This window comes from Chrysochloris asiatica, unplaced genomic scaffold (genome assembly GCF_000296735.1).
Source record: "Chrysochloris asiatica unplaced genomic scaffold, ChrAsi1.0 scaffold00003, whole genome shotgun sequence".
Lineage (NCBI taxonomy): Eukaryota > Metazoa > Chordata > Mammalia > Afrosoricida > Chrysochloridae > Chrysochloris > Chrysochloris asiatica.
In genome coordinates this window covers 39,450,391-39,505,787 of record NW_006408521.1, presented here as the reverse complement: position 1 = coordinate 39,505,787, position 55,397 = coordinate 39,450,391, and the positions used below count along the sequence as shown (strand labels likewise).

Genomic DNA, 55,397 nt, shown 5'->3' with positions numbered 1-55,397 from the left:
CCCCGCCCGGCCTTCCATATATTCTGGCTCCAACCGCCCCGCCCCACCCCTCGGGCGCGGGCTCGTCACTTGCTGGGAAAGGAAAATAGGCGGAGCCAGAACGAGCGACTCTGCCCAATTGGCGCCAGCTTCCCTCACTCCGCCTTTTTCCTTTTCCCAGTTCTTCTACGCCTTGTCTCCCGCCCACTGGGCGCCGCTGGCTAGCTAAGCCACAGAGTGAGCCTCCGGCAGGGTAGAGTAACAATTCTTCACCGGAAGTTACAATTGAAGTTGAGGCAGCCATAACCGATCATGGCAGCGCGCGTTTCATAACTTCCTGCCTCGGATGTGACGTAATTTTCTCTTCGCCCAATCTCACCGTTGCCCCAGGCAACAGCTGAGTCGTGTGGGAAGGGATGCATCTGTAAGTAGGCCTAAAGGACCATAGGTGATCTGACGTCCCATTTAGACAGATTGGGTAATTAGGACTAGACCTGCTCGAGAAGGTGGTTCAAGAGAGAGCAGGTTTCCTGGTGCTTATTTTGGCAGAGTAATCTGACCATTTATATAGGTGTACAACCGTTTAAGGTTTCGAAAAGCCCCCTCCTGCCCGGAAGTCGCCTTTGACACTTCCAAATGGGGTCTTGGCAGAAGGGTGAGAATAGTCTTCGCCTCCCACTCCCTAGGGAGTTCCCATTCTTGACTGGAGTTGCGAAGTAAAGTGAGTGTCTCCTGGCCTCGATCCGTGGAGCAGGCCCAAGCCGGACAGTCGCTGGGTGATTGAGAACAGAGAAGGTGAGCAAGGTTCGGTGCTGGCATTTCTTTTCGGGCTGTCCAGGCGGCAGCCCTTCTCCTTACCCCTTCTGAGACTCCCTGTGGGGCGAGGCCGCCTCGACCGGGTCGGGGCGGGTCCTGGTGCTGCAGGGACTAGGCCCGCGGGGCGGAGTCCTAAACCGGGCAAGATGGAGCTGCGACCACACCCTACATGTTCTTATTATGCACTTTTACTTTCTGACCTTTGGAGGATGGAGAATTAGGAAACTCGAGGAAATCATTTTCCACCCCTTGTCGTCCACATTCTGCTGTATATAGCGTCTCTTTGTGTCTGAACGACTCCAGACCACTGACACCCAACAATCAACTACAGCCCTAAAGGGAAAAGATACCAAACCGTAATGGCAAGACCGCTAGGTCCTATTTCCCCACAGTCTGTGTTTACGTTTTGAATTTGTTCCCCTTGTCCTCTCTCTAGAAGCTTGTAAGCATAAACTACAGTTCTGGAAAACTGTTGTTGTTCAGTGCTGTAGAATTGGTTTCGATTCATAGCGACCCTGTATAGAGTTTACGAGCAGCAGCTGGTAGATTTGAACCACCGACCTTGTGGTTCACAGTCCAGGGCTGATGCCACTGAGTCCTGTATATGGAGTGGATAACTGTATATGGCCCTAATCCTGCATTTCTGCAGCGTGTTCAACAGCCGCCCCTTCAAGCTTTTGAATAATAATTAGAATATCTATATCGTATTTCTTTTATGTGACTCTTTGCAATAGTTGTCACACATTATCTGAATATTGTGTGCAATAGTTGTCACACATTAGCTCCTTCTGTAGATTTGTGTCAAGACTGTCAGTCATCTTGGTAATACCGGGTTGGATGCCTAAAACTGCAAGGGGGTTTGGGATGGGGGGGCGTGTAAAAAAAGACCCGAAGAACTTGAAGTTTAATTGAAATTTTCAACAACGACGATGCAAACCTACCTTCTCTGCTCAATTTCTTTATGTCCGTTGTGCTTGTGTTCCAGCTAAAATGAACTGCTCTTTTTCCGAGGTTACTCATTGGGGTCTGCTGTAATACCAGCCTGTGATCCTTGGAGATATTTCCAGATTCCCTCAAACAGGAAGTAATTTCCTTGGAGCTTACTTACCATTTTTTTTTTTACTACCTATTTTATCACAATCACTATTGTATTATATGGTGGTGGTCGTTATGTGCTGTGGAGTCGGTTCTGATTCATAGTAACCCTGCATAGGGTTTCTGAGGCTGTAAATCTTTACGGAAGCAGACAGCCTCATCTTTCTCCCGCGGAACAGCTAGTAACTTCGCTTGGGTTTAGCAGCCCAACTTGTAACCATTACACCATCAGAGCTCCGTATTTTATTATGTAACAGCTGCGTATGTTCGTAGCATCTGTTATATAATAAAATACGGCGCTCTGGCGGAGTCCTGGTGTGACGCTGTTGGTTACTGCGCCAGACTGCAAAGCCGCTTGAACTGCAAGGCCGGTGGTTCAAGTTCAACAGCTGTTCCTTGGAAATCCTATACAGGGTTGCTATGGGTTGGACTCGACGGCACTTAACAACAACAACAAATATTCTTAGTTTTACTATGTTATTATTAGGTGACATTGAGCCAGGTTCCAACTCATAGTAGCCCTGTGCAAAATAGAATGAAACATTGCTATTCCTGCCCTGTCCTAACAATCTTATGTTTGAGCCCATTGTTAAAGCCACTGGGTCAATCTGTCTTGTTGGAGGTCTTCCTCTTTTCCAAGACCCTCTCGTTTACTAAGCATGATGTCCTTTTCCAGGGACTGGACCCTCCTGATAATATGTGCGAAGTATGTAAAGCGAAGTCACCCTCCTCACTTCTAAGGAACTGTCAGATTCCAAGACAGACTTGTTTTGTCCTGCCAGTGCCTGGTATGGTCAATATTTTTTGCCAACATCATAATTCAAAGGCATCAATTCTTCTCTAATTTTTATTATTTATTGTCTTGCTTTCACATGGGGAAGGTTATTTAAAATGCAATGCCTCTGGTCAAGCGCACCTTTGCTACTGCTATATTTACTCCTAAATGATTGTCAAGTCAGTTCCAACTCATAGCAATCCCGTACAGGGTTTTCGAGGCTATAAATCTTTGTGGGAGCAGAAAGCCTCATCTTTCTCCTGCAGAGCGTCTGGTAGTGGTTCACAGTCCAGTTCTTAGCCTGCAAAGCGTAAATGGAATGGTTTATGTCAGGCTTGACTGCCTATCATTGTGCTCTGTGTGATATTATTTAGGTCAATACTTACTGAAAGATTGAATATATTGGGTCTCTCTGCATGCCCGGGATACTGCTAGCCAAGTTTTTCTGAGCTTCAGTGTATCATAGTTCTTGGTACACATTTCTTAGACTTCCCTTCTGAAGTTTTTATAACATGGTATTTACCCAGTTTTTTTGTTATGAAAACGGTCATGCATTATAAAAAAAATTGAAAGATTACAATGCACTTTTACAATACAATATACTCTTCACCTAGATCATGTGCTAACAAACCACTGTTAATGTTTCACCATACTTTACCCCTCTCTTACCTACACCTTTTCATTGTTGGACAATTTAGAATACAGTGCAGATACCTATTGTTAGTCATACTCCCCTAAGATTTCCAACATTCTCTAAATTTGTTTCTGACAAATTTCTTAAGAATTAGGAGTTGTCCTATAAAGCACATCATTAACATTAAAGCAATTCAAGGAAATTAATAATTTCATCATATTTAAAATTTAGTCCACATGCACAATTTCCTCATTGAACCAAGAATATCTTATACTCCACGCTCCCCCTCAAATCAGAAGGCAATCAAAACTTACACCTTACATTTGAGCATTATAGCTCTTCTGTCTTAATCTACAACAGTCCTCTATCTTTTCCCTATGATGTTGACATTTGAAAAATTCAGGTCAGGAGTCATTTTTAATGTCCTGTGTTCTAGATATATCTAATTATTTCTAAATTATGTCCTTTGTTCTTATTTTTTGTAAACTAGAAATAGGTCTGGAGTTCAGGTAGGTGTGCTGTAGGTTAAGCACTGGACTGCTAACTCCAACATCAGTGGTTCAAACCCACCAGCTGCTTTTCAGAAACCCTGTACAGGGTCACTGTGCGTCAGAACACAGGCAACTACATTTAACAACAAGTAGGTCTAGAAGCTTGATTCGATTCAGTTTAATATTCAAAGCAAGAATACTTCAAACATTTATACTTTTCCAATCATGATTGTTGTTGTTAAGTGCCCTCCAGTCGGTTCTTACTAATAGCGACCCTGTATAATATGGTTTCTGAGGAGCAGCTGGTGAGTTTGAACCGCCCACCTGTGGTTCAAACTGAGCTTGCAATCCCCTGTATCCTACAGCACCACACCAGGAAGCCTAGTTAAATGCAAATGTCCCCATGCTGTGAGATACTGGTTAAATTCATCCCCTGATCAACACGCATATCTCTCTAAGGTATCCTCCAAGAAGAGTTCCCTATGTATTCCTCCTGTGTAGAGTACTAGTCCCCTGGGCTGACAGCATAAACTGCTTGCCTTTAATAAAGTATTGCTACTACTTTTTCTACACTTGGAGCTGACGCAATATATAATCTGCAGTAAAGTATACTGATGTCAACTTAGTTTCATGAATTTCAACCCCTGGCAATCTGCAGACTGTTGTTGAAAGATGTGTGGGCCCTGCAATTCAAATACAGATAAATCTTGATGTTATCAAAGCAGATACCAAGACAACTGCTGTCCATCTGGCCACATTCCAGTTGAGGCAATGTTATTTTTCTCCCTGAAATTCTCTTGCAAGTCTTAATTGGTCCTGGTGTTTTTGTGATAGCTCCTTGGTAGGATAAAGCAGAGCTTATTAAAAGTTGCAAAATCAAGATTATATACGTAACATTTAGTACATCAGGAACATTCTCTGTCCAATGGGGAATTTGCTGCATCATCACAATAAGAAAACTCCTAAGAGGGCCAAGCTCATGTACTTCTATCCTAGACTTACATTTAATCATGAAAGACAAGTGAAAGGAAAAAAGTGCTCTAGGAGGACAGGCTATTGCAAGTTAAGTAATGTAATGCATCAGCTGGGGCTTTTATGTTTGAGATTGGTGAACAAAAATGAATTCAATTATATGTAATGTGCATTAGCTAACAACAACATTGGGCCATACCAGATCTGCGGGCATCATCCAAATTCATCCAAGAACAGTTCCTAGGCCTGGGCACATTTCAGAAACTAGACACTGCACATTTTATTTACATGAGTCTGAATTAATTAGCCAAATTGGACATGTTGCAACATTTTGCTACCAGCAGATGCCAGATAACAAAACAGAATAATTTCCAACTATATGACATACGATGTTACTTGGCATCTCTAGATGAACATTATCAATCCAAATTAAGCACTCAGCTAACTTAGGGACAGTTGCCTGAATGAGAATTAATACAGTAAGTCATACTTGCCCTTTAAGGTTATGTAAATTTGCCCTCACTTTGAAATAGTGGAATCTACAACAAATTCTTCATCATATTCACCTTCACTTGCTGCAGGTACAGCTTTTGAAAAGAAAGGCTTCAAGCCTGTGCTTATACTAAAGATGTTCAATCCCAGTTGTTGTTGTTGTTGTTAGGTGCCATCAAGTCGGCACCTACTCACACCTTATGCACAGCAGAACGAAATACTGCCCGATCCTGGGCCAACCTCACTACTGGTTACCACATTTGAGTCCATCGATGCCGCCACTTGGCCAATCCATCTTGTTGGGGGTTGTCCTCTTTTTCTTTGACCCTCCACCGTACCAAACATGATATCCTTCTCCAGTGACTGGTCCCTACCTAACAATATACCCGGAGTATGAGAGATGAAGTTTGGCCATCCTGGCCTCCAAGGAGCATTCTGGCTGCACTTCTTCCAAAACGGATCTTTTGGTTCTTTTGGCAGCCCATGGCACTTTCAATATTCTCCTCTAACACCATAACTCAAAAGCATCAATTCTTCTACAGTCTTCCATATTCACTGTCCATCTTTTGCATGCATACAAGGTTACTGAAAATACCATGGCTTGGGTCAGGTACACCTTAGTCCTCAAGCTGACATCTTTGGTCTTCAACACTTTAAAAAGGTCTTGTGCAGCAGATATGCCTAATGCAATACGTCGTTTGATCTCTTGACTGCTGCTTCCATGAGTGCTGATAGTTGATCCAAGAAGAATGAAGACCTTGACAACTTCAATCTTTTCTCCGTTGATAAAAATGTTGTTTATCGGTCCAGTGGTGAGGATTTTTGTTTTCTTTACATTGAGATCCATACCGAAGGCTGTGTGCTCTTTGATCTTCATCAGTAAATGTTTTAAGTCCACTTCACTTTCAGCAAGCAAGGTTGTATCATCTGCATATCACAGGTTGTTAGTCTTCCTCCAATCCTGATTCCACAATTTTCTTCATATAACCCAGTATATCCCAGAGACTGCCTTTATTTCTACCTTACAATACTTCTCTACTAAATAGTGGGTGGCTCTGTAGGATTAGTACTGGACTTCAAGGTCAGTTTGAACCCACAAGGTTCAGATGGAACCGACTCAAAGGCACTTAACAACTGGGCTCCCCCTCATCTTTTTCTCATGTTAGTTTACATTCAGAAATGTAATATGCTTTTGAAAATCCATCTGCAGATAACCATAAGTCTTTGGGTAAGACAAAGAAAGAAACTGTTCCCAACCAGTCCTGCCACCTTACCCCCACCTCTGCATTAGATGACTTGGCCTCACTTAAAAAGAATTCGTTTACTATGCACAAAAGAAACATATAATAAACAGAATTGCTCCTTCAGTTCTCAGAGATAGTATTTTTTGCTTCTCACTGTCCATTCATGATAAAATAAGACAGTTTAACATACAATAATGCTGCAATGCCTGTATTTTACTGAAGTTGCTGAGTTAAGTGTCTGCAGCGTCCTGGCAGTTAAGGTCAAGGGAAACCACAGACAGCAGTGGGGACAGAACTCCATCCATATGCTCACTGAAATGGGACATTACTTCCTAACCTTCAATCACACTTTGCCATGTGGGAATATGGGTTTGGCTAGATATATCAAGAGGAGCGAAAATTTTTTGTGAAATCTCCTGAAGACAGATTCTTGTATGTACCAAGCTTTCACTCTAGTTCTTTATCATTTTAAAGATTTTTATTCTTTCTGTGGAGTCTTGATGTGGCACTGTAGGATAAGCACTGGACTGCTAACTGAAACATTGTCAGTTCAAACCCACCAACCACTCCTTAGAAATCCTATGCAGGATCGCTGTGAGTCAAAAGCAACTCAATGGCACTTTACATTCTGTACATATAAAATCTTTCTCACATTTTCCGAATCTTGAATTATATTAAAAAGTGGGTTTGCTTTATTACCATATTTTAAAAACCTATTTAAGAACACAATTTGGCAACACATGCAGCTTTAAAACGTATAGAAGTAAATGAAACAACTTTTGGAAAGGAAAACACTTTTAAACAGATCATGCTGTCTTACATAGGTGCCTTGGTGTTTGTGAGGATCAGGGGACTTTTAGAATTGGAAATTAGCTTCTTGTTGTTAAGTGCCGTGGAGTTGGTTGCGATTCATAGTGACCCTGCACAGGGTTTCTGAAGCTTGTAATATATAACAAACCATTTATTAAAGGGCTATACAAATTACACATGGAATAATAAATGTCATACTGTATTTTTAAGCACTTTTACATCCATATTTTAGTTGAACCTTGAAAACCAGAACTCTGATGGATTAAGAAGTACATGCGAAGCTCCAGGTAATTTAGTAGAGCCAGAGTAAACCCTGTCCCACATTTAAAGTATAAACATGGAATAGATCAGAGAGAAAAAAGCAAAACCTCCGGGTCATTGTAGTAAATGTTTAGAAAGAATGTCATTTAGAAAGAATGTCATTTTTGCTCACTCCAAAATCAGTTATTTGTAAATAACTTCATAGTTATTAAATATGCCACATTGAAGATGGCATTGCCCTAGGAGTGCAGAATGTGTTCTAAGAAATACTAGTTCCATAAAAACACTTTTAAAGGATCCCAGGATCAAATCAATTTAAAAAGCAATACATGCTGAATGTCTTGCTGTAGATTCATCACATATGTTAGCATATTAAAGTTTCAAAAAAGTACTAGTTTGGGGTTTTTTTCCTAAAGTCTCATCCAATGACTTTTACATTTACTAGACAGTATACTCTTCCCAGATAGTCAATTAACATCCCAAAGATCATCCTTTTGTAAATTATTATATAGGTTGTTGTTAAGTGCCATAGTGTCTGTTTTGACTCATAGCAACCTGATACAGGGCTGTCAATCTTTGCAGAGACCTGCTAGTGGGCTCAAACTACCTACCTTGTGTTCAGAGTCCATGGCGTGTCCTAGAAGATGCCTGAGGGGTATTCAGGCAAGCATGGTTAAGAGTAATCCATTTCCAGATCTGAAACTTCCATATGTAATTTCTGCTATTATGGTATCTCCTGAGACGAGGGACTTGTAGAGAAGACATCAGGCAGAGTCTTGTTTCCTATAGCCTCCCTTTCTTTCTCTTTTTTTCTTCCTTACATCTGCCTTCATTTCTGGGCATAAAACTTCTGACTTTTCCCAAGAGAATACAAATTGGAATTTAAATTTTTGTTTTATTTATCATCATTGTGTGCTATCGAGTCAGTTCCAATTCATAGTGCCCCTGTATAGATTTCCAAAGCTGTGAATCTTTACTGGAACAGCAAGCCTCATCTGTCTCCCTCAAAGTAGCTGGTGGACTTAACTGCTGACCCTTGGATTAGCAGCCGGACACATACCCCACTATGCCACCAGGGTTCTTTCCTTTATCATGTTGTTGTGGTGAACTGCCATTGAGTCAGATTCAACTCGGTGACCTTGGATAGGGCTTCTAGGAAGCAACTGGTAGGTTTGAATTGCCAGCCTTGTGGTTAGCAGTCCAGTGCTTATCCTAGAGCGCCACACCATCACTGCATTTTTATCACAGTCCTACTACATTCCTTTAAAAAAAAATTTTTTTTTTCTCTTCCCCTTTACCCAAGAAAGTGGCTTACTTTCCTTTTCCTCCCTACTGGTAACCATCAAAGAGTGTTTCTTTTAGTGTGAACGCATTGACTTTTTATACTAGTGGTCTCACAGAGTATTTGCCCTTTTGTGATTGACTTACTTGACTCAGCATAATGTCCTCAAAGTTCATCCATACTCCCTTTCATAATCACCTAAACTTTACCAAGGAAAGGCATCTCTCTCGCCTATGTAGAATCTTACTATGATGAAATACACCTGGTGGTGAAACGCTGGTAGGTGCCAAACAAGAGACAGAAGGAAACATTGGAAAGTATGATGAGAAAGGCCAAAGACATCACTGATTGTTTTTCAAAAAGGAATGTTAAAAAAAAGGAATGTAGTAGGTTTTGAGTCCTAGGGCAGAACAGCACTTAACACTGATGGACTGTGATAAAAATGCAGTGATGGTGTGGCGCTCTAGGATAAGCACTGGACTGCTAACCACAAGGCTGGCAATTCAAACCCACCAGTTGCTCCCTAGAAGGTCACTGAGGTAAGTAGTGCTTTTGCAACAGAAGTCAAAAAAAACATCATTTTATAGTCTGCTGATCATTTAAAAGTATTGTGTTTGAAGTTCAAAAATTGAACAAAACTTTTCCCATTCCCGTATCACTGGTTAAAACAAACAACTCAGTGCCTTGGGATGATTCTTACTCATAGTGACCCTTTCAGACTGAGTAGAACAGCCCCTTAGCATTCTGAGGCTGAAATCTGCCACATCTTTTTTCCTCTGAGCAGATGGTGGAGTTGAACCACCAACCTTCCCATTAGGGTTTCAGAGGCTATAAATCTTCATAGGAGCAGAAAGCCTCATCTTTCTCCCACAGAACCACTGGTAGTTTTGAACTGCTGACAGTGAGATTAGCAACCTGACTCATAACCACTACACTATGACAGCTCCTTAATATAGAACTATAGCAGTAAGCCATTTTCCCCCGGCAAGTGGATGATACACATGAATTTCAGCCATAACTATTATATTTCTCCCTTGGCCCATCTGTCCCTGATCTTCCATGTGTTTCCAGTGACCAGTAAGAAAGTCCTCTCAGGAGCAGCCATAGCTCCTTAGAGCACAGTGAACTAACAGAGCATTCATGTGTGCCTGTTAGGCCACCTAGGAGAAGGGAATAAATGCCCCTTTCCACTCTGGGCTCCCAGGGTAGTTGATTATGAAAACATTGTAGCCCTGCCAGTACTGTCCAGCCAACCACCACCTTGCTTATTTTAGCCCTTCCCTTCCTGTTTCTCTCCTGCCAGTGCCTAAGGGGACCTAGGAACAAGAACCAACCCAAGGAAAGCAGACATTCCACCCAAGCGAGGGATACCACTGATCTTCCACACACCAGCCCAGCCCACCCCCTACCAGGCCTTTGGCTCACACCCTATCCAGTAACAATGGTAGCTTAGTCAGAGAACTGAGGTTTGGTAGAGCACCAAGTTTCATTGTTTTCCTCAGGCCAGATTTTGGATGTGAAACAGGTATAGATCAAAGAGAAAGCAAAGGATAATGATTGAATTGTAAGTAGCTGGAGTTTCTTACTCATTTAAAACAGTTATGATTTAATCATTTGTTCATCCAACCTTTTAACATTTTGGTGACAGAAGTACATTTAAAAATTCTTAGAATGTGTTTCACATTTATCAACATCTGTAAGTCTATCCTCTCAGTAGCATAGCCTGCCAGATTTGTACTACTGCATGAGGGTCTAGTAAACATTTTCATGATGATGCCATTCATGAAGAAGCCACTGCTTAACTGCCATTGAGTCAACTCCCCCAAACAATAGAGTTGAACCACTGTGATCCCTTGGGTTTTCATTGGCTGGCGTTTGAGTAGCCCACTAGGTGTCTACTTCCTAGTGTCTTAGTCTAGAACTGACTCGACGGCACTTTACCACCACCAGCAGTCCCCCTCACTCCCACTGCCTTTAGTAGAGCGGTTTAGGTATTGTTTCATAAGATTAAATGTGAGGCTATTCAGTCTGCAGTTATTGACCTCCATGGTAATCTGAGGGCAGGAGGGAGAAAAAGGCCATGAACCCTAGGTACTCTGGCAGCTCTCTGTAATATGAAGGACAGGAAGTGGGCAAAGGGGAAGCTGTACATTCTAAAGAAATCACATAATGCATTTGCCTCAGATGCCAGTTAATAAGGAGGAGTTGCTTTATTCCTGATCTATTCCCTACTTCCTCTTTAATCAGTGTTTCATGGCAAAGTTCTGGATAGAGGTTCCTCAGGAACTTAAAAGAGGTAAAATGCTTGGTAGATAGAAGTAGGAAGCTTTTACTAGGAATGTCAATGAAGGAGTGGAACGGGAACAGGGAAGACCATAAACACTCTTCCTTGAGTTTACCTAATTTGCAGTGGGAGGTAAAGATGGGCACCAAGCCATCATCGCCACCTTTGTAATATTTCTTCTGTGGTGGTGAGCTTATGAAAGAGGCATGGTGAGCTTGCAGCAGTATGGTGAAATATCACAAAATGGGTGGAACTATCTGGATGAGTTATCTGTTTGCAAAGGAATCATATTACAAAAGACAGCTCCAGAATACCTTAACCTTCAGTATAGCAGTAATCTGGGATGTAACGTTTACAGCAAATGGTATTGGCTGTACTGGGGTGACTTGCATGTTGCTGTGATTCTGGAAGCTGTGCCATCGGCACTTTAAATACCAGCAGCTATTTAAATGGTGGACAGACTTCAGATAAGCTTTAAGACTAAGACAGACTAGGAAAAAGGAAAAACAGACTACTTCCAAATCTTTAGTCATTGAAAACTTCATGAAGAGCAGTGGAAGGAGCACTATCAGATAGCACCAGAATAATGAACCATGATAAAGAGAACTAGAAGACTGTCAGATGTATTACAGAAAGATTAGCCCCTCAGGTTAGAAGGCCCACAAAATACGACTGGGGAAGAGCTGCCTCCTCAAAGTAAAGGTGACCATGATGACACAAACAGACCGTCGTATGCTGATGGGGCACAACTCAAAATAAGGAGAAACAGCTGTAAATATCTACTAATAATCAGAAATGGAATGTACAAAGTATGAATTTAGGAAAATTGGAAATTGTAAAAAATGAAATGGAACATATATCCTAAGCATTAGTGAGCTGAAATGCATTGATATTGGTCATTTTGAATCTTACATCTGCATGGTTTATTATGCTGGGAATGACAAATTGAAGGGGAATAGAGTTGCATTCATCATCAAAAAGAACATTTTAAGATATTGAAGTACAACGCTGTCTGTGATAATAACCATATGCCTACAAGGAAGACCAGTTAATACTACTATTATTCAAATTTACCCATGAGCCACTAAAGCCAGTGAGGATGAAATAGAAGAATTCTACCAACTTCTTCAATCTGAAATTGATCAAACATGCAGTCAAGATGTATTGATAATTACTGGTGATTGGAATGCAAAGGTTGGAAACAAAGAGGAAGGATCAGCAGTTGGAAAATACAGCCTTGGTCATAGAAACAGTGCTGGAGATCTCATGATAGAATTTGGCAAGACTGATGACTTCATTGCAAGGACCTTTTTTAAAAAAAAACATAAAAGATGACTGTACACATGGACCTCACCAGATTGAATACACAGAAATCAAATTGACTGTATCTGTGGAATGAGAGAATGGAAAAGCTGCGTATCATCAGTGAAAACAAAGCCAGGGGCAGACTGTGGAACAGACCATCAGTCGCTTATATGCAAGTTCAGACTGAAGCTGAAGAAAATTAAAACAATCCATGAGAATCAAAATATGACCTTGAATGTATCTCAACTGAATTTAGAGATCATCTCAAAAGCAGATTTGATGAATTAGACACTAAAGACCAAAGACCAGAAGAGTTGTGGGATGACATTAAGAACATCATATAGGAAGAAAGTAGGTGGTCATTAAGAAGACAAGAAAGAAAAAGACCAAAATGGGTATCAAAGGATACTATGAAACTTGCTTTCCAGCATAGAGATGCTAAAGCAAATGGGAGAAATGAGAAGGTAAAAGAATAGAAAATCTCAAAGGACAGGTCAAAAACAGAGTAAAATATTATAACGAAATATGCAAAGATCTGGAGTTACAAAATCTAAAGGGAAAAAAGAACACACTCAGCATTTCTCAAGCTGAGGGAACTGAAGGAAAATTTCAAACCTTGACTTGCGATATTGAAGGATTCTATGTGTGGCCCTATGGGTTAATGCACCAGACTGCAAAGCCATTTGAACTGCAAGGTTGGCGGTTCAAGCTCACCAGCTGCTCCTAAGAAACCCTTTACAGGGTCGCTATGGGACAGAACCAACCCAATGGCACTTAATAACAACAATGTGCAAAATATTGAATGATGCAGGAAGCATCTAAACAAGATGCAAGGAATACACAGAGTCACTATACCAAAAAGAAATGGTCAGTGTTCAACCATTTTAAGAGGGAGTGTATGATCAAGAGCCAATGATGCTGAAGAAGGAAATCCGAGGTGCACCAGAGGCGTTGGTAAAGAACAAGGCTCTGGGAATTGATGGAATACAATTTGAAATCTTGTAGTGATGCGACACTGGAGGCACTCACTCATCTATGCCAAACAAATTTGTAAGACAGCTACTGGCCAACTGATTGTGCCCATTCCAAAAGAGGTGATCCAATGGAATGCAGAAATCATCAGACAATATTATATCTCATGCAAGCAAAACTTTGCTAAAGATATTTTGAAAATGGCTGCAACAGTACATTGACAGGGAACTGTCAGAAGTTCAAGCCAGACGAGGATGTGGACCAAGGATATAATTGCTGACGTCAGATGGATCTTGGCTGAAAGCAGAAAATACCAGAAAAATGTTTACTTGTGCTTTATTGACTACACAAAGGCTTTCACCTGCGTGGATCATTAAAGCTACAGACAACATTGCGGAGAATGAGTATTCTGGAACACTTAATTGTGCTCATGAGAAACCTTTACACAGATCAAGAAGCAGTTCGAACAGAACGGTTTAAACTGAATAAAGTTATGAAAGGTATGCAACTGGATTGTATTCTTTCACCATATTTATTCAGTCTATGTGCTGAGCAAAAAAATTGAGAAGCTGGATTATATGAAGGAAAACGTGACATCAGGGTTGGAGGAATACTCATTAACATCCTGCGATATGCAGATGATACAACCTTGCTTGCTAAGAGGGAAGAGGACTTAAAATACTTACTTATGAAGATCAAAGACCACAGCCTTTATGGGTTTCACCTAAAAGTGAAAAAAAAACAAAAACAAAAATCCTCACCACTACACCAATAAATAACATCAAGACAAATGGAGAAAAGATTAAAGTTGTCAAAGACTTCATTTTGCTCAGATCCACGATCAACACTCATGGAAGCAGCCATAAGAAATCAAACATAATGCATTAGGCATATCTGTGTAAGACCTCTTTAAAATGTTCAACATCAAAGATGTCAGTTTGAGGGCTAAGATGCACCTGTCCCAAGCCATGGTATTTTCAATAACTTCATATGCCTGTGAAAGTTAGAAAATAGAGACTATAGAAGAATTGATGCATTTGAATTATGGTGTTGGAAGAGAATATTAAAAGTACCGTGGATCGCCAAAAGAACAAACAAATCTGTTGGAAAAAGTACAGCCAGCATGCTCCTTAGAAGCCAGGATGGTCAGACTTCTCTCACACTTCAGACATATTAGGAGACACCAGTACCTGGAGAATGACATCATACTTTGTAAAGTGGCAGGTCAGTGAAAAAGAGGAAGACCCTGCCCCCTCAATGAGATTGATTGGTACAGTAGTAACAGCAATGGGCTCAAGCCTAGCAACGATTGTGAGGTTGACACAGGACTGTGCATAAGGTCGCTATGAATTGGTTACCCACTCAACAGCATCTAACAGCAGCATACAAAGTAGTTCCTAAAATACTTTTATGAGAGAGTATGCTGGCACTTTGGCATATCATCTCTCTGTTGTTGTTATGTGCCATGGAGTCGGTTCCAACTCATAGCGACCCTGTACAGGGTTTCTGAAGCTGTAAATCTTTACGGGAACAGAAAGCTTCATCTTTCTCCCGCGGAACAGCTGATAGTTTCGAACTGCTGACCTTGTGGTTTGCAGCTTGATTCTCTGTAATTGGAGAAAAATACTAAGTGAAAACAGTGGTAGAGGCAACGCTACACGTTGTTTTTATTTACCTCCTTACAAATCTTAGCTCTGTAGCTAGAACTCATCCTTTGAATGCTTCTTTGTCATTATAACAAGGGGAATTAAAAGTAGACACCAGCTGTTAGTTGTTGAGAGAAGTGGGGGTATTAGAAAATGTTTGCCTACTAACTCCTTCTCTTTCACTAGCTGCTTCACCCAACTTCTCAAATGGTGGTCATGTTACTTCACCAGTCATCCAATGGAGATTCTAATGGGGAACCAAGATAGCTGTACATAGGTGCCATTTTCTTCCACTGGTATTTCTTAGAAAAGAATCTTTACCTAAAAACCTGAAGGTCCCTATAATTTTTCTCTAAAAAGAGAAAATGTTTACAACACCCAGCTTCCCAATTGCCACCACCACTGGTTAATGAAAGTTGACAAGGCACCCCAGATACTTAAAACTGTCTCATGTTGTTTCAGTGAAAAGAACCACAGGAAATTAGTAGGGAAATTATGCAAGGAAGAGTAGTTCATTTTCCATAGGAATTGTGATTTTACTTCTTAAACTACAATGAAAATAGCATAGATAATATATGCTTTAGGAATTTTTTCTTAGATACTAATTACTGGTTTCTCTTTAAAGGAAAAAATTTACTGCATCTAACAATTAAGATATGGCAGAACTGAAGTCAATGTTCCGGGAAGTTCTTCCAAAACAAGGTATTTACGTCACAAATACTTAGGTCATAGAATGTTACAGGAACTGACAAAGTGATACAGTGTCCCATAGTAAGCTTAATAGCTAAACTTTGTGTTCTATATGCCTCATTTACTGTCCAATTTTTATTATACTTTTCATGAATAGGTAATAAAGGGAGACGCCACTGTTTTTTCCAGTAAAAGGACGGTAAACAAAGCATTGTTTTTTAATCCTAACAATCCTGTTATACTCAAAACTGAAGACTGAAATATCAAATTATCAATGAAAGACAGTACTTAATGGGATTCACCATAATACTAAATATGGTCTGAAAGCAAGTTAAATATTATACTTTGTTGTATCAATATTTCTGTACACTATGTATTTCTCCCAAATCTTATTTGAGTTAGATATTTTGAAAGTTTATGTCTCATGGTAGCTTAGAATCTTGAGTGAAGGAAAAAAATAAACACCCAGAGTCATGGCGCAGCCCACTGCGTGTTAGAGCAGTAGTACTCCGAAACACTTTTACTGGCTGTAATCTCACAGCAACGTATCACCAGATCGCCCTTCCATGGTGCTGCCGGGTGCACATGAACCAACAGCCTTTAGGTTGATAGTCAAACTATTTGCATGACCTAGGGGCTGATCTTGTTCAAAATGTTTTACTCAATATGCCACCCCTACTCTAGGATCAATAAATTGTCATTGTTTATGGGCAGTGTTTCTGGCCCCACAACAAAATTCAGTCCAGGAACAAGAGTTTCACTAACAATGGATTAAGCTTTTAGATGTTGATTTAACTACAGATCCAGACCACTGAGTTCTTCATCAATGAAATTTTTTTTTTTTTTTTTTTAACTTAGGGCAACTGTCTGTAGAAGATATAAACACAATGGTACTATGTAAGCCCAAACTTCTGCCCTTAAAATCTCTGACTTTGGAAAAACTGGACAAAATGCAGCAAGCAGCGCAAGATACAATTCATCAACAAGAAATGGCAGAAAAGGAAAAACCGCCAATAACCCACTGATGATTTAACACCACCACAAACACCCTACCAAAACACCCCAAGATTGATGAAACCTACATTATGAATTTAAACACTTTGGTTTGTGTTGAACACAAGTAATTAAAACGCTTTTATCCCAATTTTATGACTTTTTACCCAAGTCAAGTTTTTGGAATTGCCACAATTATTCAACATTCCTATTCTCGGTTTTACAGATAATATTCACAAACAGAGGTGGCTAAATGCACCTTCTATCTACAAATCTTGCATAAGGTATTGGTTCGTGTTGTTCTTGTGGTACTGTGGACTTAATGCAATGGACTGAAAAGTCGGTTTGAACCACAAGGTCAGCAGTTCAGGCTCACCAATCGCTCCTCAGAAACCCTATACAGAGTTGCTATGGGTCAGAACCAACTCGACAGCACTTAACAGCAACAATAAAAACATATATTTGTATGTATTATTTTCCACCAACTTTTGTCATATTAAAAGGCCGTCTTGCATAACTGATCCAACTGGTAATGGCAAAACAAGTTTCTCAAAATAAATTTGATGTTTTAAAAAACCTTCATGTATTCTATATGTTATCTACATTTTTGTTTTTGAGAATTTTCAAAACTTAAGATTATTACATAGCTTCCTTACCATCAAGGTCAACAATGAAAACCCTGAAAATGTATAAATCCATTTTTTGCAGGAGTAGGAAGTTAAAGGAGTTAGGGTTAGGACTATGGCTAGTTCTAGGCTTGGCGTAGGACTTTTAGTGTTGGGTTATAGTTAATGACTAGGGTTAGTCATAGGAGTTAAGCTAGGGCTTGGTTAAGTTTTGTTGTTGTTAGGTGCCACAGAGTTGGTTAATGTTCAGCCGTTTCAAGAGGCAGCTTATAATCAAGAGTCAATGATACAGGAGGAGGAAATTCAAGGTGCACTGAATTGGCAAAGAACAAGGCACCAGGAATTGGTGGAATAAAAATTGAAATCTTTCAAGAAAGTGAGGTGGCACAGGAGGCACTCACTCATCTATGCCAAGAAACAACTATCTGGCCAACTGATTGGAAGAGATCCATATTTGTGCCCATTCCAAAGAAAGGCGACCCAGTGGAATGCAGAAATCATTGGACAATCTCTTCGATATCCCATGCGAGTCAAGTTTGCTAAAGGTAATACAGAAACAGCTACAGTCAAACAATGACAGAGAACTTCCAGAGGTTCAAGCTGGATTCAGAAGAGGCCGTGGAACGATGGATATCATTGCTGATGTCCGATGGATCTTGGCTGAAAGCAGAGAATATCAGAAAGATGTTTACCTGTGGTTTATTGACTACGCAAAGGCTTTCGATTGTGTGGATCATGACAAGCTACGGACAACATTGCGAAGTTTTAGTATTCCAGAACAATTGTGCTCATGAGGAAGCTGTACCTGCACCAAGAGGCAGTTGTTTGAACAGAACATTGGGAACACTGAATGTTTTAAAATTAAGAAAGGTGTGCGACAAGGTTGAATTCTTTCACCATACTTATTCATCCTGTATGCTGAGCAAATAATCCGAGAAACTGGTTAAGTTTAGGGTTATAAGTAAGTTTATTTTTACTTCTTTCTTGAAATCTACTTCCTTTTGTAGCTACATTCCCTCTTTTTAGTTTTTGTTTTGTTGTTGTTGGTATCTCTTGGTTCCCTATTTTCAGTCTTACAGGAGCTCTGGTAGCATAGTGGTTACAAGTTGGGCTGCTAACCTCAAGTACAGAAGTATCGGCCTTTTTGCAGGAGAAAGATGAGACATTCTGCTCCTGAAAAGATTTACAGCCTCGAAAACCTATGCATGGTGGCTATGAATCAGAACTGTCTCTATGGCACACCACTACCACCAGGTTTGTTTTACTTGGAGTCCTGGTGTGGCACTGAGTTAACGTGCTGTACTACAAGATCAATTTGAATTGCAAGGTTGATGGTTCAAGCTCACCAGCCACTCCTTGGAAACACTATACAGGTTCGCTGTTAACTGACTCGATGGCATTGAACATCTGGGTTAGGCGTTCTGGTATAGCACTGCAGGATAAGCACTGAACTGCTAACCACAATATCAGCAGTTCAAACCCACCAGCCACTCCTTGGAAACCCTATTGTTGTTGTTGTTAAGTGCCATCGAGTCGGGTCCGACCCATAGCAACCCTGTACAGGGTTTCCGAGGCTATAAATTACGGAAGTAGAAAGCCTCATCTTTCTCCCGCGGAGCGGCTGGTAGTTTCTAACCGCTGACCTTAAGGTTTGCAGCCCGATTCGTAACCACTATGCAACTGACTCAGTAGCACTTAGTATCTGGGTTAAATTCTGGTGACATTGTCATATATCCTGTTGTTGGTTCTCTGTCCAAATAACTTCCTGTAATATTATTTGTAAGGTTGGTCTGACTTTTACAAATTCTTTTATGTTTATCTATTTTGCTGGTATGATGTTCTCGGTTGGCAATTTTTTTCTGTTTTTTATGTCATCCCATTGCCTTACTACCTGCACGGTTTCCGTAGAGAAACCAGAGCTTAATCTTACTAGTTCTCCTTTGAATGTAACTTTTGTTTATCCCCCCAAGCTGCTTTCATGATTTGTCTTTGATTTTGAAAAATTTGATGATAATACATCTTGGCCATTTTCTTTTGGGGTCTATTCTGTTTATAGAGTTCATTCAACTTCTTGAATGCATTATCTTCACATCTTTCTTGATGTTAGGGAAATTTTCTTTCAACACTCTACTACAGTTTTCTGTTTTGTTTGTCTCTACCTGTTTTGGAATTCTAGTCACACATAAATTATAGGCTTTCTTCATGTTTTTGTTCTTTGTTCTGATTGCTCCTTTAGCAGATGAATTATTTGTCTTCAAGCTCAACAACTTGGCCTTCCAATGATTCAAATTTTACTTCTCCACCCTTTGGAATTATTATCTATTTTTATGTTTTAGTATTAATTTTATGACTTTCTAAATGCTGTTTCTGTATGTATTTCAAAATTTTCATGTATTTTGCCAACTTGTTCTTAGTTTTTTTCTGATTTCTTCTAAAGTTTTGTCTGTGTTTTCTTTGACTTCATCTATAGTTTTCTCAATCAGTCTCAACCCCTTGAAAGTACCAAAATTTCATTCTTTTAAATTCCTCATCAAGTGGTTCCAATACCATTTCTGGTATTCTCTGACTTATTTTGGTCACTGTTTGAGGCATTCTGTCTTGTTTCTTTGTGTAAGCTGGGAATTATCTGTTTTCTCTGAGACACTGTGGCATTATCATATTGATCCATGATTGTATGTTGGTATGTTCTCAGGGACTCATCTGTCTCCTGGTGACTAAGATCAAAACTCCATGATCTTTTAATTCCATTTCTTCACAAACTTTTTGAAGCCCCCTCATATAAGACAAAGTAATTATAATATAAGCCAAAGTAATATGGATTTGAAAGAGCCTAAGAGGTAAATTTAAATTCAGAGTTTTAATTTTAAAACACTGTATATAGATCTCTGATACATTCCTGAGAATACTTTTGTAAAAATTCTGAGTACTAAATTCACAAGGGTAGGTTTCCTGCAGTCAAACAGGCAATTTAAGTAATCAAAGACTCGAGACCTTGCTGAATAATGATGGCTCTGCAAAAGAAGAAATGTGATTATCCTGGAGACAACTGATTTATTTACTGGCAGCTACTAGTATTTTCGTAGACATTGTTAAATATAAAAATCTGAGTCTTTGAAGAATAATTGTACATATCATCAACATTATTTGATAGGATTTAAGAATGATGAAGGGTATACTAATTTTAGCTACTTAATCTAGATCTAGATAAACACAAGGGGTCAGTAAAAACAAGGGAGAAAAGTATTCATACAGTTTTCCTCAGTATAAAATTAAAAGAACGTATTTTACTATTGTACTTTTTATTTAAATGCTGGCAAGGAACAACGCTAAAATTCAAATGGGCTTCCTTGTTATGATTTTTAAATTTACTGTGTGACGTTAAAAGTGTTTTTTTTTTTACGACCCAAAATAAATATACTCCCAATAAAGAATCAACACTGCTTCACATGTTTTATTTTGGCATACATTCTTCTAGAACCGGGTTCATTTTTCCAGTTTTGTACAAAAATAGATGTTCCAGCCACCATTTTCTGAACTGTCTAGTCTTTAAGACCAATCAATATGTTCCCTGGAAAGATGAATAAGTCTCATGACTAACTCATTTTCTTAAAATTCTTTAAGACAAAGAAATAACGTGTTTTGTTTTGTTTTGACTCCCAAAGCACAGTATTTCAACAGCAGCAGCCAACATGGGGTTTTAGCAGCTTAACTTTACCCCCTAAATAAAGCTTTGTATAAACCAGTGATTTTACTACAAAAACACTGTCCTTGAAAGAAAGGAATGGCAGTCTGACATCAATGCAAAACTTGGAATGATTAGGTCATAAACATGGCACTTACAAAAGGTAGCTTATCAGAATATCCCACTAAGAAGTGGTTACTTTTCCATCCGTCCTTTATAGCCTCAAAAAAAAAAAAAAAAGTAAAGAAAAAAACACTTCCTTTAAAAATTCCCCTTAAATGTAAGTTTGCAAACTTTCAGAAATGCTTTGTACCCAAAACAAGTGCTTAAAAAAAAAAAATGTGCTAAACAGCTCTTACAATTCAGATATATATTTTATAACATCTAAGACTGCAAGAGTTCTTCTATTCAGTAGCTCTCTGGTTTTAGACGACCTCCATCTCCTTCACTTACAAAACGCTTTCTGCCTCTGTAATGAAGAGAACACAAACATGAAGACATTCAATGCTCACTGTAGTAAGGAGAAATAGAAAAAAAAACACTTGGTACTCTTCCTTCTAAAGTCTACTGTTGTGTCTAAAATTTTTTTTTTTTTTTTTTTTCCTTTCTTAGCTGCAGAAACAGAATAACCTAAATGTGGGGAAACACATCAAAATCCAATTAACTCTAGCCTATCCCTCATTTTAGAATTCCTGCTATTTCACACTCACTAAGACTTGCTCAGAGTCCTGGTGTGGCACTGTGGGTTAATGCACTAGACTGCAAAGTCGTTTGAATCACAAAGTCGGCGGTTCAAGCTTACCAACCACTCCTAGGAAACTCTAATAGAGGGTCACTACGGGTTGGAACTGACTCGACAGCACTTAACAAGTCTTGCTCTATAATGTGACCACAACTCAAGCTTTGGGCAGTAACAACAGTGCAGAAGGTACAGTTGGCCAGCAGCACAGGGCACTAAGTGGGACACAGAGCTTAGGCAGGATTACCTTCCTCCATGGCCCACACCAACATGCACAGGCAAGTGAGCTCACGTTTCATTTCCATTGTTCCATGAACTTTTTGAAGCCCCCTTGTGTACTTCATCAAATAAGCAAAAGGGTAGAAACTAAAAAAAGTTCTATGGGATACATAGGTAGTTTTAGTATTTCTTCTAATTACCCTTAATAGTAAAGTCACAACACCCAGTAAAACTTTGAAACAGAGATTGAAAAACTTTTAAAGGCTAGAATCATGGTATTGATCCCATTTTTATACCTTGTAAGGTCCTCAAGGTCAATTTGAACCACAAGACCAGCGGTTCAAATTCACCGCCATTCTTCAGAAACCCTCTACAGGGTCGCTATGAGTTGGAATCAACTCGGTAGTATTTAATAACAGCAAGGCTAAATGAAAACCAGCTACATTTTCTTAAACATCATGGCTAGAAACTATAATAAGTCAAAAAGGTATTAAATTACCGAACAAAAATATAGAAATTTTTATTAAACAAAAATATCAAAATGTGGAGCTCAACAACAGCAATAGGTCTGTCTATACAGTTCTGGAGGTGATGTTTCTGACCCTCTAACCCTTACAAAATAAATCTGCATTCTTCAATTTACAAAATGTCAAAATGCTAGTTTGGGCTCCTTTAAGGGACTCAAATTGCATACCTTTATATGTTTTTTTGCGTTTTGGGGAACAAAAGTCTGAAGAGCAAGATGAGTATTTTTAGGGTGGATGGCATTATGTTTCCCAATGAAATTCTCACAGAATAGTCCTTGCCTCCCTCCAAGAATGAGCAGGTAGAATGAGCATTATGATGGGAAAAAATTCCCCAGCACAACTTTCATGGGTCTTTTTCTCACCAATGCAGTTTTCCATTAAAATGTCTTCATAATAAGCCCTTCATAATCATCCTGTGTCCCTCAAGAAAATCTATGAGGAGTATTCCTTTGAAATCCCAAAAAACAGTGCCCATACCCTCCTTTGCCATACCTCTGGACCTTGCATCTTACTGGCCCAGCAGACAGATACTCTTGAAAGCAACTGTTTTAATTAAACAGGTTTTTTTGTGTGTGTTTTTAAGGCACTTAACAACAACAAAACTAAGGGAAGCGTATAGCTGAGCAAACTTGTCTGCAGCCATTCACTGATTCCAGAGACATGTTTAAACACATTTTGTTCAGAAAAAAACCCATGCACATCTGAACTGGAACACTAGTAGCCCTCGTATTAGGAGACAGAAGTAGTGAACAGGGCAGTTAAGTAGCAAGAAGCCTTGCAAAACACTCTAGTGGGAGCACATCAGTACACAAATGATGCCCACTCAAATTAGAGGTCTGTTTCCAAACACTCTGTGAAAGCCATTAAACCATCTTTCATTATTTTTTCCCCTTCTCCCTTAATAGCTTCTGTAGTTTCTAGAGCAAAGAACCCTTCCAGGAAGTTTTTCCTGAGACTTAATTCTTATAATGGAAGGAACCCTGGTAGCATAGTAGTTAAGAACAGATTCACACAAGAAGTTTAACATACTAAACTTTTACAGCTTTTTACTTTAGAACCTTCACTATAAATTGTAATTAAAAAAAAAAAAAAAAAGCCTTCGATTCCCGAAAGGTTAGATCCTAGCACCACAAATATAATACCTCCAAAAATTTTTGTGGTAAGAGCCAATTAACTGAAATTTTCTACCCTGTGATGAAACAAAGGAAGACACATAATGTACAAGAAACAACCCAGATCTTTGAAGTTAGTCAGAGTCTGGATGCCTGCATGGCTCATTTACTAGCTGTGCAACCTTAGAAAAGGCACATTACACCTGTCTATGTCTTTTCTCATCTTATTGGTGATAACACTGACTATGAAATCATATTTAAGCTACATAGAATAGAACCTGGTACACTGGTCCTCAAAACTGCTTCACAAAATTAGCAAACAAGCTTTCTTCAAGTGAACTGGGTTTCATGAGGTAAATTTTTTATTTATAAGGGACAACACAAGCTTCATCCTTGTTTCTCCATAAACTGATTCTTGCTCATCTAGTATTTTATGTTAGAAAGAGTAAATCCAGTACCTTGAAGGACAAAGATCTCTGAGTTGTTTGGAAATTATTCCAGCCTGAAAACATTCTTCTACAAATCGTTCAAGCACAAAATACGAATGTGGGACATCCAGATTAATATCTGGAATTTCACTGTAAATTCTTTCATAACCCTGTAACAAATTTAGATACAGAATTGTTAGCCGTATCAAGTACATAATGCCAAATAACCCAATCCATCACTATGTCATCAGTCTACATATGGTTAGCATATGATTACAAGTCAGTCAGATTTGGACCTTGAAAACACAGTAACACTTCCCAACAAAATGTTTTCTTTAAAACTCTTCTTCCAAAAGCGCTGCAGACAGATATCATCAAACAGTGGGTATTCAGTATTAGTAAGAAAATAGCATATCCAGTATTTCAATAACTGTTCATATTAACTTTAAATAGGAAAAATTAAGTACTTTCAAGTGTAATTTGTTAAAAATTCATGTTTCTCCATAAATACAAATTTGTATCTTAGCACCAGAATACCTAAGAGTGAATACAAAGTCATGTATTTTTTTTAAAAAAGAAGAAAACAACAACAGTGAAGTATTACTCTCCACTTGAAAGTGGAAAGTTGTTACTTTCCTTGAAAGAGGTTCAAATAATTCCTTAAAAAAGTAATAGGCTACCAACAAATAATTATGCTAAAAATACCTATCAGAAAATTTCATTGACAACTCGAACTTTATTCAATGATATTTTAGAAGGTATAAAGTTTTCAAAATTATTCAGAATGATAGTATACTTACTCTTTTCATTTGGTCTATAGTAATAGTGGAGGATTTCCACAGAGATTTTAATAAATCCAAGATCATTTTAAATGTACTTTCTCCAGTTGACTCTAAAACTATTATAATAGCCTAAAAATTGAAGGAAAGAATGAATCATTAATTCATCTAAGAAACTGCTCCTAAATGTGATCATCCTTTTTCTGTAATATGTAATTATGATCATTACAAAAATTTAAAAACTACTTTCTCCATTAAGAACACGGTATTTTGAAAAAGTAAGAAATACGTTATTTTTTAAAGTATTACATCACTGTGGTGCAAAAAAGGTCAACTTAATTATCTGTGGCATATCTAGGTAATCTTACTTCATATACAAGTTCAGGAAAACTTAATTATCTTTGGAATGTCTAGGTAATCTTACTTCATATACAAGCTCATGGTGAAAATGAGGTACTTCCAGTTCCTTAAGGCAATGTTCAGCTTCAGATATGTCTCCAGAGAGTACATATTCTTTCAGCAGCATATCAATCTATTAGATTTAAAAATTAAGAAGTGTTAAAATTGCTCATTTTTAAAAAATTATGATTTGTGCCTAGGGATTTATTTACCCTTATCGTAATAAAGTGAGGAAAAGAAAGAAAGAGACGAAGGAGAGAGTCTTGGCTTCAACAGCAGGCAGGTTTATTAAGAGTAAACCTGGGAGGGGGTACTCTTAAGTCACCAATGAAGACCAAGAGCCCCTCTGTTCTCTTGGGGTATTTAAGGCAGTGTAGTCTGGGTACAGTTCTGGAGAGTTTACAATGGGCGGGAGGGCCTCCAGGTGTAACAAAGACCCAAGCTTGCCAGAGACCTGAAGCTCAAGTAGGCCCCCATTCAGTGCCAATTGGGGATAGCTACAATGCCATTCCGTTGATCAGGCACAGGGTCCTTCAGGAACATATCATGAAAGGCTAGGAACAGCTTTTTTAAGACCATATAGACATATGAGAGTACACTGACTGTAGAATAAGCACTGGATTGTGAATCACACAGTCCTAGGTTCAAGCCTACCAGCAATTCCGTGGGATAAAGACGAAACTTTCTGCTTCCACAAAGATTTACAGCCTTGGAAACCCTATACATGGTTGCTGTGAGTCGGAACTGACTCGACAGCACTTAACAAGATTTGATACGGTACTTTCATAACCATTTTTTCATAAAAAAATATCAATTTTCAAATGCTTCAGAAGTATGAAGAAAATGCAGTACACTTTCATGGTGGTGTACCATGGAGTCAGTTCCAACTCAAAGCAGCCCTGTATACGGTTTCTGGGGAGCCGCTAGTGAACTTGAACCACTGACCTTATGGTTCAAATAGATGGCAGTCCAGCACATTAGCCCACAGCGCCACACCAGGATTAACTGTTTTGGTGGTGGTTGGAGGTTATGTGCCGTGGAGTTGGTTCCGACTCATAGCTACCCCTGTATAGGGTTTCCAAGGCTGTAAATCTTTACAGGAGCAGAAAGCCTCATCTTTCTCCTGCGAAACAGCTGGTAGTTTCAAACTGCTGACCCTGAGGTTAGCAGCCTGATTCTTAACCACTACGATACCAGAGCTCCTTTTAGTGCTCACTATAAAACAAGGGCTTTTAAAGTCCACTAGAGGGCACTAACCGAAAGTCTCAAAATTCTAAAGAGACACAAAATCTTTCACTTCTATAAGTATGATCTTAATAATGCACTGGATAACAACGAGAACAATCATAACAGGGTTTTATTTGACAGGGCAAAGATTTTCATACAGTTTCTCTCTTTTCTAGAACTCAGAATTTGGAGACATTATCTAAAAATCAGTAATTCAGCAAACTCCAAGTTATAGCTAAAGCGACAAGTCTTGATACTCCTGCTCAAACTTGTACAATAACATCTATGGCTCCAGAAAAATATGTGAAAAAAGTTTATAAAATAGGAACTTCAACTAGGAATGATCAGTTAAGGTTACCTTTGTACCTTGTAGGCCCCCAATGAATGTTTGATTGATTCAATAATTTAAGTATCCTCTACCTCTAAATTCCAAAATGAATTTTCAGAAAAAGCAAAATAAAACTTTGATTCCTGATAAATATTTCCTGTTACCCGGCTTTAAGAAAATGAAAGCATGGCATTTCACAGATTATAAATTAATATGTTATTAAAATTATGAAATCCTGGCGTGGTGCTGTTGGATGAGCACTCAACTGTTAAGAGCTAGTCAGTGGTTCAAACCCACCAGCCGCTCCTCAGAACCCCTATGCAGGGTCGCTATGAGTTGGAACTGACTGAACAACACTTAACAACAACTAAAATTAAATGATTTACTTCTGACATTTGTTACAAAACTTAAGAAAGTATTTTAAGTATATCCCAATGGATTTCTTGCATTCTTAGAATGATAAATTACAAATATATGTATAAATTTCTACTCATTCTCTTTGTCCAACCTATTCATCTATGTAAATGTAAGTGAAATTCATATGTCAACCTCAAACTCATATAAATGGTAGTTTTATTTAAATCTCTTACCTTGAACATTTTTTATCTGAGATATAATTCACTTACCAAAAAAATAGTTTATCAGTTCCTCAAGTATCCAACAAAATTAAATCCTCCAATTCATAAACATGGTATACTTTTCCCTTTATTTAGTCCTTCTTTAATTTCTTTTAATGAAGATTTAAAATTTTCAGTGTAAAAGTATACTTCTTTTATTAAATGTATTTCTAGTATTTTAATCTTTTCATGATACTATAAATGGAATTGTTTTCTTAATTTCATTTTAAGATCATTCATTGCTAGTGTAATGAAATAGATTTTATTTGTACATATTAATTTTATATCCTATAACCTTGCTGAACTCATTTTTATTTTTGTTTCGGATTTCTGTATGTAAGATATACCTAAGAATAGTTACACTTCCATATCTTTTGTTCCAATTTATAAGCCTTTTCTTCTTCTTTACTGGTTGCCCTGGCATCTTGACTATTTTTAATCCTCTACTAATTCTCTAAAGGAGCTTTGGTAGCATAGTGGTTACGAGTCAGGCTGCTAAACCTCAAGGTCAGCAGTTGAAACGACCAGCTGTTCCACAGGAAAAAGATGAGGCGATAAAGATTTACAACCTTGGAAACCCTATACAGAATCGCTATTGAGTCCGAACCAACTTCACAGCACACCACCACTAATTCTCTAAAAAAAAAAATTTTTTTTAAATCACAAACAGAACTCTACCTTAACACATAAAAGCAAAAATGGTCAAAGCTTTAACTATATTTTATACTCCATAACACTCAAATTAGTTATGCATTGATATGCACTGACATTCATACACATCATTAAAATACTTACTAAAATTCAAAACTATGGTCACATGAAAAGATTATACTAAAAAATTCAGAAGCACAAGAACTATAAATCTTCTAATTACCTACTTTTTCATAAAGATTTTCAGGTAAGGGGATTACACAACTTCTTTTGGTTCCGTGATATAGATCACCACATTACAGACAGAAAAATTCATAGGGAATGCACCTTGCATTTTAATGCAACAAATCAAATACTTTTTCTTATATAGTATCCATCACTGTAATCTACTCTAATGTATAATGAGTAACTACTGATCTGAGGATATCAAATTTCAAATTGCTCATATGAAAATAGATACTTACTGTATAACTAAAAAATGAAAGTCTTACTTCAACAGCATTTGGATACCAATATAACATAAGTATTATAAATACCAATATAAGAAAAAGACTTCAGGTCTTTGACATTCATACACAGTCCTCTTACAGTAAAATACAAAGGCTCATTTAACTGAACACAGCCTCAATTTTAAGTTGGGGAAGCAGTAATAATTTAATAAGAAATATATAATTATTATATAGCTTATAGCAAAAGAATATAAAGTCAAATATAAAATGATCATTCATATTTTTCATTTACAGCTATAGAGTTATTTTTTAAATTTTAATACTGACTAAACAAAAATACAATAGGCACAGTTTATTTCTCCCAAAGTAACACATATAAAGACAAAGTCCAATAGTTACCTCTTTAACAAGGTGATTGACAGACTGCTGCCCACCTCCAGATCCCCAAACACTATCTTTACGCTTTCCACCTTTAGACATACTCAGAAGCACAGTAGCCTTGTCCAAAGCAACTCTACAAAAAGAAAAGAAAGAAAAAAACTTAAATTTTGACAGTGACAGGCTTGACGCTGACCTAATGATGGGTACACTGACAAAATCCCATATATGTGACAAGCTTTCATATAACATAAAAGCAGCATAAAATTCAAAATGTTTGAAAAAGTCATTCTTCAAAATAAAAGGTTGGGAACAAAAATAAGTTGATTCTCATGTTGACTTTCTCATGCTCTATGTATTTCTCACCCAACAAAAATCAAAGATACTACAAAATACAAAATACTGAAAAGGATAATTTCAAAGAACTTTTACCTAGAAATTTTCTTCCCACCCAAGGAGACCATTCCAATATAAAGCTGAAGAAGCCTTAGAAACTTAAAAGTTAGGTTCAGCATGTACATCGTAGAACACCTATGACACGGCTAAGTTCAAATCAATTCCCAGAAGTTCCAAAAAAGTTCTCACAGACCACATCTAGCCTAAAATTAATTGTATAAAAGAACAAAAGTGAAAAAGACTACTTCCTGGCTAAGAAAAGGTGTCTACATCAAATAAATGAAAGTTGTAAATGGTGCTCCTTTATTATAGGTGCCCATCTGATTTGCCTTATTTGAATATTATATAATTATACAATGTTAGAACCTGAAGGAATCCTAAAAGAACATTTGAAAGTCATTCCATTCACTTTATAAACAAGGAAACTGAGGCCCAGGGAGTGGCTTTGACATGAAGGTATCTAATGGTTTAGCCAAAAACTAGTATAAAGTATTATCCTCTTCCCCTTATATCATACCAACAATCTCTTAACAGTGGAGAATACAGACAGCAGATAATTTGATGCTCACATCTGATTAATACCTAGAATCACTTCAATAGAATAATGGAGAATTTCCCCTATTTTGAAATTCTAAGTAGGAAAATTAATTTACTTACCTAGCCTGTAAACAATCTACAGTTCCTTTGTAACTGTCAATATAGGTATTACATAAAATTCCATCTCCAACAGCTCTAGCAATAAACTGGCCCACCAACTACAAAAAATAAAAGAAAATAAATGTTCATAGGACACAATTTCTCCACACAAATAATGTAGACTGGTTGAACTATAATCAACGACATGTTGGAATATTCAACAGAGTGTGGTAGCTCTGTAGGATAAGCACAGAGCTGCTAACGACAAGGTCGATGGTTTGAGTCCCCCAGCCACTCCCACTGGAGAAAGATGGCATTTTCTGATCCCGTAAAGATTTACAGCATTGGAAATCCTACACAGGGTTGTTATGAGCTGAAACCAACTCGATGGTACTTGCACATTCCCACTTCTTTTCATTCAAGTTAAGAACATAAGGACCAGAGTGGCCCATGTCTGTCTTGTTCATTATTGAATTCCCATCACCTTGAACACTGCCTCATACATAGAATGTGATCAAAAATAGGAAGAAAAGGCAATGTAGAAATATTCATCTGAACGTATGTACATAATATTAATTTTTATAAAAATCAGAAATTACTTTAGTGCCCAACAATAAAAGTATGATTAAATGGTACACATATTGTAAGAGTACCCAATGTGGCCACAGGGAAAATCTTCATGTTTTATGGAGAAAAGTCAAGTTCACAAAAAAGCTCATATGGCATGATTCTATTTTATTAAAGCAAAAAATTTTAAGTACATCCATAGAAAGTAGAATGGGAAGCTTGATTTTAAAAAAATCACTGTAAGCAGTGGTTATTTTCTTCTTTTTCAAAATTTTTATAATGTATATAAACTTATATCATCAATTGTTTAACGTATATGCACTGCTATAAAAGAGGAGGAAAAGTCCATTGTTTGAATCAAAGCTAACCTGACACAGAGTTTTATCTGTCAGGTGAAATCAACATTTAAAAATTGGCCTATTTATACTTTATTTCCAAATTAATGTTTAGTGATTAGTAACTACCTATTGAAAATGTTTGTCAACAATTTCTGATGTTTTCAGTTTCAAGCCAGAAAGTTACCTTATGTTCAGTATATACTAACTTCTGATAAAAACAAACCCTTGAGAATAGATTCTAAACAGAACTCAGGAATTTTCTCACGTATTTTCCCACAAAGCTTCAAAAGGAAACATCTTACTTATAGTTATTTTTATAATAAACATTATTCAAGCAAATTCAACCCTTAACAAGTTACACTTTTAAAAATCCTAGCTCATAAACAGCTTAATTTTACTTAAACAAAATTTACGAACAAAAAAATATGGCCCAAAGACGTTAAGAAGCATTGCAGAAAAAGCAGGATATAAAACCTGGGTTTATAGTATGATGAAAAGTTAATTTTAAGAAGGAAGAAAAGAATGAAAAGCAAGAGAAAAAAATTTTTAATGTTAGAGAGCTAGTTCTGTGGGCCAGTTTCCCCTTCCATGTATTACAATCTCCTAGGAGCATGTACGATTTCTGTAACTGGAAGCGAGTGTGGGAGATCAACAAGAAGAAGAATCATACAAACCTGAGGTGCTCTAGGAGTGTCCAAGGCTAATTCAGGTAGATCTTTTAACAATTTATCAAATGATTTTTCTACATCATTTGTGCTCATTACTGTCCCACAAAGGTCAGAAAGCAGCTTAGATGTCATTTCTCTATGACTAGCCTTCCCCTCCAATGCCAAGGACACTGCCAACACTGGTACTCCACTTTTCATTTCACCAAGATTTAAATCTCTTAGCATTTCCTATTAAAAAAAAATATATATGTTTAATGAAAATTTTATTTTTTTAAATCAAACTTTTACCATCTATCTTTTACCCACTTTGAAAGCAGTGAAGCAGTCATGTTGGAATAGGGTTAAGTGTAAAACTCCTTGCATATAAATTAGGATTTGTTTATACACTCTGCTGAGTTTTAACTGGCTGACCATCACTCAACTCAGGAATGTGAAATTACACCTAGATTAGCTTATTACTTAACATAATATTGCTAGTTTGGTATTAATAGTTAAACCTAATCATGTCTTGTAGTTTACTATTATTATTTTTATGAATTTGGTTTTATAAACGTTTGTGGATTCATTTTCCATTATCATAGGGTGTTTTACACACTTTTTCTTCAAAATTTTTTCTTCACACAAACAAAAAATGTACTTTATATTAAGTTTAAAGTGAGATTTTAACCACTGTCTTTAAATGAAATTAATGTTTTCAATAGTGGGATAAAGTTAATAACTGGTAAGTGCTGTTGAGTCGACTCTGATTCACAGTGACTCCATTTGACAGAGGAGAATTTTCTACACAATAATCTTTACAAGAGCAGATCGCTAGGTCTTTTCTCCTAAAAATAATAATTTGTTGTTAAGTGCCGTCAAGTTGGTTCTGACTCAGCAACCTAGGAAACCCTATATAGGGTTGCTATGAGTTGGAACCACCTAGACGGCACTTAATAGCATAATGTATCAGGTATTATTTTTAATCGCCACTTAATTTGTATTATCTCATTTAGATATTCAAAACAACCCTTTGTTGTTGTTGTTAAGTGCCGTGGAGTCGGTTCCGACCCATAGCGACCCTGTACAGGGTTTCCGAGGGTGTAAATCTTTACGGGAGTAGAAAGCCTCATCTTTCTCCCGCAGAGCAGCTGATAGTTTCAAACTGCTGACCTTAAGGTTTTATTTATCAAATCATTCCTGAAGAGGATACACACCTGGAGTGGCCAAGCTAGAAGTACATTCAGGCAATGTAACTCTACAGGCTTAAGTCTAGCTTAGTAACACAGAAAGTTTTCTCAGAACCTAAGAATCCTTAGAGAGTGCATTATCATTTCTTCTCCTACTCTTCACTGTATGCTTCCACATTACTCTGCTCATAGCACTACTCAGTTAATAAATACCTAGAATGCAATTGGAAAGGATCTCTGGTAGTACAGTGGTTACAACTGAGGCTGCTAACCTCAAGGTCAGCAGTTTGAAACTACCAGCTGTTCTGCAGGAGAAAGAGGAGGCTTTCTGCTCCTGTAAAGATTTACAGCCTTGGAAAACCTATGCAGGGTTGCTATGGGTAGGAACCAACTCGACAGCCTATAACCACCACTATCACCACCATGCAAGTGGAGGCCTGGTGTGGTACTGCAGAATAATGCACTGGACCGTAAGGTAGGATAGGGTCGCTATGAGTCACAACAAATTGATGGCACTTAACAACATTCTGCAACTGGACTTATGCTACATATATACAGGGAATTCATCCACCCTTGTACTACAAGACTTAGTTAAACTCTATTTCTTTAGCAGAATATCTGACATTATAACAGTAATAATCTGTTTATACAGTATTTCCCTTACTAGATTGACCTTCAAAGAGCTTGAATCACATATCGTAAATTCCTTCAGATTACAATATGTACTGGGCAAGTAGTTCCTTTACAGTCAAATCCTGCCAATCCAAAGATGGTGGTGGTGGTATGCCGTGGAGACGGTTCCGACTCATAGCAGGGTTTCTGAAGCTGTAAATCTTTATAGGAGCAGAAAGCCTCATCTTTCTCCCAGGAACAGCTGGTAGTTTCGAACTGCTGACCTTGCAGTTCGCAGCCCAATTTATAATCACTACGCTACCAGAGCTCCTTAATCTAAAGATAGCAAACCTCATTATATCAGACAAATCAAGAAAATCTAGCCTAAATTTTGTTGTTGTGTTCAGTGCCTTCAAAGTCAGTTCCTACTCACAGCAACCCTATATAGGTTTCTAAGGCTTTTTAAAATACTTGTGGGAGCAGAAAGCCTCATCTTTCTCCTGTAGAGCGGCTGGCAGGGCTCAAACCACAGATCTTGTGGTTCATAGTCAAGTGCCTATCTGTGGAGCTCCTGAGCTCCCCTCCTAAATTGTAAGAATCTAGATTATATGTCTTTTAAAGAATTCTAACGTTATTAATTTCACTTAGACCTTATGCACAATAGAAGGAAACACTGCCTAATCTGGCACCAACTTCACAATCACTGCTATACTTGAGCCCACTGCCACTGCCGCTGTGCTAGTCCATCTCATTGCGGGGCTTCCTCTTTCTCCAACTCTCCATTTTACCAAGCATGATGTCTTTTCCAGGGACTAGTCCCTCCTGATAATATGTCTGAAGTATGAGAGATGAGGTCTGGCCACCCTTGCTTCCAAGGAGCATTTTGGCTGTACTTCTTCCAAGGAGAACAAACAGATTGATTTGTTCTTTTGGCAGTCCATGGTACTTTTAATATTCTCCTCCAACATCAATGCGTCAATGCTTCCACTCCACGGTCTTCTTTATTCCTTGTCCAACTTCCACATGCAAATTAGGTGACTGAAAATACCATGGCTTGGGTCTACCTTAGTCCTCAAACTGACATCTTTGCTCGTGAACACTTTAAAGAGGTCTTGTGCAGCAGATTTGCCTAATGCAAAACGTTTGATTTCTTGACGGCTGCTTCCATGAGTGTTGACAGTTGATCTGAACAAAATGAAATCTAACAACTTCAATCTTTTCTCCATTTTTATTGATGTATTGAGGATTTCTGTTTTCTTTACACTGAGGTGAAACTCATACCAAAGGCTGTGGTCTTTGATCTTCATCAGTAAGTGTTTTAAGTCCTCTTTGCTTTCAAGCAAACAAGGCTGTATTATCTACATGTCACAGGATATTGATGAGTCTTCTTCAAACCCTGATGCCACGTTTTTCCCCATGTAACTCAAATTATTTGCTCAGTACACAAAGTGAATAAATATGGTGAAAGAATGCAACCCTGGAGCACACCTTTCCTAATTATAAACCATTCAGTTTAAACTGTTCTCTTTGAACAACTGCCTCTTGGTCTACGTAAAGGTTTCTCAGGAGCACAATTAGTGTTCCAGAATACTAATGCTCTACAATGTTGTCCATAGCTCATCATGACACACAATCAAAAGCCTTTGGGTAGTCAATAAAGCACAGGTAAACATGTTTCTGGTATACAGCCAAGATCCATCTGATGTCAGCAATTATAACCCTCATTCCACATCCTCTTCTGAATCCAGCTTGAACCTCTGGCAGGTTTTTATTTTTGAATTATCATTAGCAAAATTGTACTTGTGTGTGATAATGAGTGATACTGTCAGATGATTTCCACATTCTATTGAGTCACCTCTCTTTGGAATGGGCACAAATATGGATCTCTTCCAGTCAATTGGCCTGGTAGCTGTCTTCCAAATTTCTTGGCAATACAAGAGTGCCTCCAGTGCTGTATCAGTTTGTTGAAATACTTCAATTTGCATTCCATCAATTCCTGGTGCCTTGTTCTTTGCCAATGCCTTTGATGCACCTTAGATCTCACCTCTTCCTTCAGTATTATTAGCTCTTGATCCTATGCTACCTCTTGAAATGGCTGAACATCAACCACTTCTTTTTGGTACAGTGACTCGGCGTATTCCTTCCATCTTGTTTAGATGCTTACTGCATCATTCGTTATTTTGTGCATAGAATCCTTTAATATTATAAGTCAAGGTTTGAAATTTTCTTTCAGTTCCTCAGCTTGAGAAATGCTGAGCATGTTCTTCTCTTTTGGTTTTCTAGTTCCACATATTTACACATTTCAATATAAGAGTTCACTTTGTCTTCTAGAACTACCCTTTGAAATGTTCTATTCAGCTCTTTTTCTTTCCTTTGCTTTAGCATCTCTGCACTGGAGAGCAAGTTTCAAAGTCTCTCCTGACATCCATTTTTGTCTTTTCCTTCTTTCTTGTCTTCTTAATGGCCTTTTGCTTTCTTCTTGAATGTTGTTTCTGATATCATCCCACAACTCTTCAGTCATTAGTATCTAATGCATCAAATCTGTTCTTGAGATTCTCTATATTCACATGAGATTATGCTCAAGGTCCTATTTTGGCTCTTGTGGACTTGTTTTAATTTTCTTCAACTTCATCCTAAATTTGCATAGGAGCACAATTGATGGTCTGTTCCACAGTTTGTCACTGGCCTTGTTTTGGCTGATGATACGTATCATTCTACAGATGTAATCAGTTTGATTTCTGTGTATTCCATCTAGTGATGTCCATGTGTATACTCATTTTTTATGTTGTTTAAAAAAGGTATTCGCAACGAAGAAGTCACTGATCTTGCAAAATTCTACCATGAGATCTCCAGCATCATTTCAATCACCAGAGCCTATTTTCAAATGATTGCTCCTTCTTCGTTTCCAAGCTTTGCAGTTCACTTGCCAGTAATAATCAGTACATCTTGATTGCATATTTGATCAGTTTCAGACTGAAGAAGTTAGTAGAAACTCTTCAATTTCATCATCACTGGTACGTAAATTTGAATAATAGTGGTGTTAACTGGTCTTGCTTGTAGGCATATGGGTATTATAATATCACAGACAGCATTATACTTCAAGACAGATCTTGAAATGTTCTTTTTGATAATGAATGCGACATCATTCCTCCAATTTGCCATTCCCAGCATAGTAAACCATGTGACTATCAGATTCAAAATGGCCAATACCAGCCCATTTCAGCTCATAGGATATCGATGTTTATGTGTTCCATTTCATTTTTTACAATTTCCAATTTTCCTAGATTCATACTTTGTACATTTCCTATTACGACTATTAATGGATGTTTACAGCTGTTTCTCTTCATTTTGAGTTGTGCCCCATCAGCCAATAAAGGTCCTGAAGGCTTTACTCCATTTGCATCATCACAGTCAATTCTACATTGAGGAGGCAGCTCTTCCTGGATCATATTTTGAGTGCCTTCCAACCTGAGGGACTAACCTGAGTGACTCATCTTCCTGTACTACATCTGACAATATTCTGGTGCTCTTCATCATGTTTCAATAGTCAATATTCTTGTACTATCTGACAGTGTTCCACTGCTATTCTTAGGTTTTCAGTGACTAAATATTCAGAAGTAGTCCGTGTCTCTTTCTTCCTAGTCTGGCTTAGTCTAGAAGCTCAGCTGAAACCTGTCAACCATGGGTGACCCTACTCGTATTTAAAATACTAGTGGCATAGCTTCCAAAATCACAGTAACATGCACGTTACCACAATATGACAAACTGTCAGACAAGTTGTAGCAGAATGTTGATAGAGGCCTTGGAATTGTATTAAAACATCATGCCATGCTAACCTCATTTTCGTTAAGTGGTGTCGAGTTGGTTCCAACTCATAGCGACCCTGTTTACAGTTTCCTCCCTGTATAGGGTGAGTCTGAACCACCAACCTTATGATCCAAAACAAGCTTGTAGTCCAGTTCTTGTTCTACCGTAACACACCACCACAAGTTGATGTTAATGGGCAAGGAACAACTCAGAAAAGGAGGGTGAGAATGGTTGCCTAACAACAGAATGTAATCAATGTCAGTGAAGTTCACGTATCAAACTGGTGTGTGTGTGTTTTTCCTGAAGTGTCACGCTATGTGCCTTTTTCATGAGAAAAGATGGCACACAACTCTCATCGGATCTCAAATGGGGTATGATTACAATCATGCAAGAACTGGTTTATATAAACAAAACTTTATGGAGATTAATTTATACACAAGAAAATGCTTAATCAGTGGAACCAAGATCATTCCAGATATTGATGTTTTACTTATAATAGTATACATAGTCCCTCATGTATTAAATATCTGTACATCCAACTTTAAACCTACCGCAACTTCATTGGTATCTCCATGCTCAAAATATTCCTGTATTATTGGTGTTAAAGTCTTCTCAAACGCCCTTTCATCCAAAGGCAGAACGACAGTTTCATAAACACAATTCTCCTGAGAAGGGAAAGGGGAGAAAAAGTTATAAAATAAAATAAATTTTAACTAAAATAGTTTTATAATTTTACATTCCAACTGGTCATTAATTACATTTGTTGTTGTTGTTGTTAAGTCCATCAAGTCAGCTCCGACCCATAGCGACTCTGTAGAGGATTTCCCAGGAGCAGCTGGTAAGCTTGAACCGCCTATCTACCAGTTCAAACAGTTTTGCAGTCTGGTGCACTGACCAACAGTAGACCACACCAGGTCTCCATTTAGGTCAAGATAAAGACATGCTACATGCTTTGCCCACTTTTTTTCTTTTTAACAGTATTTTATTGTGGTGCTGTGGGTTAATGTGCCAGACTGCAAAGCCATTTGAACTGCAAGGTAGATGGTTCAATCTCATCAGCTGCTCCTCAGAAACCCTATACAGGGTCGCTATGGGTCGGAACTGACTCAATGGCACATAACAACAACAAAGGTGAAAGTTTACAAAGTTACTATTTAATAATTTCTACACAAATCATTCAGTGATAGTTGTTATGAATTTTACAATGTGTCCTCAGTCTCATTCTCATTCATTCTGTTTTCCTGCCCCCTGACCTTCTCATCTTTGCTTTTGTATAATTTTTTACCATTTGTTCTCATATAGATGATTTCTTAAAAGAACCAACCTGTTATTTAGCTAAAAGGTTAGCCACTAGGGATAATTCCAGTTTAAGGTTTAAAGAATATCTCAATTTAAGAGTCTTAAGGAGTCCTCTAGTCTCAACTGGTCCACCACTAAGTCTGGACTTTTTAAGAATTTGAGTTCTGTTGTATATATTTGTCTTTTTCTATCAAGATCCATAAGGAGCTCTGGTAGCACAGTGGTTACAAGTCAAGCTGCTAACCTCAAGGTCAGTAGTTCGAAACTACCAGCTATTCCACGGGAAAAAGATGAGGCTTTCTGCTGCAGTAAAGATTTATAGCCTCAGATATTCTATACAGGATCGATATGAGTCAGAACCAACTCCACGGCACATAACCACCACCCATCAAGATCCATATACTGTGGTTCTACTCAGAATAGTCAGTAGTGGTAGCCAGGCACCATCTTGTTCTAGTTTTGGCATAGAGGAAGCCGTGGTTCATATAGATGATTAGACCTTAAAGGAGCCCCAATGGCACAGTTGTTAAAGTACTTGGCTGCTAACCAAAATGTCAGCAATTTGAATCCACCAGCCACTCCACAGGCAACAGATACAGCAGTCTGCTTCCGTAAAGACTGACAGCTTTGGAAACCCTTTGGGGCCGTTCTAGTCTGCCTTACAGGGTAGCTATGAGAATCGAGTCAGGATTGATTTTTGTTGTTGTTATTAATTAGTCCCTTTGACTAATTTCTTCTTTGAGTCTTTGGTTTCCTTATTTCTTTATTATTCTGAATGAGCAGAGACCAATATACCCACTCCTCACTTATCAACATGGTTAGGATTTAACCACCAGGTCATTATATGAAAATTGGCATTGTGATAAAACTGACCATATCATATCAGAAATGGAGGATGACTGCATCATTACATAATTGCCTAATTACAACATGGAGTCCTGGTGTGGTGCTGTAGGATAAGCACTGGACTGCTGGCTACAAGGTCAGCAGTTCAAACCCACCAGCCAATCCTCAGAAACCCTATAAAGGGGCGCTGTAAGTCAGAACTGACTACACAGCTGTCAAATCACTGAGAATCACGGCTCAGTCAAATTGATATATAATCTTAACCAGCACAGCCAGTGTTACTCTTCCCTTGAATTTAATACTCAGACATACATTATTAATGCCCATGATAGTCAGATTTTTTACTATTATCATAAATACAAAATGTTGAATAATGAGAGGTAAGTGAAAAGGTGTAGTTTTCTATTACATAGCCACTCAAAAGCTTTTAAGACTACTCAGTACTTTAGGCTGTACAACACACTAACTTTATGAACTTATATCAATTGGCATAACTTACATTATGCCAATTAGTAAGTTGTACCATAAAATTATGGTCCTAAGCTTCCAAAAATCCAAGAAACCCATCTTGCAAGGTAGACCACATGTTTTAAAATGTAGTTGTTGTTAAGTGCCGTCAAGTCGGTTCCGACCCATAGCGACCCTCTAGAGGGTTTCCAAGGAGTGACTGGTGAGCTTGAACCACCAACCTTGCAGTTCAAACAGACTGTGCCATCTAGCACATTAACCCACAGTGCCACACCAAAATAGAGCCCATTAATCACTGTTCTTTTATAAAATCTGACTAAATCAATATATACATTAGAACTATATAACAAACATATGACCTATCTTAATTCTTCATACTTTCTGTTATCTCACAAAGCCAGTCCTTTGTAACTAAAAAGCTTTGATAGTGTCCTATCATATTTTCACTAAAACTTCACTTAAAAAAAATAAATCAAGACCAAAGCCTTCATGATTAGGAAGCATTATCATAGAAGTCCCATGAAAATCACTGTTGTACTGACTAAAAAAAATCACGAATGAAAAACAAGGTTCAACTGAAATTTCAGAAAGTAGTAAGATCAATTGATGTCTATCACCAAACCATCCCCAATATCTTCCTTGCTTAACTAGCTAAAATCACTACGTTGTTATTATTAGGTACCATTGAGTCAGTTCCGACTCAAATCAGTAAGTATATACATACACCCTGATATTTTCACAACCATGTCTTACCTTATGCAAGGATACTGTTTTATAAAACATGTCATACAGTGTTCTACATCATACTTTATGAGTAGCAACTGGGATCTTAAAAGTTTATGAGCAACCATCTAAGATGCAACTATGATCTCTCCCTGTCTAGAAGAAAAGAACAGAGATGAAACTGAAGCTGCTTGAAAACAATTAATCCAAGAGACTTAATGGACCATATAAACGTCAGTCTCCATGACTCTGAGACCTGAAGAACTAACTAACTAGACGGTTTCTTACTATCACTACCAACTGCTCTGAAAAGGATCACATTAGAAAGTCCTGCATAGAGTGGGAGAAAACATGGAACAAAACTCAAAACCATGAAAAAGACCAAGCTTACTGGTCACACAGAGACTAGCAGAACCAGCTCTGAATTCACACCCAAGACTCAATTTTCAGTCAAGCAATAGATAGGTTTAGAGGGGAGACAACACAGTAGTGAGATATTCACATCATAAAACAATTCCAGATCAAAAGGCAAAATTCAGAAAGGTTGGGATGGAAACGAAACATAGGCAAGAAGTAGGCTAAGGGATGCTGCATTGAAGGGACTGCAATCATTGAGATAAAATGATGTGTATGGTTTGTTGATGTAAAACTGACCATCTGTTCTGTAACTCAATTCATAACAGTAAGTTTTAAAAAGGACCTTCCCACAGCAGGATGAGAAAGAGTGTTTTCCCTCCATCAAAGTACCCTGAATTCAGCCTTCTAGCCTCGTGTGGCGCTGTAGGATAAGCACTGAACTACTAATCACAAGGTAAGTAGTTCAGACCCATCAGTCACTCCTCAGAAATCCCCATACAAGGTCTCTGAGTTGGAATTGACTCAACAGCAGTTAACAACAACAGCATAACAATTCTGTAATTTTTATAATCTTCTCAATTATCTCTCATTTACTATGAAAGAAACTATAGTAAAAACAATGCTCAACTTGATAATCTTCCTATGTGAATTTGTGAAGACCTACTTTTGACTCATCCTTAGAAATCATGTAAAAAATTTTAAATATAATACTATTACTTCAGTTGGTGTCCTAATCCAAAATTAACCCCAAACAATCTGAAAACACTAGGAGTATGTACATAATTCTGAAAGTAAGAGAGTCTGTTAATAAATACATGATTAAACTACAGACATGAGGTCAAAAAAGTCCATTGTTTTAGTTGTTAACGTTATGTGCCATCGAGTCAGTACCAACACATAGCAACCCTGTATAGTGTTTCTGAGACTGTAAATTTTTGCGGGAGCAAAAGGCATCATCTTTCTCCCACAGAGCAGCTGGTGGGCTTGAATTGCTAACATTATAGTTCATAGTTCAGTGCTTATCCTCTAGAAGACTGTGCTCGAACGGGTAATTAAAAAAAAAAAAACTAATTCTAAAGCCAAAAGAAAAAGTAAAACAATGATACCTGGTCATCGTCATAGTTAGGATCTTTCACATCCACCTCCTCCACATCATATACCTGTCCAGGTGTACCCCAGACACCTTTGCCTCCTGCACCACCTGAAAAAGTTTAGAATTGAAAAAGGAATGACCCTAAATCTAATGTCACATATATCAATCTAGTAGTCTATACAACGTCAGGTAAAATAGATCAGGAGATAAAATTCTAAATGCAAATAATATCCACCTGTAAAAACATAAATGCCTCATCTGTAAGAATGATACACACATGTACACTATCTGTAAGACTGAAAGTTGCTGTAAAGTGTGTGGTAAAAGTCACTGAAAATGCATTGTTTTATTTTTAAAGTTCAATTGTTAAAAATGTTACTCGTCTACATTGGAGTTCTGGTGTGGCACTGTAGGATAAAAAATGGACTGCTCCCACAAAGTCGGCAGTTCAAACCCACCAGTCACTCCTCAGAAACCCCAGACAGGGTCACTATGCATCAGAACTGATTTGACAGCAATTAACAACAAATTGAAATTCACCTATACATGATTCTGTATGTCATACAGTTCATAAATTTTAATTGAAATCTAAAATAATTCTGTATGTTAAATAATGCTAAAAAAAAAAAAACTACTTCAATTTCTATGCTAGTTGTTTCCAGCCAAGTTATAATTTAAACTGCTTCCTATTCACATAATTTACTTTTTCAACATTAATCAGATTTTATATACTTTATGACCTATTTCCAAAAGAATCCACTTAAAATTGCTTGTAAGTTTAAAACTAAATAGGCAGCTGCTTTAAAATAAATACAAGATCCAAAAAGAAGCTATATTCAGGACTTCAAGGGAACTGATACTGCAGTTGATCTCGAAGTTTTCACTGACATTTCTTGATACCAAAAAATAAAACATGCTGAGCCATAGGATGTGGCACAGAAATCTCAACAAGGGAGAAATTATTTAACAAAGAAACACAGAGACCACCATCATGTTTTAAAGTCAAATGCTCTTTAGATATAAAAGTATAAATTATGTAAGTTATAAATAAGTGCTATTTAAGCATTAACAGCACGGATAATTACTCTTCTCTTCCTCTACATACAAACTGACCACAAATTTAACAATTCCACCTGTTTACGTTACTTAACATAAGCTTACTGAAATGTTTTTATAGGGCCCAATGTGTTGTTTGGTTGTAAAGCCATTCAATACAAGTAAGTTTTTAAAAACATTTTGCAGAAAGCCTAAGCTGTAAATGGAAACTCTCACAATTTGAAAGATGGTGAACTCTCCAAACCGTATTGAAATCCTATTACAGACAAAAGGCCAGGTTAAATCAGTAATCACTCATTTCTTCAACAAACATTTGAGTACTTGCCAAGTACCTGTCACTAAACTGGTCAGGTAGCAGTGAAACAGATCATTGTTGTTGTCGTTAAGTGCAGTCCCCAGTCGATTTTGACCCACAGCAACCCTGGACAGGGTTTCCGAGGCTGTAAATCTTTATGGGAGCAGAAAGCCTCATCTTTCTCCCACAGAACAGCTGGTAGTTTCGAACTGCTGACCTTACAGTTCACAGCTCGAATCAAAATCCCTACACTACCATGCCAGTACCCAAAATAAATATTGCTAAAGAGAACAGGGAACCAGATCTATGAAATCATTAAAATTCTGATCCAGACATTACAAATCAAATTTCTACCTGTTATGTGTTCTGAACAATTAATATTATTAGATCCATTAAATAATGTTCTTGTTAAGTGCCATCCAGTCGGTTCTGACTCATAACAACCCTGTATAGGATTTCCAAGGAGCAGACAGTGGGTTTGAACTGCTGACTTTGTGGTTAAAAGGCCACAAAGGCTTATCCTACACATGACATAATTAGATAACAGGTATGTTGAATTGTTCACTACTTCTTTCAAGCAAAGTGAGACAAGTACATTCACCATTCACAATGGTGAAAAATAGCTGTTTATATTATGCTGTAAATAAGAGAAAAAGTTCTCAAAAAAAGAACTTACCTACTCAAACAAGCAAAATAGTCTCAGCCTAAAGAAAACTGGAATGGTCCTCGGGTTATTAACTATGTAAAAATATAGAAAAGCTATAAACACTTATATTATCGTTTAAATGTCTCATTCCAGGCTCTCTTTTTCTATTTGCTTCTTTGGATGTAGCATGTACCAACCTTTCTTTGGCAGTCCTCTTCCTTTCCCAGATCTGGATCGCCTATCTAACAACTTTCCCTTTGGGCTGGTTGGCACAGTTACTCCACTTCTAAGGGCTTCACTTCCATTATCACTGACAGAATCGCCTCTGCCAGAGTCTCGGGATGAGTTTTTCCGTAGTCTCCGTTTTGCTTTGGCATTAATTCTAGCTTCATTAATGGAGGATGCTGAAATCCAATTTCCATTTATTTCATTCTTTATTTCCTCAGTCCCTGCATTTTCTTCATCACCAGAAAACAGAGAGTCACTTAAATTATCAGGATCTTAAAGAGAAAAATGAAGAAAAGAAATTCTAAGTACTTTTTAAACACCTACTGTTATACCAGTTATACTCACATTATATTAAGTTGAATCACATGAAATTACCATTTTTGTAATAACAATCACATACAGGCACTCTCATAAGGTTCAATCTAATAAATAACTACTAAATAGAATTACTTTCCACATTGTCATGAATTTTAACTGCATATTAATGAACATGGTTAATTTTCTATTTTGTATTTTTTTCTTGAATTCTGTCACATCTCCACAGTAACCACTGCAAATTATATCACCACAGTGCTAGATAATCACATTGTATACATTGTCTATTCATAGTATCTACAGTCCTAGTGTGGTGCTATATAGTAAGCACTGGACTGCTAAACTGCAAGGCTGGCAGTTCAAACACACCAGCTGCTCCTTGGAACCCTATACAGGGGTGCTCTGAGTCAGAATCAAATCAACAGCACTTCACAACAAACACAGAGTATTCATACTTGAATTTTATACATGAGAAAACTGATGGCTGATTAGAATAACTTATTAAGAGTGAAAGCTGGGATCAGTACACTAACCTGTGTCATTTGGACTATTGGCTATAGGAAGAATTTACTGCAAAAATCAATGTTAATGCATGGAGGGGATTGTAATCTTTGCAATGAAATGAAATACAATAGGATGAATATAAAGCTAATGTTCTCCCATGTAAACTATCACATAATTCACAATAAAAACTTTAAAAAATAATCAATCTTAAGCCCATTCAAGTAATGGAGGACTGCACATCCCTTATTGTAAGGCAATACTGAGCAGAAACACCACCAACAGGATTAGAACAAGGTCTTCTTGTAGTCAAAACCAAAAAGGATACGTCTTATAATGGCACTGTCCAAAAGAACTAGGATAAGAGCCACATATGTCATTTAAATTTTCCAGTAGCCCCAATAAAACATAAACACAAGTTGAATAAATTAACTCTACTATATTTTATTGACTCTAATAGATCTATGTTACCATTTCAACATGCAAGCAATTAAAAAATTTTTTGAGTTATTTTACCTTCCTTCTTTCAGGCTGATATTAAGTGCCGTAGAGTCAGTTCTGACTCATAGCAACCAAAGATAAGCTGGTATGTTTGAATTGCCAAAATAGTACTTACTATATTAAGTAAATACTATAATATAAATATAATTTATATTAAGTATAATTTAATATACAATAAAATGTATTAAAAGTGCTTATCTTACAGTGCCACACCAGGACTCCTCTTTCATACTAAATCTCTTGAAATCTGATGTATATTTTAAACACACAGTGCATTGCAATTCAGCCTGGTCACACTTCAAGTGCTCCTATGCCACATATGGCTCGTAGCTATTGTACTGGCCAATGTAAAAAACGGCAGCAATGATCTCTATGTAAAATATATTTTAAATGTATTAGTACCATCTCCACCTCAATGAAGAGAGGGCACATTACTCATTTATTGCCCTACAAACCAAGTGTAGCAGTTGATAGGCTTTTACTGCTGACCTTTTTTGTTAGCAGCTAAGTGCTTTAACCACTGTACCACCAGGGCTTCTATAGCAGCACAAAAATAACTGCAAGTACTGTAACAATGTTTTCAACTGTGATATTCTAAAACCAAGAAAAATAAAAAGAGAGTTAAAAAAATACCCTCTACCATCCGGCTGATTCCAACTCATAGCCACCCTATGTAGGGTTTCCTACACTGTAAATCTTTATGGAAGCAGCCTCCTGAGGAGTGGCTGGTGGATCTGAACTGCCAACTTAGCAGTTAGCAATCCAATGCCTCACTCACAGCACCACCAGGGCTCCTTCCTGCACACAGAAAATCAGAAGATTTGTAAATACAAAATGGCAAAGAAGTTTCAACTTTGAAGTGGCTGTTAAGATTTAAAAAAAAACAACTATACAAGTTGTGCCACCAGGGCTCCTCACATGAAGCTGTATCAAACCATTAAAACCAAACTGACTGACATATCATTGTTGGTTTTAAGTGCTGAGAATCAGTTCCAACTCATAGTGACCCTAGATAGGGTTTCTGAAGATCAGCTGGTGGGTTTGAACCACCAACCTCGCAGTTAGCAGTCCACTGCTTATCCTGAAGCGCCACACAAGGACTCCCAATGTCATTTACTTTATTCCTTATCCAAGTGACTACAGGGGACAGGATAGACTGCCTCATGGAGTTTCCAAGGCTGCAAATCTTTACGGAAACAGACTGTCATCCCAAACTTCTCCTGCAGAGTGGTTGATGGGTTCCAACCACCAACCCTCTGGTTAGCAGACAAGCACTTAACCACTGTGCCACCAGTTACACAGAATAGTGAATTAAAGTCACGGAAGAAACAAAGCCATAGTACTTAAACGTGAAATATGATAAATATATTTGTTACAGAAAATAGCTTTTAGTATCATAAAGATTATAAGGCAAATAATTATCTAAAATAAGTTGCTGGTTGTCGTTAAGCTGATTTCAGCTCAGGACGACCCACTACACTACATGGGTTTTCAGAGCTCTGACCTTTCCAAAGTAGACCACCAGGTCTGTCTTCCCAGGTGCCTCTGAGTAGTCACAATCTTTCGGCTGGCAGTCAGGCACTTAACCATCTGTGCCACCCAAGGAACTCTAATATGACAGACTCTTATTATTCAGAATACTATAAAATACAAATTAACTCTTTGGGAATATTATTCTGAAAGTTAGAAACACATTTTGTCTTAAATTATTCAGCATGTGTGCATCTATTCTACAAAATCATGTTCATTGTTATAGTGATGATGACCACATGCTACAGGAGCTTCATAGAAATTTAAAGTGCCCGTAGGTTAACAATAACATGTAAATTATTACATGGGCAAGATATGAGTTCTGGTAGCATAATGGTTACAAATTGGGCTGCTAACTTCAAGTTTGGCAGTTCAAAACTACCAGCTGTTAGACAATGACGTGGAGCAATGAAGCGGCTGGGGACTTTGGATCCAGAGAGGGAAAGGGACTGTGGACCGAAAACTGGGGGGAGGTGGAGGAGGGGGAAGTGTAGGGGGCAGGTTTCTAGGATATACCCTTTGGCATTGAGATGATATACGATGGAATGAATGTAAAACTAAAGTTCTCTCATGTAAACTACCATATAATTCACAATAAAACATTTAAAAAAAAAAACAAACTACCAGCTGTTCCCTGGGAGAAAGATGAGGCTTTCTGCTCTCGTAAAGACATACAGTTTCGGAAATCCTGTGTAGGGTCACTATGAGTTGGAACCAACCAACACCACTTAACAACAACAACAATAAGTAATGATTTAAATTGTAAAATCATCAACTAGTCTGTATGAAAATATTACTAAGTAGGTTCAAAATTATTCTTCTATCTGCAAAATACTTCTTTGTAACTAGTGGAGAATAGCAATATTTGGAATGTAAATGGATGGGCAAAATTTTAATTAAGTATTTGAAAAATAAACATGGCCTATTTATTCTTTTGACATGAATGAGACAGTCTTTAAAATAAAGATGATGTTCATTATTTTCATAAAATATGGTATGATCTGAAATACTCAGTCAAGGTTCAAGATATTCTTACTTACCTGTAGGGTTTACAGTCAGTACCTGTTCATTTTCTATGTCCATTGTTCCTCAATTTCACTTGCAGTAATTAAACAAATTATCAAATGGAAGTCTTCCTTTAGAATCTGTTTTTTTTAAAGAAGAAACAAAAAACAGTCAACATCTTCTAAACTGATATAATTAAAGTAACAATAATTTACTGACACACATAGTAAAGAAAGAAAATCACCACCTAATTCCATTTAAAAAAATCATCGAAACCCGCAGCCAGTGAGTGAATTCTGACACACGGTTGCTGTCAATCTCATTGTTCTCCAAAGAGCAGTTAGTGGTTTTGAGCTGCTGACCTTGAGGTTAAAGCCCAACACTTAATCTACAGTGCCACAAGGGCCCCTACACACATATACACTTATTCCAAATTTTTTAGGAATATGAGACCTGAAAATTAGTCTGATATGCATATGTAGAAACCTACATCTATGATGATGTTATAATAGGTTATCAAAACTGCTATGAAATACAAATAATAGAATTTTGGATCATCTAGATTATAAAATTATCTATAACTTATCTTGAAGGCACATAAAGCTGCCATTTCATTACCTAGATACTGATAATCCCATTTTAAAACTTTAAGATTTGAGGAAATTTTTGTGTTTTATAATGAGCGTATTTTTTTTAAAAATCTGAAAAATCCTTTAAGAAAAATCTGACTGATTTTAGAAAGAAATGGGTATAATGAATGACACAAGCATCTCAACATTGTAAAGCTCAACTTCAAAAGACTTAAAATTATCAATCATAGAAGGTTTGGATAAAAATCCCTTTTTCTTAGATAATTAGTAACACAAATCAAATGTTATTTGAAAGGCTATCAAAAATAACTTTCATAAAAACAATACTCGAATGCATACATCAGCAGTTCAAACCCACTAGCTATTCCTTGGAAACTCTACACTTAACAACAACAGAAGTAAGATTTCAGTATATCTCGAAATATTTTCAGATAGTTTAGGATAGAGGTGTTATCTGTTTAAATCAGAAGTTAAATATATATCCTTCCAGTCATTTACAATCATCTCACTAGAATTGTGCTCTTCTAAGATATAAAATGCATAAATTAATGTAAACACCTATTAAACTAATTACAAAAGAGCATTATCTTTACCATATAGCATAGGTTGGTGGTTCAAACCCACTTAACAATGACAACATCATTAGATGACAACACCATTAGATGTCGTTGTGGGAGAACAATGCCTCTTGAAACTCAAAAGGTAAAACTGACTTTTAAATTCCTCAGTATATACTAACATTTTTAAAATTTTTATAAGTCTATATAGAACTTGTCTTCAGAAAAAGGTATTATTTTGTAAAACAAAACAAATATACATATGCTGATATTGGAGTCCTGGATGGGGCACTGTAGGATAATGTACTGGACTGCAAGGTCAGCGGTTCACATTCACCACTGGCTCCTAGGAAACCCTATACAGGGTCAATATGAGTGGGAGCCAGCTTAATGGCACTTAACAACAGCAACAACAATAAATCTAATATTATAAATTTAATATTGGTATTATCATTTCAGAAGTTTAAAAAAAAAGGGTGACAGCATTCTCTAGTTTGTTCAACATAAATAAACATGTAATTCCCACCAACTCTCAATTTAGAAAAAAAAACAACTGAACCTTAAAACTATGTATATAGAGAGACATACAGACAACATGAACAAAAATTATTTGCAAGCCTAAACATCTAGTGTCCTTCAAGGCTAAAAATGAGACATATGTTTTATTTCACTGCATGAATTACATGGCCTAGAAAAAGGGTAATGTCATATGATGTGTACAGTTTTAAAATCTGTTGTTGTTAAGTGCAGTGGAGTCAGTTCTGACTCATAGCAACCTATATAGGTTTTCCAAGGAGCATCTGAATCAGTGACTTTGTGGTCAGTAGTCAAGTGCTTGTCCTACAGCGCCACACCAGGACTCCTTTTTAAATTGTTGTTGTTCCTGTATAGGATTTCCAAGAAGCAGATGGTGGGTTTGAACCACCGGCCTTTCAGTTCAAAACATTAAAATCATTTTTCATTCTCTATGCTGCTCCAGTGGTTCGAAACTACCAGCCGCTCCGCGGGAGAAAGATGAGGCTTTCTACTCCCATAAAGATTTACACCCTCGGAAACCCTGTACAGGGTCACTATTGGTCAAAACTGACTCAACGGCACATAACAACAACAACAACAATGCTGCTCCCGTAAAGATTTACAGCCTCGGAAACCCTGTATAGGGTCGCTGTGAGTCAGAACCGACTCCACAGCACATAACCAACACCAACACCACCATGCAAGTATAATCTTTGAGAAAATATTTCCTACAGAGTCTAGCTAATAAAGGGAATGAAATTATGGTAATTATACTTATAAAGCCTTTGGTTATTCAAAAATAATTTTACATGCGTTGTTTCGTGTAACTCTCAGAACAATCTTAAGGTAGGTACTTCTACTTTGCAGACAACTAAACAGATTCAAAGAGGGTGGGTGATCCGCCCAAGAAAAGCAGCTGCTAAGTGGAAGAACCGGAACCAGCACCCAGATCTTCTAATTACAAGTCCAATTACTATTTGCACAAGTTCAGCAGAAAATTTTAACATCCCTTTAAAAACACTAACTTTTAGGATGAACAGAGAGTAGCTTAATAAAGCACTGACTTCTTTTGCGTCAAAATGTTACATACTACTTTACAAATATTATCTTAAACTGAAAAAGACATTCAGTTGGACAAAGAAAATTATCAGCTAATGGCCATCATCTATAGCTTTACAAGTTTGTTTTTATGAAGTAATCATAACAAAGTCCTGTCTTTAGGCAAGAATAACGCAATCAAGAACTCAGTCACACTTGATAACAACACTGACCGTTTGAAAGAGTTTAGGAAGTTCAAAGATGTGTTCCATGTTTTTAACTCTTCAAAGCAGTGGGGTTAGTTTGTTTTTCTCTAATTTACTTAACAATGCTTAAGATTTAAACCTCCAAAATTATGAAAAGAAAAAATTTAAACTGAAAGTCTAAATCTTACATCCATCCTTCACACTAAAGTACAGACAGGAATTGTCAGTAAGAATTACTTAGCTGTTGGGGGTGGGGTGGGGGGCGGGGAATCAAGGTTGAAATTGAACATTGTTTTCTTTTCTCCACAGATGGTCCCTAAGAGACACAGCCTGAATCACAATCCACCTAGTTCCTGAAAGATGCCTCTGCCCTGCAGGGGAGGGGGTCAAGTTTAGGCCCTGGGTCTGCATCCCTAACGTCAACAACCAGCATCCCACCCCAGGGTTGCCAAAGTGTGCACCACAGAAAACATTCAGGTGCCATTGATTTCTGCAGCCCTACCAATCAGGGCCTTTCACATTACTGTAGAAAAACCCACGAAAACACAATTCAAAGATGCCTGCTGAGCTCTTAAGGAATTGAATACTTAGCACTAAAACAACGTTGGGGCCCACAGCACAAAGACTAAAATTACAACACATCTGCAGTGGTCCCGTTTTCAAAGGCAGATGGTTGAATTCCCCAAAAATGTTCCATTCACAAGAATGACAAAAAAAAAATTTTTTTTTTTTTTAATCAACGGAGAACAAGCCAAGGACATTCAGGCGATGAGCGCTCGTGGGTTGACGCCCCCCCCCCTCCCGTTTTTAATCATTTTCAGCCTCGGGGGCGAGGGGACTGCGCCTCCGCGGTGGTCTCAGGGCCTGGGAGTCGCGGAGTGGGCGTCTGCAGACACCTCCCTGTGTGCACCACAGCTCCCCACGGGCCCGTGCACCCCCGGGACCAGCGTTTCACAGAAAGGGGGCTCCCTTCCTGGCTCTGTATTTACTGAAATGGGGAGAGACGTTTTGCAAACGTTTTGCACGAGGAGGGGTGCGATCCAGCTGGCGGGGGGCGGGGGAGGCCGCAGACCGGGTCCCCTCAGCCGCCGAGGCTCTGGAAATGCGAGCGGCCGGCCGCCTCTCCTGCAAGGCCCCACGGAACATCAGTCCCGTCGGACACACACCTCCACACACACACACACACACCCAAAACCAAAATGAAAGGAAAGCGTGGCCAGGGGCCGGAATTAGGAGCCCCTCGCCGGGTTGGCGCCCCGCGCGTCCCTCTAAACCAGGAGGGGGGTGCAGAGGGGGTGCGGAGGGGGCGGGCCCGCGCCGCTGCGCTCTGAGCTCGGGTTCCGGAGAGAGCCCGGCCGCCTCTCCGCAGCCCAGGGCGTTGGGGCGGCCGCGGGATCTGGCCAGGTTGCGGCCCCCGCGCGCCCTCTCCCCAACGTGCGATGCCTGTGAGGAGAGACGGGGCCGCTGGAGAACAGGGTATAGTCTTCCCGAGCGTGCGAGTCGCCCCACGGGTACTGACCCTTCGGGCCGCCTCCGCCGCCGCCGCTCGCTCAGGTCTCCAGGCCGCCAGCCCCGTCCCCGTTCCTCAGTCTCTGCCGCCTCCTCGGCGAGTCTCTGGCCCCTCTAGCTCTGTTTGTTTTTGTTTTGTTCTACCCAGTAACACGGGGGCGAGAGGGCTACTTTGATTGGCTCAGATGAAGTAGTCGGCTGGCCAATCGCGGCGAAAGAGAGGAAGTTGAGGCGGAGACTGGAGGGAAGTGAAACGTGGAAAGCAGGGCAGGGACACTGGGGAGCGCATGCGCGTTTGGCTTCCTGGGTTGGAGTGGGAGGGAAGCGGGAAGCTGGGGTGGGGGAGGTTGGGAGGCCCCGCGAGATGGAAATAGGCGAAAGGGCATTCTTGGAGTGGTGGGGAGAAACTAGGCTGAGATAACGCACCTATTTCCCCCAAGAGATGGTCAGTAAGCTCCGTTAAAGCAGAACTTAGGCTTCCCGAGAGTCCCTGCCTGCACACCTTGACGCCCCGCAGACGCGATGCCTGTAACCTGTCCAGCTCCTGTTGCTGTTGGTGCCTGCTCACTGCATAGCTCGCACTGCTTGCAGACCCCATGTTAAGAACTTTCTCTCAGCCTGTGCCCTCGACCCTTTGAAATCCTTCCATTTCACAGATGCAGAAACAAGATTCAAACTCTTTTGAAGTCCGTTTGCTAATTATGGCTAGCCTGACCACTGGAATTCAAACCCACGCATTCTGGACTCAAAAGCTAGCGTTCTCAACCAGGGCTACAATTTCCTATTGAAATTCTTCCTCCTGTGGCTGTTTTCACCAAGTTGTCCCCTGACTGCTTTCTCAGAAGACTGGGGGGCTCTGTCTCCAGCCAAAAATTCTCAAAGGAATTCTTTATGGAAAACACCTGAATAGTATGTTGGCTTATCCAGAATTGAACTGCTCAATCATTCTGCCTGGTAATCATCTCTAACGTTATTAATTCTCTGCCCACAAAAAAACCCCTTCCCATTGTCTCCCTGGAGTGAGCACCCCTAGTCTGGTCTCCAGTGCCTCACAGTCTGGTATTCAGACTTTCTAGTCATGACCCCACACCCTTTCTAGTCCACACACCCTCTTTGCTGGAACCAGCTTGGTTGGCCATTTCCTGGCCTTTCTTGATCATAAGTCTTTCACCTTGAGATCCTTCTCTTATCTCCCATCTCTGCCTGGTGAAATCCTATCCATGCCTCAAGGCCCTCCCACATACTCTTTCCTGAACCTCATGACTTTTGATTCTTGTACTTTTAGAGTCATTGGCTACATTATACCTAGCATGATTTGTTTTGAATCCCAGTCCCAGCTTTTCCAGGTTCCACTATGACCTTCTTGAGGGCAAGACATGTGTCTGTTGTGTTCTTAAGAAGATGCCTTGACCAGTCATTGTATTCATGCAATAAATGCTCCTTTATCTAAATTCACAAAAGCCCTCAGCAGTTGTTCCTAATTCCCATTGCCTAGGCTCTTGGCATGACCAGCATATGAACTGGCATTGGGAGTCACCTTCACTTATAAAACTAAAAGCTTTACCTCCACTCTGTGTTTGTGTTTTTCAGTTTCTCCAGCTGTCTCCTTTTGCTGCTCTGCTAGCTAATGACTGTTGTTCCTTTTACAAACTACCTTTTCATACCACGTATTTTCTTCTTCTGCTTTTTGGCTTGTGACCCTTTTTCTCATAGCTACCTACCCCTATGATGACCCCTAACATTTTGAACACACCTAGTGTGGCACTATAGGATAAGCATTGGACTGCCAACAACACGATCGGTAGTTCAAACCCACCAACTGTTCCTCAGACACCCCTATATACAGGGGTTGCTATGAGTCAGAGCCAGCTTGACTCATAGTGAGTGTGTCTGGGGTTTCTGAGGCTGTAAATGTTTAACGGAGAAGAAAATCCCATCTTTCTCTCTCAGAGCACCTGGTAGAATCGAACTGCTGACTTGAGGTTTGCAGCCCCCTCGTAATCCACTATGCTACCAGGGTTCCTTAATGAAATAAGGGAGATTGTTGTTGTTAAGTACCATGGAGTCGGTTCTGATTCATAGTGACCCTGCACAGGGTTTCTGAGTCTGTAAATCTTTACGGGAGCAGAAAGCTTCATCTTTCTCCCGTGGAACAGCTGGTAGTTTCAAACTGCCGACCTTGAGGTTAGCAGCCCAATTCGTAATCACTATGCTATCAGAGCTCCTTAATGAAATAAGGGAAGAGTTGGTTATAATTACCCATTTAAGAAAGCAACCTAAAACTAAAATGTGATAAAAATCTTTTATCAAATTACCTCAGAGTGATCCATTATGGAAAAAGAGTTCACGTACATTTTTCTCATCATCTCAAGCACCATCCACAGTGCCCGGCATCTCAGGACCCACTTTTGGGAAAGCCAGTCTGATTGGGTGCAACTGATAAGTTCTGGCCACTCAGTCAGGAAATGGGGTTCTAGCCCTAGCTTCTCCACCAACAACCTGTGAGGACTTCAGTTTCTCTCATGACCTCTCTTTCTTCCTACCAGTAAAATTCAAAGACTGGACTCCATCAGCAGTTCCCATGATATTTCCCAAATACCGTGAATTTTGTGGAACTTCAATAAATGTCATGCAAAAAAGAAAGGAAGGGGAATTATTCTGTGGTCAAATTTAACTTGTTTTCAACTGAGTTAAATTTTTCTTTACCCCAACTCTTCTCAGTATCTTTAATAAACTAATATGCCTTATGAATCTTGGATGACAGCGGTGGGAAAGTCAGCAATATTTCCACTGCTTTGGACATGGAATCTTTTATTTATTTATTTTTTTCATGCAAACTCAAGATCAGTGTTTCTTAGAAACCAGTTTGGAAAATGCTGAACTCTACATGATGAAGATCAAAGAGCACAGCCTTTGGTATGGATTACAGCTCAATGTAAAGAAAACAAAAAATCCTCACCACTGGACCAATAAACAACATTCTTATCAACAGAGAAAAGATTGAAGTTGTCAAGGACTTCATTCTT

General features: G+C 38.4%; 2 protein-coding genes across 3 annotated transcripts; one reads left to right on the top strand and one right to left on the bottom strand.

Moving 5' to 3' along the window:
- Nucleotides 1-15,705: 15,705 nt before the first annotated feature.
- Nucleotides 15,706-16,773, top strand: BBIP1 (BBSome interacting protein 1). The gene is made up of 2 exons (XM_006831338.1): nucleotides 15,706-15,760; nucleotides 16,607-16,773. The coding sequence occupies exons 1-2, from the start codon at nucleotides 15,715-15,717 to the stop codon at nucleotides 16,771-16,773; spliced, it is 213 nt and encodes a 70-aa protein (XP_006831401.1). The 5' UTR covers nucleotides 15,706-15,714.
- A 4,030-nt stretch (nucleotides 16,774-20,803) lies between these two features.
- On the bottom strand, nucleotides 20,804-52,507 carry PDCD4 (programmed cell death 4 (neoplastic transformation inhibitor)). 2 transcript variants are annotated; one of them, XM_006831336.1, is made up of 12 exons: nucleotides 52,382-52,507; nucleotides 47,991-48,095; nucleotides 44,073-44,375; nucleotides 41,892-41,986; nucleotides 37,644-37,757; nucleotides 31,514-31,735; nucleotides 29,956-30,053; nucleotides 28,924-29,038; nucleotides 25,278-25,385; nucleotides 24,875-24,985; nucleotides 24,105-24,244; nucleotides 20,804-21,518 (listed from the first exon to the last, which is right to left on the bottom strand). In XM_006831336.1, the coding sequence occupies exons 2-12, from the start codon at nucleotides 48,031-48,033 to the stop codon at nucleotides 21,458-21,460; spliced, it is 1,410 nt and encodes a 469-aa protein (XP_006831399.1). In that variant the 5' UTR covers nucleotides 48,034-48,095; nucleotides 52,382-52,507; the 3' UTR covers nucleotides 20,804-21,457. The 2 variants fall into 2 exon arrangements, with proteins under 2 accessions (XP_006831399.1, XP_006831400.1); XM_006831337.1 differs by having other exon boundaries at nucleotides 21,366-21,518; nucleotides 44,073-44,333; nucleotides 52,382-52,478.
- Between the last annotated feature and the right edge of the window lie 2,890 nt (nucleotides 52,508-55,397).

Bases quoted from the DNA above. Each gene is read 5' to 3' on its own strand.
- BBIP1 (XM_006831338.1), top strand. From the start codon at position 15,715: ATGGCAGAACTGAAGTCAATGTTCCGGGAAGTTCTTCCAAAACAAG. The intron at 15,761-16,606 runs GTATTTACGTCA...TTTTTAACTTAG, and splicing joins GGAAGTTCTTCCAAAACAAG to GGCAACTGTCTGTAGAAGAT.
- PDCD4 (XM_006831336.1), bottom strand. From the start codon at position 48,033: ATGGACATAGAAAATGAACAGGTACTGACTGTAAACCCTACAG. The intron at 41,987-44,072 runs GTTGGTACATGC...AAACTTTTTCAG, and splicing joins AAGAGGACTGCCAAAGAAAG to GTGGTGCAGGAGGCAAAGGT. The intron at 24,986-25,277 runs GTAAGATTACCT...TTCAATTTTTAG, and splicing joins ACCATGAGCTTGTATATGAA to GCTATTATAATAGTTTTAGA.